Genomic DNA, 60,948 nt, shown 5'->3' with positions numbered 1-60,948 from the left:
TTCCTGAAATGACCGATTTGGCTCAGCTATAGTGTAGGTGATACCAGTTATAACCCGTAATGGGCAATGTAAAAACCCACTCAGTAAAAATAATATTCACAATCTGCACACACACAGCAAGATAAACGCAAGAGAGGCTGTTGTGTCTTCAAAGTATGGTTTATTGGCGTGATATTTCATCTCAATGTCTTAATCACATTGCAATTAAACCGGCTCAACGCCATTTAAAGTGAGCTACTATGAGCACACGGGCTTGGGAACATCGCTACAGCCAAGTTGAGTGGATATTTCTTGTGCCTGTGAGCCACATTGTTTTGCGAATTCTGCATCACATCCTCCATCAGGAGTGATCTGTGTGCCAAGCATGTCACACGCTTTCGTGTTTCCAGTCCCTGAAAATAAAAAAAATAAAAATTAAAAATTAAAATAAAATTTTTAAAGTACAAAAATTAAACTAAACATAACTTCAATACAAATAAATATCCCACTTTGCATGGTAACTAAGCATTTTTTCTGGCGCCATTCAAAAAATAATTTGGTTATCGAGCAATCTTATAAGGTTGGATTTAACTTGATTCACCCGCTCTTCACTCACTGGGTGAATTTCGCTACACAAACGTGCGTTTCAGGAATGCACCAGTGTATTGATTATTCTCTAGCTTCATTATGAAGATATGAAGAAGGTTGTCTGGCCCTCCAAGTCTTCCCTGAGAGCGCTGCAGATTTTTAATAAAATCAAGAATTACCACCATTTTGGCAGTTTTGGGCGCGTTTTGAGGCAATTTTGAATTTAAAATTACTTATATTACAAAAGAGATAAAACGAATGGAGTAACTACTAGAGGTATCATCTATCCTTATTTTAGGACCCTTACAGAAAGCCTAAATGTGTTGGTATTTGCGTATTTGTGTAAATAAATTCGATAGGGCCGTTTTCGTTAGATTTATTTTCAATGGGTTCAACGAGATGCGACACTATTGCCAAATATTCCAAGCCAGAGCATTTGTTGTAGTTGATGCTGTTGGCACGAGCTTGCCCGTACTGTGAGTCGCGGCACGAGTCCTTTGCTTGACACCGCCGAGATCAGTTTTGCAGTTTGGCCCGAGAATGGTCTCTGTGAGATTTCTGTCTGCTGCATCACAAAACTAGGACCATTGAGAGGCGACGGATGTAAGACGTAGTTATGCCATGGCCAAGTGCTGTCTCTCGCTGCCGCACGACGAGCTTTCACTTTCAAGTTTATAGTGACCGCGGCCAATGCCACGACCTTTGCAACAAATCTAGCGGTAAGAAGGTGCCGTGCAACCTCGAGCTCCGCGACTCCCTAGGTCGCACCGAAGTGTCACACACCCTTAGTAAGACCCCTTAATGTGTCCGCATGCCTTGCAAGCGTCATCAAATCATCAAATACGCCAGTGCACGAGCCCGTGCCTCGTGCGACACTCGAAAGCAAATGGCACGCAGCACTAAAATGAGCTATGAAGGCACTTTAATGGCTAATTCGGGTGGTCATTTCCCGTCAAAATATTTTTCCATACCTCAGGCTGTATAGGCTTTTTTCGGGAGCAAGAGTGGCGCGTCTGTTTTCCACGTGCCGCCGCGCCGCTATTCGCCAAGATCCGATCACGTGAGGAGCCGGATCAAGTGCCGTGCAGGAAAGTAGACGTTGCACTCGCCCCGCTGAGCGTAACACTGCTTTTGAGCGCGCCATGCGCCTCGAACGCGCGGCGCCGCTATTCGCGACTCCAGCAAAACGGACGCCGCCAAGCGGGAAAACCGGGAACCAGCCGGTCCAGGTCGCTTCGCGCCCCTCCGCGTCTCTGATGGCTTTCGCGGATACGTGTTGTCGGCGCGGTGGCGAACGATGTTATTTGACGAAGGTCCGAATATTTCTTAAGTTTGCCTGGGTGATCATTAGTGTGGCGAAGCCTCAGTAGACTGTTTTCTTCTATTACGTGTTTGAAAGCCCGTTTACTCCACAGCACACGGTCGCGTGCTTTCGATTTCTTGGATGGGGAGGAATCACGGAAAAACTTTTTGATTTCTTGTCTCTCTCGAATCACATTCAAAGTGACGACTGCTTGGTAACTGATACTGGAGGAAACACCAATGCTGCAGTCAAATGAATGGGAAGGTTCGATAGCTGTTTTTCTTGAGTTTGGTTGCGTTCGGTTGGCTTCAAGTTTGAGCCACCCACGCCGGTCTGTGCGTTGCCTATTCATCTTGGCTGCTTTTCGCCGAAAAAGCCTCTGGACCACACTGAAGGAGTTGGGCAGATTTCGCAATTACTTGATTCGGGAAAACCTGCTCGCTGCATACGATTAATGAGGGAAATTATCCGTTTTCAAAAGGTGGGGGACGAGTTTCGCGACGTTAGAAGCTGTCACGGCATTTTGGTCTATTGCGCCTCTTAATATTTATATTATACCCCCGTCAAAGCCAGCAGCAATATCCGTTTACAATGCTCAGGTTGACCGGCCACAAAAAATACTCATTTTCTCCGTTCAGGATTCGAAGCAAAGTTCAATTCAGAGAGGTTCTGCGTGAATTTCCGATGAAGACTCTCTTCAGTTTGTCTTCGTGCTGCCGGCTAGAACTATATGGCTGAGTTTAGGTAGTATCTCTCTTTCTGTCAACTATACTTTTATCCAGCAGTTCACCTTATAGCTAGTCAACTAAGCTCATATTTCAACCCGAAGAATATACTAATATCGCTTTAGTGGGACATAGTACGTAATATAATACAGAACCCGCTCGTCAAAATGACTTCTCGATTGCTACTAAAACCTGAATTGAAATACGAGTATCAGCTGCTTATTGGGGCGCCGGCGGGTTAACATGGTCCTTGGATCAAGAAGCGGTTGCTTAATTTTCGTAATTTTCCTGCAGCCTGTGTTGTTGGCCGAGCAGACTGGAGCTGTTTTGTAAACGCGGATACGCACAAAAGCTCGATTTCGCGGACAGATAAGTCGCATGGTCGAGGCATGCGAGTTAGCTGTAAAGTTACTCTCTGTGGAACAATTCTATAGTCATCGCCGCTTTCCTTAGATGATCAAAACTGATTAGTATATTACCGTCTCTCCGGAGCCCATAGTTTCGGTTTTGAACGAAATCTCCGAAACGAAATTTTGACACGAAAAGAACAAAAAAACACCGGCAAAACAAAACTATGCTTTGCAAGTTTATCTGCACCGGCTACACTTAACCGTCTCAGTTCAAATACCTATAAAATTGGGCATTAAACAAAAGAAAATCTGTTAAATTGAACGCGCCACCTGTTCAGGCGGCCCGGCCGAGCCGCCGCGACCTGGACTCAGCCGCCATGTTTGTTTGGTGGGGGCGCCCCCTATAGGTCGCTGGAGTCGCGAATTCGCCGAATTCAGTCACGTGACGAGCGGGATCAACATGCCGTGCAGGAAAGACGGCGCTACAGAGATGAACGCGCAACTCGGGCTCCCGTAGGGAGCCTATACAGTAACTCTACCTCAGGCAAGGGCGTTCGCGTGGTCAAAGGATGGCGAGTGCGTGCCGTTCGGGTGGTGCTTCTCAGGCGTGTGCCGGCAATTACCGGCCCAATTATTGAAAAAACAGTTAGGGCGCAGGCGAGCTGGTGTAAGTTTACTATTTTTATAGACGACCTGAAACTGGGTCGACGGAACACGACGACATCTCAAAAGAGACGTCGTCGTGTTCTTTCCACCCAGTCTCAGGTGGTCTAAACAAATGGTGAACAATTATTGCCCGAGCTTCAAGAGGTCGGGCAGCTTGTCTGCCGGACTGTATCCGGTATCGTCATATCCGAATCGGGAAAGGGAACCAAACGAAACAACGCTCGTCGATAGCGTGTTCGAGTAGAAATCGAAGCTATTGAGAAAGACACCCCTCTGTGGGCCGAGAAAATACAACAAAACAAGGAAGATAAGGATAAAATATTTTAAAGGAAGCTTCCGCAAGGTCAGTTTGCGACGGAACACAGCATGTTATTACACCGCTGAAAAAAAAAAACAAGTATTGATAGTGCTGCAGCTCGACACTTGAAAGCTCATTACTATATCAAAAGGCTGGGTCAAATGAAAATGCTGAGGATCCCAGAAAAATGGTAATAACAAGAAAATAGAATATAATTAGCGACGCTGGTGAGCCTTCTGGGATTCTTGTAAGACGACGACAGTTCTTCGGGAATCCATACAAAATATATTAAAATTTGTTTACCCACATCTCAGAGTCAGAATATATGTTGCTGAAGCCTACAGCGTGCCTATTGTATCATAAAATAATCAAGAAAGAAGGTAACAAGGTTCACGCGAGACCCAGGCAAACGAAAACGCCAGTTGCAGGCGCTTTATGTTTGGGTGGAGAGGATCACGTTGTGCGCCGCTGGCGCGGTTTTGGTTGCCTGTGCCGCCGGCGTGGGCTCGCCGGTGATTGACCATCCGAATTCGCCAAAAAATGAGCGGGTATAGAGCGACCTCTCAAAGAAAGCTGTGGTGCGGCTCTCGCTCGTGGTCTCATGGTGCGCCTCTATCATGCGTTCGCCAATAACTAGAAACGCCAAGCATGATTTTTATCCAGGGACTTTAGCTCGCAACGCTGGTTTGACTTCCCCGGTTTCTATCGGCCGCTACACATCTCGGCCATCTTCTGGCCCATCATATATTGCAAAAAAAAAAAAAAGAAAAAAAAAGCGCCGTGACGTATCTTAACGTGAGAGCTCGGGCGATATTACATTTCATTATCTATTTGTTTAAAAATGCCATGTTTTTTTCCATCCGGCACGTGCCTTAACCAAAGCGGGCGTTGGAGATGATCCCGTGACAACCGTGAATGTGGTCCTCAATCCAACTCCGCTCTTTGATTCTGCGGCACCGTGTAGTTCAGAAGGCGAAATGGCGCAAGTTCGGCCTATTTATCGCTTCACATGGCTTGCACGTAACGTCCTTCCACCATTCCGGTGTGCATTCTACTTCAGCTAGTAAAAAAATAGAAAGCTATATTACACAGTTTACGCTGCGAACACTAACATTACCCAGGTCACCGCAATGGCAGCTGGTGGGACACCATTGCAGGCCATGAAACCACTTCGCTCGTGCCTTCGGCTTCAATTGCACCTATGTTGAAATAGAGCCTTGAGTACATAGACGCTTTAGACACACCCCAGATTACAGCCACCCATTGCTGACTTTCTCTTTAACAGTATACCAAGTCACTGAAACGGCCGTTCACGAGTCTCTTCACAAAGGCCAATGCTAAAAAGGACACAGTAAAATCTAAAATGGCAATGACCTGACCTGTTATGGTAATGATGAAGTGAAGTAATAGGGATAAGAGGAAACAAAAACGCGAGGTATATGATATAGCGGCTGCCATGCACAGTTGCCGAGAGATGCCAAAGTCCGTGCACGAGGCTCGTGCGGAGCTATTCTCAGCCCCCTTGTCGAGGACTCTATGTCTGCCCGGCCACCTTCGTCCAAAGTCGGCAGACCCACATGCCATCTGCAGCCAGAGCGCACGCCTTCGGGGACCCTCCCCCCCTCCCCGACAAGCCCATGAGATAGCCGAATCTTCGGAGAACAACTCTACCTTCAGGGATGGCATCTTCGATATGGACGACTCTGAAGGGTCTCAAGACTGGACCGAATCGCGAGGCAAGAAGCGACGACGTAAAACCGGCGGCTCGGGTACGTCCGGGACTAGCAGCCGCAGGCACCTAGAAGAGGGATTCGCCGTCTTGTTCGCGCCCACCAACACCGATTCGGTTGCGTCACTCAGCCCATTCAAGCTGACGGAATACGTTGAATGTGCTCCGCCAGGAGCCGCCAAATAAGTCTGAGTCAACAAGGAAACGAACTAAATTGCAGTAGAAGCATGGAGACCCAAGCTCTGGGGAGTTCTCCTGGGTCTCAAGGTACTCTGCACCGCTCCTGTCCAAGCATTCCTCCCCAGTCCCCCGAACACATTCATCGGGCTAATAATGGACATGTAGCTCGGCCTTTCGGATGCTGACATCCAGAACCAGATACGAGTTCCAGTCAAGATGTGGAACGTGCGGGGATTTGAGGAAAAGTCTAAACTTGTGAAGATTGCCTTACTCGAAAAAATGCGGCCTGTCTTCCTCCTCTACAGGCTACTTCGATCTCCGTTCTTGTCTTTAAAGGTAAAAGTCCTTGTGTAGCCGGTGCCATCGTTACGGCCATATAGCCGCCGTCTGCAATCGTCCCCAAGCATTCCCATGATGCGGCGCCTCACATGACGGCATGAGCGAATCCTACGAGCCAGGGTGCGACAACTGTCGCCAGAGCCACGAGGCCTCGTCGCCGTCCTGCCCAACCATACGTAGAGATGTCGCCATCTCGCGTTACCGCTCAGAACAACACAACTTTTCGGGACGCAAGCGAAGCGCTAAAAATAATAAATAAATAAACAATAAAAATCGAAAAGAACGTATTCTTGACGCTTAAAGGGGGACTTAGAAACGATTCAAAACGATGCCTAAGCATTACTCCCAAATTCGAAACTCGGGACTTAAGTGTTCCTAAGTAATACAGCTATTTCCCAAAGCCTAATTTGAAGTTCCCGCGTGATCCACGCCAGTGCGATGACGTCAAAGATTGAGTCGTCCTGCAAGTCGAGCTTTTCTCACGCCTCCGACCGTCCCGGCCCGAAGTGTCGTGTTCGCCAGCGTCCCGCGAACAACCGCTCTTCTCCGTGCGTGCCGCCTATCGCTGCGAGCAGAGGACGCTTCACTTTTGAGTCTGAAGTTCTTTTAGGGCTTTTTGAGGGATCTTAAATTATTTGAAACGGTGTGAGGCCGAAGAGTACGTGCAGCGGATTTTTTTGAGTGACGTGAGATGCCACGTGGCGCCGGTTCTGCGTCAAATGCTGCCCCGGCGGAGTCACAACCGAAACAATGGTACACAGGCACCAAACCCAGTTGTTTTGACCGTTTCACGATTTCTTTTTCGAAGTCTGAGAGATTGTCGGACAGATAGAAAAGCGAACTTTGTCCGATTCCCTTACTCACCAATCACCCTCAGTGCATGTGCAGAGCGCCACTATGATTTCCGAGGGAGGATAAAAAGCCAGGAGGCTACATCACTCCGGACTTTGATTTTCGGTATTTTAAAAAGAAGGACAGTTGTGCTTTCGCAATTCCGTTAAAAAAAACAAAAAAAAACATGTTTTACAAATGTCATTATTAAATATTATATAAATGCCGCTTACACAGTGTGAGCGAGCCCACGTCGCACAGAGTCAGAGTCGACCACGACCCCCCCCCCCCCCCCCCCCCCCCAGCAAGACCGCAGCGCCAACCGCCTAAACACCAGCTCACCGCGCTCACTATGCTTCCCTAGCCTTTCCCTCTAGCCCGTACGCTCTCGCCACCACTATCTCATGTGTCTCCCCACCGCATTCCCAAACAGCTCTCCCCCGCGTTCCTCCCTGTGTTATCGTGCCGTGCCCGTCGCTTACTTCGCTTAGTGTAACAGACCGCCTTCGCCTCTAGCCCTCTTAACATGTAATACTCTAAGCTCTTCAATAAAGTCCCTAAGTATTATCTCTACGCCCAGACTCCGCCCTGCCATGCCTCACAATAGTTTCTAAATTTCAAGATCGATTGCGTCACAAGTAAAACGAAGCGAGGAGGTGAGAAGAGGGAGAGAAGGGTGCCAAAGATAAAAAGGCACGCGCGTTCGTTGGCAAATTTTTTGGCGTTGTAGTATTTTTTGTGCGTGTGTTTATGGCTACAACTTGCATCGTTTTAGGCAACAACAAAAAAATACGACCTTCGGGGTGTCCGTACCCCTTTAAGGTGCCCGAGTAATCGTTTAAAGTATTAAATAAAAATAAATCTATATTTTAAGTAACTCGAGAAACCTTAATTGTTCAACGCAATAGAAATTTATTAACTTCACGCGGCTTACCCATTTCAGGAAGTCTCTTCCCCTTAACTTTGAACGAAAAGCGCCAAAATATAAAAAAATATCTCCTAAAAACACTGTAGAGTTTGGGACGCTCAGATGAAGTCTGGAAACCGTGCAACTAACCGCTTTGCTTAATAATGGTTTCCTTTACAAAGTACTGTTGCGACAAGGTATATCCTGCATAAAAAAGCTTATCGAGGTATTTTTTTCATAAATAGTCTCTATGGATGACTTTTTTTTTTCTACTTTCAAAATTATACGACAGTAATTCAAGTAAGATGTATCCCCAATAAAAGGAACATAAACGGCAACGTTAATTTTTTTTACTTCAAAATTGAGCTTGTCGGCGGTGTGTTCGAAAGCAGCGGAGACGAAAAGAGACGTCCGGCTCAGAGCTTAGACAAAAAGCATATATATTCTCTTACTTCTCGCGGCTCCCGAGGCCGCGCGGTAGCTTGAGCTAGCGCGCTCAGCGCACCTTACTCGGCGCAGTGGAGCCTCGTTCGTTTCTAGCTTGGAAGTACATTCCCTCGGGTGTTTTCTACGAACCGTGTGGTTGTGGAATCTGTCGGCACTGCTACAAGCTAGTAAACGTAGAATATACATCTGCGCATAAGACGTCTAAAATATTTCCCTGCATTTGTATGGCAGCCCTAAGATTTTATTTGCTCCTTTATAAATCGTGACATACGCATTTCTGGACCTTATGAAATTTTAATCATGCTTGCTTTAATGCGAGGTGAGAATATTTTTGTTTAATAGCAGTGTTTTTTATGCCTTGTGGCAGACGGCCAACAACGAGTATCACAACGCTTAGGACTTACATTGAAAATAACGTCAAGGTAAAAATAAACACCGTCATCATTCCTCCGAGAAACATCAGAAATGTTCCTTTTCATTGTGCGTATGCGGCACAGCATTTTCGTAGCGACTGTGATAATTGTTTTCAATTCGTTAATTTGTGGAAACCAATATAGCTTCCGTAGGCACAACTATAGTAAAGCAACACGGAAAAGCAAGACCGATTTGCTGAAAAAACTAAACTTTCGTTCAACATTTATAGTGTGCGCCCTTAAAAAATGTCGCGCGTTTACTTATGCGCGGAACACTAAAAAATATAATCCCTGTAACAGATAGACTACCACGTAATTCGATGAATTACGTGGTAAAAATGTTTTTTTTTAGTCAAATCGCTGCAGTGAAAATTACGTATCGTCTAGAAAATGCTTGATTTAATACTAGTTTTTGCCAAACGGTTTATTTGTGAACATTTATATCGTTCGGTATAATGGGGTTCCTAATTACTATTGAGTAGTTAAAGTTAGAAATTTTAATAGGCGGGTTTAATTAAAAAAGGTATCTCGTTATAATCGAACACCACTAAATCATATCATGATACAAAAATACAAGGCACCTACACCATTTTAGAGTATAAAAGAAAATCAATTTCTACGCATTTTAGGTTTGTAACTTTTATCAAACCACATCGACGCTGCTGCGGTCCTTCTCTCCCATGGTCAAAGCGCGCAACTAATATCCGCCGCCACGCACTCTTCACTTGACCACCGTGACCCGAGTCAAGGCTCGTCCACACAGACCCGTTTCCTTGCGTTCCGTTACGAAAAGTCACCGGGGAATCTGTGCTTCGTATTAAGCGTGGTTACCAATTCAAGGAGATCGGCTGACACGCGACATTCGAGGCACGAATGTTTCTGTGATGACGAGTTAGGACGGTGAGTTACCGTGGCAACCAAGGACACAAGGCTCGTCGTAACGTAGCGTAAGGAGTTGAGCTCGGTTCAACTTTTCTCACAGCACCGTTTTCTTACGTTACGTCTACGTTACCGAAACATTCGTGTCTCGAATGTCGCGTGCCAGGCTATCTCCTTGAATTGGTAACCACGCTTAATACGAAGCACAGATTCCCCGGTGACTTTTCGTAACGGAACGCAAGGAAACGGGTCTGTGTGAACGAGCTCAGGCTTTTTTCTGGAATGTCATTCGAACTGCACATCGTTCCATTTTTTCTTTTATTTCACCGTTTCGCGCCACATTTTCTTCTCGGCTATTAAGGAGGCCAGACTATATATGTTAAATCTTTAGCCGTGCCTTAGCAGTATTGCTAAGGTGGAAATGCGTTTTGATAAAAAAAAACGAAACTTAAAACGCGCTCAAATTGAGTGTTTTCTAAACGCCGTAAAATGCTGCGCATGCCGTACATTTTTCCAAACTGCGCTGCTTAAGTGGTTTTCGATGATGCTCAGAAAATTTCTAACCGCAACCATATCATAAAATTTACTGATTCATAAGTTTACTCAAAAGTAATCAAGAAGCTAATTATATCGAACGTTATCATTTTTTAAATATGCCCTATAGGAAAAATTAATATAACATCAACTTTCTTTTCTTTTGCGATGCGTGCGTTTAGCGCAGCCAATTTGTAAAGCATTCCGTGAACACCCTCTGTATCATTGAAACCTTTATCATGAAATACGACCTGTGCCGAACAAGCGCCATTTAGTTTAGCGGCAGCAATACAGAATTAGTGCATTTGGTATGCCGCAGTGTTTTTACCCGTCCGGCAATAAAAAAACGGTTTCGGCAGTTAAACTTCAAAACGTTGCCTCTACTTACGTGGGCTCATATCCAATATTTCAAGAATGAAGCATTTTCCTTCCTTGTTGACATATAAAACGTTCATATTCGAAGAACCTGTAGGAGAAACACGCTGGCTCACTGGAAGTTTTATCCAACCTCTTAAATCACGAGCAGAATGGCAGTTCAATTCATTTGGGATATTATAGATGTCATGAACCAAAGTGCCAAACGGTATTGGGGAGGAGATCAGACCATGGCGCCCCAAGCAGTTAACTTTGGAACTACACGGATGGGGACAACAAATACAACGACTCAGCACTCGACTGACATAACCGAACATGGCGTCAGCGTTCGGCTGGAGTTCGTGTTCTCCGGTGAAGGGGAGAAGGGGCTCGTTTGTTACCACTCCGGCCTGCAAGAACAATGCAGCATGCACGGTGCCGAGCTCAGCACGAAAGCCGAAGTGGGTCAAGCTCGCATTCTCTGACGGCCGCTTTCCGGAGAGATCCGGCATTTAGCGTAATTTTTCTTATTGTTAGTATTTTCAATATTTCACTGTGTCCCGCGCTCTATTGAAGAAGACAACATGGACATACCCATAAGGCCTGTGGGCATGTGCACAGGCCCTGTGTTGAGTAAACACCGAGTGTGAAGACAAAAAATAGGTCAGAGCGCCCCCTATAGACCGTTTTATCGTGGGTAGCGCCATTTTGACAGAGAGAAAAAAGGGGAAAGCGCTATCGGCACTTTCCCCTTGCTGGTTGTGTAGAAAGAGTGTAAGTCCGGATGAGAGGCTTGGCCGGTGTTGGGCGTCTGCAGTGCCCGAAATTTGTTCGGGCTTTCTTCTCTGTTTTAAACTCGCTAACTTAATTAGGACCCCGGGCTTCGATGGTGAAGGTCCCCCGGTCATCCGGACACCATTGCTAGGCCATAGGGTGCATGCATAACGACTGAAAGCGTCGAATACTGTCCGAGGACCTATGTAGATTGCATGGAATCCGGCAAGGCGAGTGCGGCTGCAATGTTTTAAGCTCCATCGCTTTCCGCATGACTGGAACTGATGAACCACTTATCAAGTTTTGCTTGCAATGGGCCTATTCTAACGTAGCCGTTTTTAGTAATCAACAAGCGATACACAACAGGGGAACCCCAATTGACTTTTGTAAACACGCGGAGCTGCTGCTATCGTTCTGCAGTGCTGCTTTTATCTTGCGTGTCCATGTTCTTGTATTTCCTTTTGGATGAAGACGAAGACGTTCTAGATATAGTTATATCGAACCGCGGAAAGCCTCAAAGCAGCCACGAATTATTTTACTATTTGATGCAGTCTTTTGAGTACTCACCTCCAATTTCTATCGCTGGCACGTTCGCTGCCGCTGTTCCCCCCGTCGCCGCACTGGCGGATGCCATAATTCGTAACAAAGAAACGTGCACTCTGCGCCCGAAAACGCAGATCGCAACACACGAGACGTACCCTGCAGCGACTGTCCGGCGTTTCAAATCGCCCAATCAAAGGAAACAACAACCCAGCGGCACTCCAAGGAGCTTTTTTGCCGGCTCCCTGGTATCAGGCAGGAGATCGCGATTCAGGAAAACCGATAAAACTAACTTTTCAGCAATTCCCAGCCACACCCGGCGGCAAAAATGAGCCTTCAACTAAGTGTTGTAGATGATAAAATCGAGTCAGTCACCACTGCAAATTACCAATATTAAGATAAATTTGGTTACAAAATTTTACAAGCTGAAAGAGCAATTATCACGAGAAAATTCGCACGCACCTTGCGAGTGTAAAGCCTGGTTCAGACAGTTGCGTTTGACTGCGTTGCGGCAGCGAGAAACCAGGATATTCCTGCTGCTTATATCGCGTGCCAAGAGGATTCCTTGAATTGGAGTCCGCGCTTCATACGAAGCACAGATGTGCCGGTAACTCGCTTTCGGTACTCGACGCAACGCAGTCAAACGCACTCAAACGCAAGTGTCTGAACCGGCCTTAACCCATGTTCATCGGCGGTACAGCGTTCGGTGCGCGCTCCATTCACAAAATGTTCCGATCACAGTCGAGAGGATGGCATTGAGGAAACGTCTTTAAGGTTTACGGAGCTTAAGACATTGCAGTTGCCCTCGCCTTCCCGGATTCCTTGCAAGCTACATAGGTCGTCGGAGAGTACTCGACGCTTTCTGTCGTTCTTTGTGCACCCTGTGACCGAGCAATGGTGTCCCGATGACCGGGGGACTGTCGCCATCGAAGCCCGTGGCTCTAATTACGTTTGGGAGTTTAAAACAGAAAAGAAAGCACGATCCAATTTCGGGCACTGCAGACGCCCAACACCGGCCGAGCCTCTCATCCCGGATTTCAATCTTTCTACCGACCCAGAGAGGGGGAAAGCGCCAGTAGCCATTTACCCTTTTTTCTCTCGCCCTTTTCAGTAAAACGATCGATAGTTCGATAAGCTGCCCAATACAAGAAAGCAAAAAAAAAAAAAAAATCCTAGCTCAATAACTAAATGTACCTTTTCTTCCTTCGCGAAAATGTCCACAAATTGCTTCTGCTATCAGTGCCAAACCTTTTCTATGTAATATAGCTTTGTTATTTTTACTCATCTATCTTTTTGCTGTTTCTAGTTTGATAATATTCTAACTTAAATGGAAGCTGAAACGGTTTTAAATAAAATGAATTAATGCTTCTTTCTAGCACAATTTTCCCGCATGATCTAAATATCACCACTCTTTCTCCTCAAAACGACACTAAACACGAAAAAATAAATTAAAAAGAAAACATGCAGCCGCTTGCCGCCGCCGAACGTCATTGGTCGGTCGAGCCATGACGTCATAAAATTACCAGGAACGATTCTGATTACATATTTCGCCACAATGATCACCTGGCAATCCTTACCTCGCTTCGTCTCTGCTTCACTTAAGCTCATCGGATTCGCTGAAGTGCCTGCCTCTTCTGTAAAAGGTGCTCAGAACTGCTGGACTAGCAACCATTTACTGAAGATAAACGTCTTCTTTCACACCTATTACTTCAAAGCTATGAAACTAATAGGTGTGAATATCTGCAGTAAATATTACGAAAATTAAAAAGCGCGAAAGACAAAGACAAGAGAGAGACTACACAGGACAAGCGCTTCTTCTGTCTAGTCTCTCTCCTGTCCTTGTCTTTCGCGTTTTTTTTTTAATTTTCGTAATGTTTAACCACCTAGGCCAACACATCATTTTGCTACAGTAAATAGTTGCTAGTCCAGCAGTGTTTGTTCTCTTCTCTCTCTCTCTTCCTGTATCTTCCTACGTTCATCTGGAATCTTTCCGAAGCGTGAGTCACGAACTAGCTCAGTTTCGACGACGCACGATGGTGGTTATGCAAGCCGAGGAGCACGCGCGACCAATTTTTTTTGTGACGTCATGTTAATGGGCATAAAATAGCCTACTTTTTTCTGTAATATTTGTGATGCTTAAAGTCGGATTTCAAAAAAAAAAAATAAAGTGTTTTGTATCAAATTCAAAACCATTTCAGCTTCCCTTTCGGAAACTGCCTCCCTAGCTTAAAGGTGCACCTTAAAGGGCTCATGAAACGAATTTTGGACTGGTATAAATCACTTTAGATTGGGATTTTACTAATAGCACATCGTTCAGTGGGCCAAAAGAAAAAAGGTAGAAAGTTAAAAGCCTGACTTTCAGTGCGAAAATCTGAAAAAAAAACAGCGGAATATTTCGTACCTCCTCCCCTTTCTTAGCTCTGTGCCTTTTCGGTGTGATACATCAGCGGTTCCCAAAGCGCGTCACCGGGTCCAAACGAACGTCACACGATAACGAACCTCCCTTATTCCCTACACACCTAAGCTGACATTGTGGTGGAAGCTACGCGCTCGCCCGACCAATCAGCCGCTTCCCTTTCATCACCTGACCTCATTCTCTGCGCGTGGGTATGCGCGAGAGAACGTGATCACGTGGCAAAAGTGTGGCTGGCCCAACGCGCACGTAGCTTGCCCAGCACTGTCAGCTTCGGGGTGAACGGTGTGGGGAAAGCAACTTTTGTCTGAATTTTTAGAAACGGGCTAATCTTTTGGGGGGACAATGGCTCTGTCCGGGTATACAAACGAGATTCCGAGCAAAAGAGGTCTCCCCTCTTTTCGTCTTCTTGAACTGTTTGGTAGAATGCGCGATTTATGAGTTGAGAAAGAAAGCTCAACAGGAAAAAAGTTGGTAAAGCGTTTCATGACCCCTTTAATGTTAAATGGGTACTGCAACGAAATTCTAGCGCCTAATTTACTGTCTAAATGTGAACCAGATTCTGGTCACACCACAGAGAAACCAATTATTTCTTTGAAAAGACACCACAACATTATTTTTTGATGAATAAACCGATTACCAGAGTCCACATGGTGGATATTCCCGAATGTCGTTACGTCCCCCTTCCCATAAAAGCAGCGCCGCTCCGCGGAAGTACGGGGACAAGCTGCGTGGGTGCGCTCACTGTCGAACTTAGCCTAACCGGATTTCTAATCTTTCCCGCTCCTATTCAACTCTTGTGAAAAGCTGGGTCAGGGGAGTTTGAAGCGGAGGGGAGTCACTTTTTCGCCTCCGCTGGCACAGTCACCGGCCACCTCGAACGGCCAGGTTGTACCGCGTTAACCAGTGGCTAAGTTCACAAACGCGTCATCCTCGCTGTGGCCTTGTCCGTTAAGTAGAAATAGAAGTCACGAGCGTGCTGAAGGCTCTAAGTATCCCGAGACGCACGCTCCCCAATGGCTGCTCTTCGAGCGCTGGCTGGAATCAGCTATTTGGAATGAAAATGCAGTCATCCGTTCTAAATACAAACGTGCGATTGGCATTAGCAGATATGTTCACCATATTTAACTTATTTCTGAACATGAGAGATGTTTTATAAATTTTCTTTTCAGCGTCCCTTTAATGCATGTAATTGAGGAAGTTAATTCTTTATAGTACTTCACATTAATTAGTGAATAATTTTATATTAATTACTAGCTCAGCAAGCTCCAGAAAATAACAATACTAAAAGGAACGTTGAGCAAGTTGACCGATCCCGTACTGTACAAGCAATACGTGTGGTATAATTTCTTAAGCTGATTTACAATACAAAGCTAAACATTATGTTATTCATCCAGATAAGCGAAACAACTTTGCAGAAGTCCACAAACATAAGATAAGTTACTTGAATACTTGCATATTGGTGTGTTTTACATTTAGAATAACGTGCCTGGCTATATGACTTTATAACAAACTTGATAAAAAGTTTTTTTTTTTTTATCTTTTCGATATATTTTGGTGTAAGTGGCTCTCTGTTGAATTAAACGGGGAGTTTTATGATAATGTACGCAATTCGAGCTCACGTGAGTGCTAAATTTAGCGGTTGCGTAAGAACACGCTACGCAACAGTTTTAGAACAGCATCTCTCCGCTGCGACGCAAAACCCAACCATCTAGCCCTTGCAACACCCCCCAAAATACAGTAAGAACTTTTATTTCAGATTCAAAATGATTAAGCTTTTAATAACTAGTATTTGAACTACTGGGTGTTTCCAGGAACGGCCAGGCTCTTGAAATCGACCGCAAAATTCGGCTTCTTAACCTATCGCTGTACGACTTTGAGCAGCGTTGCCCACAGATGGTGCTTTTTTTTTCTTTTTGTAAAATTTGCACGCTATTTTGATGGCAGCCTGCCACCACAACTACCACAACGCTGTCTGCCATGGATGGCTGATAGTGTCTGGAGCAACTTACATTGGCTAGAGGTAATATAACTCTATCAAAAAGATGGCCGCCAGTCGCCGCATTTGCGGAGCGGGCAAACGCGATCCAGCAATTGTCATAGAGATCAGTGATCGTCAACGAGGTAGAGGGGCTTAGAGCAATAAACCGGGGTTTCGGTCTGCACTCGAAAGTGACCCCTATAAGGCGGCTGCCATTGTACGCAAATCTGACCACTCGTCATATGACCGAACCAAATGCGTGACGTCACAGGAAAGATGGCAGCGCCCATGCAGCGGCTGGCCCCAGCTGGGCCGGAGCTTGTCGGATGCTTTGTTGGTTGTCGTTCGTCTCGGCGAGTTGATTTCAGGCGCAGAAGACGTCATATGAGGCCGGTCGACAGCGACTTCAGAGTTCAGCGTGGTGTCTGACGTAGGTGCAACATAGAGTAATATACACAAGGTAAAGAGCGGACACTGCCATAGGCCCCAGCGGCCCAGATAGACCAGTGACAGGTAGCGCTCCTAGCGGGCGGTATTAAGTATAATCTGATTCCGTTTCCGGTCAAGTTAGTTTCGGTTTCGATTTGGGCGTTTCTGCTCCGGTTCTCTGGTACCCTTCTCTCTCTCTTTCCTTCCGCCTCGCTCATCTCTCGGGAGCACCTTGACTCCCGAAGCCGCTGTTTTTTTTTAATACTGACACACTTTTGCTTTATTTTTTATGATAGAGTCCGTGCAAAATGTGTCAAACAATATTTCAACTTACTTCGCAAAGCAGAAGTATATATATTTCTTGTTCTTTTTATATTGTAAAGCATTGAAGTTACACAATCATCGCATTGACTCCTGGCCGGTGCAGCATTTTGGGGTCAACAACAATAAGTGGTTCGAACACATTTTATTGGACGACATTCATGTACACATGATTTACTTCAGAAGCTCTGTATGTTTTATACGAAAGAAATCGATGCTCACAAAAATAAATGAATATGGAGGACTTCGGCATTCGTACACTTCGTAATAGATTCTTAGCGGAACCAAGTTAACAAAACCCTTCCACGGAGAACATACTGTATGATACATTCACTTTCACGCCGACTCGGGTAAGGGAAGTAAGTGCAAAAAAAAATAAGACATCGCTACCATTACCAGTCATAAGAGTATAATAACAGTGCGAAGCACACGCCGGATAGGACAAATTCCCGATTTCCGGCAAATATAAAAAAAAAAACACAAATTTGCATAGCCTCAAACTCACTGCGGGCGAGCCATTACCAAACAATGAGAACTCTATTCGAAATCTGACAAGATTCAACGTCCCTAAATATTCCCCGAAATCGTTCAGAAAAGAAATATGGCTTCAGAAAAAAACGGCTAAAAAACTATGGACAGTGGATACAAAAGTGGATACATTTTCTTTCAGATATTGTTAGCCTCTATAGACTATTTTCCATCGAATTTTTTTAGAAAGTGGACAAATATTTTTGTTAGGGAGCCGTGATACACATTCGCTGGAAAAAGGGGAAACAAATATTTGGAAAGCAAGCTGCACCGCCCACTTAATCACTTTTTGTTTTTGGTTTGGCAACCGCCTCTGTTAATACGCTATTAACAGTTAAACCTGTCTCGTTCTTACTAGCCACTGAAGAGTGCAACCGAACTTTGTCCGAATTCCGGTTAAAAAATCAAACATGTCAACACAAGCGTATTCTGCAAAACAATTTTAAAAGCCCTTTGTGGTACTCCTCTGGGCAAAGGCGAAAAACCACCCAGACCTCAAGGTGCGCTATACAAGGCGGCACACACTCCTCGAACATGTGTCACACTCTCCATTATGGGAAGAAAGTGATTTTCTAGTTGCTGAATGAAATGAAAGGCAGCCTGTGATGGTACTACTAAGTTCCCGAAGAATGTTCCAGGCACGTGGTATGCTTTAGGAACAAGACAGTACTGGTGAGGCCTGGTCAAGTTATTAGACTCATCCGATAGCAGCTGAGAACAGCCACAGCTGTAAGTTGTCTGTTCAAGCAAAAGCTTGATCAAATAGCCCCAAACGTAATAAAAACGTGGACGAGTAATCAATTATGTTAGACCTGATGTCTGATGTCAGCTCAGAAATATCCTCTAGTGGCGGGAAGTTATCAATTGGAAGACATTCCACAATGTCTGAAATTAAACTTTCATGGTGCGAATATATTTGCAACTCCTTTAGAAGGTCAGCCTTGTCATGAATGATGAATATAATCCCTGGAGAAGGGGAACAAGAGGGACAAAGGACAAACATAAATCTCCAAACACAGCTAGGTGACTGTAATGGAGAGGTCCCGGCTTCGATACCCGGACCAGGCGGATTTTTTCGGTCGCTCACCAGTCACTTAGCTGTGTTTGGAGATTTATGTTTGTCCTTTGTTTCTCTTTTTCCCCTTCTCCAGGGATTATTTTCATCATTCTTGTCCAGCTCGCTTGCACCTTTGAATTTAGCAGCCTTGTCATCTTCTACGTTTTCATTGTCCAACAGTTTGAACAGTTTCTTTATCCAGAGGTGTTTTAGTCCTGAGGTGAACTGATGCACATTTGGGTTTGTGTTGCAGCCCAGCATTTGTCGTATATAGCTCCAAAAACGTTCTCAAGTGTGTCTTGCTGCAGGCGTTGAGTAAGTAAGAGCTTAGTCATGGCTGCTTGAAAGCTCATCCCAGAGCATGAGGACACTTTTTATAGTAACTTGCCACCCAATGATCGCTTATGGCTGCCTCCTACTTTGGAACTGCCATGCTGAAATCCATCCGAGTTACTGGTGGAGAAAATCAAGTATTTGAGATTCTCCCTTCAGAATGGCATGACGGAACTTCTGCCCTGTCTTCTTGAATTTTTTAGCTATTTAGACAATCAAAAAGTATGCACATCCTATCACAGAAATAGGCTGTAGCCATGGCTGCCTCAGGAAGTTCCTTTGGATAAGCAAGAGATAGGATTAGAAGAAAGACTGAGGCACTCAGTGCCTGTGGGGCACAATTTTCTTCCATGTTACAGAAAGGTTTTTGAAAAAATGTGTCTCTCAGTAAGTTTCGGAGTCAATTGCAAGCTAATCTCATGGATAGAACAATTAAGTTCAACAACAGAAGACCGCTCAATGACCTCATTTCCAATGCAAAGTTTGTGGGCTTGGAGATTGCTCTTGGTTGTTTTGGGAAGGTGCGGAACATCAAAGCAAAGTAAACGTGTTCGTTGTCAACTTCAAAAAATGGCTTATCACCACACACGCCACGCTTACGTTTGAAGCCCCCTAACCACAGACCACAGCCTTTACTGTGAAGCCAACAGTCTTAAAGGGGCGATGCACTGATATTTGTATTTTGCGCAAATACCGCTTAGAACGGATCCCTGACGTTAATAATCCATAAAATATACCTGTTCGTTTTCACCACACGCAATCGAAGTCGCAGAAAAAAATAAAGAAAAACGACCAGAGTTCACCCCCTCAACTCGCAGCCAGAACAAGCGGCCCCGTGATCTGGAGCCGATTATATGCCGCCAATGTTGATCATAGTCATGCGCTGGGGTTGGCAAGGCACAGGACACGCGCTGAGTTCCAGACATTGTTATGGTTCGGCTGTTGTCGTCATTGCAGCGATTTGACACAGGACACTACCCGAATGTTTCTCGGGCTATCGATTATCACGAGCCCAAATCGAGTGTCCACGCCATGCTCGGGTCCAACCTATGAGCCGTATTTAAATATCGTCACTGGGCGGTACTGCTACCGTCCAGCTATGTCATCAGGTTTTTCGAAGGAGAGATTAAATAAAAACACTGGGTTTTGTCCTCGAAATTACAGCGCAACAGAGGAGTTTCTTGGTCAGTGGCGTTGCGTGCGAGTACCTTTGAGTCCCACTAGTGCCAGTAAGCTCGTGTAAAGTGAAAAACGTTCCAATTGAATATCATTGCACCGCCCCTTTAAGCTCCCGAATGAGAGAAATGAGGAGACTGCGTTAAACAGAAGACGTTGTTAGAGTGTGCACAACAGTGTGTGCAAACGCACCTCCTGGAAATTTCAGACAGCATAACAACCAAGGCTCTATCTATCTGCAATGTTAGAGATTCGTTCAACACCGTCATCTGTTAACCCATGGACAATTGCGTGTGCAAGGTCGTAAGTTAAATTCTTTTTTTTTTTAAACAACCTCATCGAAAATCAACATGCACACACGTTCAAGTGAAGCCAGACAGCCCGGCAGAAACAACAGCGCGAGAAGCTCGAACCGATCGGCTCCACGAATTCACGCCGAGCATGCGAGCACGCGGGCGGTCATGCGTCACCTTGATTGATGCAAAGTCGACCGAACATGATGCAGCAGAAAGCACAGATGGACGGCACGCACGGCAAAGGCGAACGACGCAGGGACGAGCAGAGGCCATGCAGAATGATGCAGAGGCGCCGGCGTGCAGGCAGGCAGGCCATGGCAGGCGCCATTCATCACGTGGTTTCTGTGACGTATTTGATTTAGTCTATTTAGTCATTTTAAGTACTTTAAACAATTTTAAAGCATTGCTATTTAAAAAATAAACACTTTTCACACAAAGAGTTTTAATTAATTTTAACCAAATTGTAGAAAAGCGCCACGTAGCGGAGGGTATGAAACGCACTATCTGGGCCGCGAATCGGCTCCTGTGTCCTCTCTTTACGTTTACTATATTACTCTATGGGTGCAAGGTGAAAATACATACGGAGGAACGGTGTGCATTTCGCTGGTGACCGACGGCGATATTGCCACGGAAGAGACAATCTGCCCTACGTTGCTCGCACCTCGGATTGATTCGGATACCGCTAGGATAAAATTTAAGGCCACGTTTTTGTGCTCTCGTTGACCGTCGGAACCTGCGAGATCTGCAGTAATGCGTGTGCAATGCATGGATACACTACAGTTTAGCGACGGAAATTGTGTGAGTTGTGCTTGGCAGTGTGCAATCGTGGTGTCGCTTGGTTCAAATGCCCGAAGGCTCACTTTGGTTGTGCGGTGCATCGCAGAGCTGCCTTGCCGCTTGTAGTTCCCGTGCCGTGCTAAGTGATACTGTGCTGCTTCCCAAATTGGCGGCGTAGACGTGCTCTTTTACGGACCACAGGTGTGCGGCGCGCCGAAGAGCTGCCTTCAAGCTGGTAGTTCCTGTGCCGTGCTTTAGGTGATGCTGTGCTGCCTACGAAATTCTTCTGGCGTAGACGTGCACCTTCACTGAGCACAGGTGTTGCAGTTGGTATTGAGTCCGCTGGTCTGTCGCACGTTTCGTCGACACCAAAGTTTCAACACTCGTTACGCGAATTGCGAGCTGTGTGGACATTTCATCGCGCGCGTTACCTACCCAGTCCACCCATTCACGCCGCTTTGCGACGGCAGTCTGCAGCGGCTCATTACCAGAAAAGTGGTCTCACATCGATTTCAGTTCAGCTCGTCCGCGGCAGTCGCCAGACCCCGAAGGAGAGGATTTATTCGGACAGAATGCCACTAAAGCAGTGCAGCTTCTTTAGTGGTCAGGATAGACTCTTTTCTGTCTGTTTTGTTATATTGTCTCGGATGCTTGCTCCAGTCCTTTTTTCTATCAATACTTACTATTCTGGAAAGTTCCAGGCCATGCTCAGCTGTCGTTGTATGTTCTGGTGGAGGTGCTGCGCACTTTACCCATAGCCCTTCACTCTGTGTCTACCCTGGCGGCTCCTCAGCCGAGTTGCCCGATAACAAGACACGGGTAACACATTATCCCGAGTCTTAAACCCCCGACGAGCCGTGAACCAAGTCCTATCCCGAGCCCGGCAGGAAAATTGCAAGACGAGCAAGTACCACAAGGGCGAAACTCGGAAATACACCACGAAGAACTTGAAATCCAAGCCAGGCGCTGCTACCAGCAAGAACCAACGGAATTAGGTCTTTTGCCAGAAAAACCGAAGCTGACTAAGCCAACAATGACAACCCTGTCGCAGTAAACCACGTTCGCTCCTACCATCGTTTGCATGCCCGTCGCACCTCGCACTCCGATGCCCTTTCACGCAAGGTGCACAAGACGTCGAGGGCTGGATTGAACAATATGACCGTGTCGCCCGCCACAGTGGGTAGATGGACAACCAGCTCCTGCAGAACCTATACTTCTCGTGGAAGAAACTGTGAGGCACTGGTTTGAGAACCACGAATCCTCCTTAACGTCGTGGGAAGTTTGCAAGACCGAGCTGAAGTGCATGCTCATCAGCCAACATTGACAAGAGAGAGCCGAATTCCCGATTCTGTCCAGGACACGGCCCCAACGAGAGCGTCACCACCTTCGTGGAGGATGTTTTGCTTCTGATCGAGCACTCACGCCAACCCTGATGCTACAGAAGACAAGACGCTAAGAATCCCATGTTCCTCATGTGAGGGACACCTTCAGCAGCCTCGTCCGCAACCCCACGACAACAGTCGAAGGGTTCATATCAATGCAGCTTCCAACATTGAATGCACACTGCAGGCCCCAGCACGTCACTATTAAAAACTCCCCAGCGTCGCAACACTCAAGTCGTCCAGCTGCAACTTCGACGCCAGCCCCCCAGGCATCCGTGACATCATTCACAACGGTGTCCGGGAGGAGATAAGGAAGCTAGTTCCTGCCACCAGTTGCCCGGCTTTAATTTTGATCGCCGAAATTTTTTCAGAAGTTTGACAGGCATTTCAACTGGAGACTTCTTCGAGCGAAGCGGCATCTGACGAAACGAGGGCGACTTATGCCACAAAGTCACAACGACCACCACCGGCTACCTGTTAGTATTCAATGCCAATTCAACGAAATATCCCAATGCCGAAGCATTCCTGATATCGAGAAGAACCAGTGTAGGTCCGCGCTGAACAAAGTACACCGAGGAAGACGGAGGTACTGCGAATGGCCAACCGAAAACCACTCTGCTACCACTGCATGAGGCCGACCTTGTCTACTGGAGGTGTCCGTACCAATGAATTGGCTTGCAAGGGTTCGTGCCGAACGGCCCTCGACCACGTCTTGACGAACGTCCGGGGAAGATTGAAGATTATCTTCGGTGGTCTTTGTCCCTGGTGCCGACTTTACCCCGAAGCTCGTGATCTACTTCATCCGGACGGGAGGTAAGCACGACAAAGCAGGTGAGCGGCAATGCAAGGAGAGTTGATCTGGTGTCGGTTGTCGCCCAAGGACAATACCTAATAATTTGCTGACACTAATTATCTGTGTCCACGCCATGAAGCACACAATTTCCAACTTTGAGGGAGAATGCCGCTCAGTGACCTTAAGAAATAGAATGGTTGGTTTCTTTCAAAAGTGGACTGCAAGCATCACGAGACTTCACTTTGCCACACAAGACTAGCACAAGTTGCAGTGGTCGTGGGATGCACAATAAATCTCCATTACGAAATGGAAGTGAAATGGCTTGTATAGCAAACATTGTTGCCAGCTGTCAAGTCAACGGTACAGCAAAAGGCACAGCCATATAACCAATACATGCCCGAGCTTGCTGCATTGATGCAGAAAACTACCAGGAAAATTTGGCGGATTAGAAGCCAGCCCTGCAGCTTCAGTGCATCAGATGTCAGTAGGCGCACATGACGTATGATTACAAGACGGCATCAGTCGGTTAAAGTTGCTACTCGACCAAACTGAACACCGACGTGCCAGGAGTGTCATCCCACAACAAGGTCCACAGGTATTACGATTGAACGCCTGACAGGAGACTGCCGCAGAAAGAACTCGTTCTAGAACCATTAACTAAGAATCAATAATTATGTAATGCAGTGGAAATAAACATTTGATACACTAACCAGATAAACATATTTCCGCTCGCCTTTATGCCTTGAGAGTTTATACACCAAGAATTGTGTTTACCACACGCGCAGGTCCTTTTGAGGACACTCGCATCTCTGACCCTTCAATATTAATTGATGGGACATACCAGACTGCCAGACTTGTTGCATTGGACTGCACTCATTCCACTTTTCCTGAACACACCTCTGAGCATATACTTTAATCGTATGTGTTGATGCATTGTTATATAGCAGGACACTTCCTATACGTAGACCCTTTGCAGAAACCCATCAAGCAACACAACTGTTGCCATTTTTTTTCGGCGTAAAGCACACAAATGGGCCCCAGTTCACGTCAAATGCTAATGCAGCATTCGAGTCCAATGGGCGCTGAGCCGAGTTCACAGTGATGGCGGACGTAACATTCTTGTCGAACAAATGACCAAAGTATGAAAGCCTGAGGGAATTAGAGTAGTAGCTACTGTAATTTGTTTCATCACAATTTGGCAAACAGCAATGGCTACAGTCTCGGTGAGCCAATAAGCACGTTGGAGAGAGGCACATGACGACATGTCATTCACAGTGCTCGTCCGCACAGATTTGTCACACACCTTCGCTCTGTCTCTCTGATTGGCTCGAAGGGGCTGTGGCGGTTGTCCTTTTCCAGGTTACAATGATACGAAGTATAGACAACCCACACTTTTCAAAAAAAGGTTATTGAAGAGACCGAAAGGAATGGTCAACATTTTTCAACAAGACTGCTCTTCAGGCAAGGGATGAACACAAATATGAATCATCTCATCCAGGTAATTAGACCAAGTAAATAATTGACTGACTAATACAATGCAGTTTTGATGAAAAAAAGTATTGCTGCAATAAATCCTACAAAAGAGAAAAAGCTGCAGTTAATCTATGCATACACCAAAAACAGTTGTTGTGATTGCAGGTCGAATAGCTTTGAAGCAGGTGCCTGCAACGATTTATTCATCCCCACACTCAATAAAACGTCATCCTCGTAGCTGAAAATAAGTGTGCACTTCGCACTCACCAAAAAAGGAAGAAAGGCGATCGAATGTAGAATCGCCGATTAGCACAAAGGGCGCAGGAGCTTCCTCGCTAAAAGTTGCTATGGTTATTCGGTGACGCAGGCCTGAAATAACTCTCCTAGGCCCTAACGCGACGTATACCTTTCGCGTCGATTCATAGCCATTTCAATGTTCAAACAAAGCTAAGAGAACGCGAAAATTTCATGCTAAAAGCACTCAAAGTTCTATCGATCCTCGAACACATCCCGGAATCCGAGCACTGGTACGGCAATACGGCTGATGCTGTCTCACAGGTATTAATATTCATATGATCCAGATCGATCTTGCGCAAAAAGGGTATAAAGTCTCATTCCTTCATATTTTCACAATATACCTGCGTCAGCGAGCACGAAAAAACCCGTCGGAAAGCCGCTGCACATCACGGCTGCCGCGCACCGAACAAACTCACATCCGCCAGCTCTGGGCGCTGCCATCTTACCTGTGACGTCACGGCTCTTGTGAGTTCACGTGACGAGTGGTCACATTTGCGTAAAACATGGCGGCAACCGGGGGGGGGGTGCCACTCCAAAACTTCCGGTTTATCACTCTAAGCCCTTCTACCTCGTTGGTGATCGTCACCAAAAAATGAATTACAGCGGAAACGCACAAAGAAAAAATAAAGTAATTGACTGCAAAATTCGTTTAAAACTACCTATAGACACTTTTTAGAGATCACAACCTTGAACAAACAAATTTAGCTTACAAAAAACTTTACAATTAGTTTTCTGTAGAGAGCAGGTGCTATCATCTTCAAGGCGCAAAATGACATTCCAAATGTACGTGTAGCACGGACTTGAAATGTAATGTCATTCGGCGCCCGAATGAGATTCGCCCAGAATGGCATTTGCCATGTCCGTGTGGCACGGGTATAATATTCTAGATTTGTTAAAATATGATAACGCGACGCCAGCAGTCAACCGGTCGTGTCCGCTCGCGTCGCCTCGGCAAGAGAGGCCTCGTGTACTGACTTTCGTACACTCCACCTTCGCCTAGAAACGTTCGCCCGTCTCAAGTAGCAAGTTACCGGTGATCGTTGCCCACTTTGATGAGTCTTCCAAACCGTTTATGACATACACCTCCCGTACGAGTCCTGTATTGAAAATCGCAGCAGCGATGATGCCGCCGACGACGCGCTCGCAACGGCCGCAAAGGCGGCCACAGCCGCGGTCCTAGAAGCCGCGATTTTCCAACTGTGCTCGCCTTGGCTTTTGCCACCTTCTCGCGCAGAATCCTCCTTGGTGGAGCCAACAGCCCCTAGGCAGCTTTCAAGCCTGCGCGTCACGTCACATGACGTCACGTCTCCCAGGCCTGCAGGGGCGCTGATTGGATTCGAGTGCCGCGTCAGCGTTCGCGTGGGATTACGATAGAAAAGGAGTTCCTCGCCTACGCTGACGCGGCACTCGAATCCAATCAGCGCTCGTGCAGGCCTCCAGGACGTGACGTCACGCCACGTGACGCGCAGGTTCTGAAAGCTGTCTAGCAGGTGTTGGTGGAGCGCGGTTGTGGACACCTTTACGGCCGAAAACGCGCTCCTCCAAGACGTCATTCCACTACCCCCTTCGAGAAAAACTTCCGTGCGTATGAACGCAATGGTTGGAAATTGCGTGCATACGCACACAACTTTCTAAAAATAGCGTACGCAAAAATAGCGCCCCCAAAGCGGGAAACGCGGTTAGCATTCGCGCATGCGCAGTGTAGACGACGCCATTTTTTGTTTACGCAAGGCTTTTGCGTACGTTCTTCTAAAACTCCCTATTAGGAAGCTATAGACACCACATAAAAGTAGTGTAGTGTCAACATTGAGCAAGTGGTTTTAATAATTAGTGTGGTTTCAAAACTGAGCAAGTGTTACCTAATTTAACAGTTATTTTCGTTTAATTTGTTATCTCTATATTTTCTTGTTGATAGAGGTCTCTAGGCTACAATACATAAATTTTATACGTAGACGATGACTGCCTCAATAATTTGTTTATAATATTTTACGACTCTTCGAAATATCTGAAATATGTACTCTGCACCCCCTGAAGGCTGCGCCAACAGCCGCCATCAGTCGATGGTGCTGTATTTAAAAAAAAAAAAAAACAGTGCACCGCCCGTAGGAAACTTGCGCGCCGACCCCAGCTCCGTGAAGGTCGACCCGCACCGCAAGCCTTCCACAGCACCTTCATTATAGCGCTGCTTTCAGTAAAGTAACATGAGCTTGAACAGTAGAGTGTTCTCAACTCTTAAACACAGCACGCGAGCATCGGCTGAAGAGACTGCCTGCGTCAACTGCTGGCGCGGTCTGGCAGCTCACGCCGCTGTTTTCTTCTATTGTTCCACTGCCGGTATGGACGCCATATGATGGATTCTTGCTTAGGCGCCATAAAACAAATTAGTGTCACTCCCATACTACCCCCTTTTTCTTCCGAATACATTATGCTTGCTTCTATCAGATAATGTTCTCAATTTACCGGTAAATTGTGGCGAATATGAAGAACACATTATTTTGTGGTTCGCACTGTCTTATCAAAGATACAACAGCTACGCGGTTGTGATCAAACGCTTGGCAGGGTGACGAAGCAATTCAAAGGCGAGGCTGAGATGGGAAAAACCAGGGGGTCATGCCATGAAGTTATTGTAAAGTACGCTAGAGGTTCAAGTGGCGCTAGTGTGCTGCGGCAAATTGAAGCAGACAGCAACCAGTCGAAAATTCACTTCCGGTAATGCATTTCTATGGGAAAATGTGAGTGCATTTTCTCCCTGCACTTGATCACAAGAGCAAATATCCCAAATAATTCGTAAGTACTAGGTAGCTTGGAACATTTCTCTGCCAGGCAGACGAAATAATCGGTCAGTTACGGTGTTTTTCTTTCAAATTTATTGCATGAAAACCGGTGCTAAAACGGCTTCGTACATTTATGTGCACTGTCGGCCATTATTACCGCGAACACGACGTCTGCGCCTTTCAGCATGAGGACTACACGTGCCAAACGAACGAAGGACATCTGGAAACAAGAAAGACGGCAAGAACTACGCAGTAACATTTAATCAGATACTCCTTGTGAATGCAGCCGACCAAAATAAATTGAAGGCCACCTAATATATTCCGATTTTAAGTAACTAAGTACTGCTTTATTTTTTCTGATCTCTGCGAAGATGCTTGTTCAACGTTCGAAATACCACCCGCACACTCGAAATCTTTCAGAACATGTGCCCGATAAAAGCTGCCCGCAAAGAAAACAATAAGAAGAAACACCTTTCATAGCCCACGTAGTTTTTTCTTTACGTTATGAATGTTTTTATCCGCTCATATTGATGCCCGACGGGGTCATTTTTATATAGCGGCATGACTGGCATATTAGCAACATATAAGCGTCACCGGTGTGCAGGCGAACCTTGAACACTCTATATTCTTTTCGAGTGTGATTTTGCTTCGAATCGTCGCGTGTTTTTGCACACCTGCTGCGGAACACATGTTTGGGACTGAAATGTAGCGAAGGTAAACATCGTTCACTGATAAAGACAAGTCTGCTAACTAAAGCAATTACACTTTTACAATGTTAATCAAGGTGTATACTATTCGATACGATCCAAATAAACAAAGTGCTCCGTGTTATTTTTCGCGAAGAGACAAAATGCACGCGCATTTTCCCATAGGAGTGCACAGGAGCACCGCAAAAGTGGAGTGGCTGCTGTTGGCTTCAATATGCGTCACGAAGGTCGCATAGACACTAGCACCAGTTGAACCTCTAGCGTACATTATAATAACTTTATGGGTCATACATCTTGTATCAAGGCGTGGTGACAGTCTCGGGGAAGGCCGCTTTAGTCTATGCAGCATCATAGCATTCATTATTAGGCGCCAGTGATATCAGTTTCGAGATCCGCCCGCGTGTTATCTTTAATAATGGTGTGCTCTGTATCTTCTATAGCGCGAAGAGATTAACGGATTCGTAATCTCTGTTTGACGGGTGAGTTCATTTCATTAAGATCGTGGACTATCGCTACCTTAATAAATCAATCTTATCTTTCTCTATCCAGCATATACTTCCTATTAGTCTTTTTGATCTAACGTGTGAACTTCCCTGAAAACCTCCTTTGTTGCTTATCTTATTTTCTAGTTTTTAAATATATGGTGTCTGAAGGCAGAAAGTTGGGCAAGTTGGTGATTCATAATGATTAAAAAGCGCGACAAGACGACGGACACAGAAAGGAGACACAGACACAGCGCTATGACTTCTTTCTGTGTCCCTCGTCTTGTCGCGCTTCTTAATCATTATGTCTGAAGGCATTTCTTGAACCAGTGGTACTTACCACCGTTTCTCTTAATTGCGTCCTCTCCCACTTTTTCATAGGTGGCCTTAAAGGGTTCCCTAAAAGGAAGATCCAAACAACAATTGAGGAGAATTAATTAGACAAATTTAAATCAGAAAAAATATTAGGCTTCAACAACTTCTTATGTTACATAACCATCTAATTAAACAAGGGTTCCTTTTTTAAGCTACATACGCATATCGCGTCGTTAAAACCTTTGTCAGCCCTGTAAAATATTCTAATAAAATATGCTTACGGAACTAATCATACATGAATATTGGAGTTATTTTAATAAAAAAAACAGTTGTCATCGGATAAACTCAATAAACCCTATAATATTCCATATTGAAAGAGAATGTTCTCACACAATACGAGGCAACGTGTTGGTTTGGAAAAATGGAACGGCGATGTTTATACTCCTTTCCCTATTGTATCGTGTTACGTCGGTTTGCACAATACAGTAATGGTCCCACCCATATAGTCCCTTCCTGCGCGCACGTGAACATTTACCGGTATACGACACACTCGAAAACTAATGCACTTATATATGTGGCGAGGCTACTGGCAAAACCGAAGCAAAAACAATGGCAACGACTTGGTTCGAACTTTGTGAAGTATCGCTTGATGAAGGCAGCTGTGGGTTAAATGCAACGTTACTAAAACACTCAGTTGGGAAACTCGCCGTCGAAACCTGGGCCGATGGCGTCCACTGAGACCGAGCTAAATGCGACAACAGCGCCATACTTTATCATTTGTCTGTACTGTGGTCACATTGAGCTATTTGAAAGTCTGTTTTTGCGTAAGAACAAACGAAAAAGACTCTTTTTGTATGAAATTTTTTGGAGTTTAGTACAAAAAGAGGGGCGCGTTATGTTTTTAAAATCTTTAGTTTGCAGGGTTTTGTGGCAAAATTAATGTTGTTTTTATACAACCATGCCTCAGCGGGCCTTTCAGGTAGCGCGCCCCGCCCTAGGTGCATTTTAACTTCGGTAGCTGAACGCGGCGCGTCCGCCGGGGAGACGGGGGTGGCGCCCCTGTAACCTCTACCGCTGTATCTGTTCTTAAAGCCAAAATAGAAGTCACGTGCAGTTCCTGGAGTGGCTGCTGCGGGAGAAATGGTGGCGTTGTGTTCGTCATTAGCTCGGTGCTCGGAGACAGATTGGGGCCACTTTTTTAAAGCTGTCTCTATGGGAGTTTCCCAACTGAGTGTTTTAGTAACGTTGGTTAAATGCGATCGTGCAGCTCGTGTCTCTTCGCAGATTTTTAGTACGATGCAGGATTGACCACAAAGGTAGGTTGCGAAGATGTGCAAGCAGTTTTGGGTGGTTTGTTTTTGTTTTTTTCGTTTTAGCAATTTACTTAGTCAGTTGCCAAGACTGCGATACTCCGTCTAGTAAGTACTAACCCGCTATACACCAGCTCAACTCTGTTATGTCACGCCGCGGTGGTGGCGCGTGGGGGCACTTCCGGTCTAGGGCTGTAGGCGGAAGTCGCCATACGGGACGGGTATTCCTGAGTTGTTCTTGAAAAAACAAGACTAAAACCTGCCTTTTTGTCAAAACGCCGCTAATGGAGCTGTACTAAAGAAGCTGGGAAAGGTTTGAAGATCAGTTAAGTGTTTTCTGCCTGCTCGGTTCGTCCGATAAAGTGGATAGTTGCCGTGAAAAGGAAAAAACCGGCACCGTCGGACCACGATTGCTTGTGCGGGAAGCACTGAGTTTAGTTCACAGATATTTGTAGTCATCATATTTATTTGTTTTTTTCTTGCCACATGAACGCGAGAAAACCGTCAAGTTGTCCGGACCAAGTTCAGTGCGTCTTCACATTGAAATGGCCGCCTGATTGTTCAAACTGTCGTCTGCTCTTTGAAACGACAGCGGCCAGTAGACCAAACGTTGCTGCAAGAAGCACCGGCCTCAAACTACTTCTGAGTTTGAAGGTCGTTAGGCTCAGTGTAAACAGCAGATACAAGGAGGTGTTAATTGTTGCCAGTGGCCATCACCGACGTGTAATGCCTGATTCATTTGGTTCGGTTCTGCTCGCGAGTTTTAGTATTGACGTCAAGCATCGCAGCTGCCGTATGTTTTTGCAACCCGAGTGAAATCGCGACTGAAAATAGTGAGCAGAATATCACCATGTAAATCAAGCGTTAGCGTCCATTCTGCGGCATTGAAGCGGAAAGAATCGCGCACGTCAGATTATTTACACGAAGTTTTGCGGTGTAGCGAGCCTCGTTAATGTCGCTTAGGCCAGAATAGTAGTAAGACATTGCTGAGACGCAGACATGTACGTAACGCGTTACAAGTAACGAGTTAATTCTATTTAGTTACTATTTTTGGTAACGAGTAACGTATTTAGTTCCATTTTAGGGAAGGTACGAGTAGCGCACTTAGTTTCTTTTAAGGACAAATAACGAGTAACGGTATTTCGTTACTTTTGAGAAGTAGCGTGTACAGCACCGCTTAAACAGTCTCGTTGTAATCCTAACCCGGGTATGCGTCCATTTCGGCAAAGACGGATGGGCGACCCGAAGTGCAACTAAACAGTATGACAGTATTGCAACGTCTATCGCTGAGCACGTCAGTTGAACTCTACAGCTGGGAATGCATTCACCCAGTGAACATAATAAGGTTCGTTTGTTGAACCTTCTAGAATCGTGCATAGACCGAATGTAAACCCAGAGGTTGCCAACACGAGAAGGCGCATAACCCATTGCCAACTTCGAACATTAGAAGCAGAGAGGACAAAGCAGAGACAGAGGAATTCCAGAATGACCAGCTCTTCCTGAAGCACAGCACTGTCGTTCCTTCAAGCGTCAGTAGAACGAGTCTTCATAGACGCCGGAGATGTATTCTCAAGGAAGCGGGGAAACATAAGTGATAAAATCTTCGAGAGGCAGCTACAGCTGAACTGCAACGACTACTGAAAAGAAAACAATAAACCACAAATCAAAAGAAGTTACGTATTTGGTCTTCAAAGTGACGAAAAAGTAACTCATTACTTTTGAGGTAAAGTAACGCCTTCCTTTTGAGAATCGCGGACAAGTAACGTCTTCAGTTATTTTTTGAGCTGGTAAGGGTATTTAGTTACGTTTTCTGGGTAACGTGTGTTAGCGCGCGCACGTATTCGCCGCGCGCTAACACACGTTTGTTTCGATTTTCCAGCGCAGTGCGGCTCCTACAAGTGCACTGAGCATCTTCCTGTTTTTTTTTCTGGTTTCAGAGTGCATAATTTCCAGATTGAGGGTGTGGTATTCCTTTGGTTTTTATACTGCGATATATGACTGATCTGTGTTGTTTCGAGCATTGTAAATGCGACTTTTTATGCAGATTTCTGAGCGTATTTAGTGTGTGGAGTTGACAGCGTGCGACGTTTTGCTCACGTGAGACCTTGAGTGTTTTGCGCGTGTAGGCCTTATGTCACATTCGTCTGGGGCGCGCGCAGCACCCAAAAAAATGCTGCACCAAAGCCACGCCACTGTGTAGGTGCACCACATGACGCACTTTCTGGCGAAGGCGAAGCATCCCGCCTTGCGACGCGCTCGGTGCGGCCACTGAAAGGACAAAACATGAACGGGCGTACGGTTAAAAATTTCCGCAAAATTGGGGTGGCGGCTCGCGCCATCTAGCGAGGAATGAAAGTAACAAATTGTCTTTCAAGTGGGCGGTTCAAGTACCTACTTGTTACACCGAAAATTCACCCGCCAACGCAAAAACAGAAACACATGGACTACAAAAAAAAGGCGTTTATTCATATGCGATTTTAGCGATAACGTCCGGAGTGAAAATCAACAGAGAAGTGACGACACGTAGGGGTTAAAATCAAAACAAGAAAATTAATTAGGCGATAAAAAGCCCCGCACGGCGACCACACGACAAAACCATCAGAACGAAATGACCCGATAACACGTTACTCCAACAACTCACCCACGAACCTTCGGACAGCGGGGCCACAAAAAAACAAAAATAACGCTCACTTCCCGACACTACGCGAAACAACTCGCCGCTCGCGACACAAAATGCAGCTGGGAAACAAGTTCACCTGTGGAAATAAGACGAAACTTCCGAAAAAGGGAAGTCTCCACTGCGGAACCCAACGCCCAGGGAAAAGTTCGAACGAAGTCCAAAGACTCACCGATGCCTTGGGTCCGACGAACGACGAAGGCTTCACGTGCTTGGCGTGGTTGACTGGTTGCTCGTCGGCCGACGCGACGCAGCACCGCACACACACACACTTCCCGAACAGGGAAAAAACGACGCCCGTCGTCACTGCTGGAATCGTAGCCAGAGCAGAGGTCTTGATAGAAAGAAGATAGCAGAGCCGACGTCGCGTTCTCTCTGGCCGCGGGCCACCATGTTTCGCGAGACGAGGAAGAAGGACTGACGAAGAGGCGAGACATAGAGGAGGTGCCGAAGAAAGCGGAGAGCATTAACTCAAGGTCTCAGTGCGAGGATTTGCATGGTCTCTTTCCGACGGTGCAACTGGTGCAGCAACGCACCGGTGCCGTGCGCCGCATGAAGTCCCCGGCGACCGTAGCGCACCGCACCGACGCGACCACGCAAACGCGACGCGTCCGTCGGTGCAGCGCGGTGTGGTGCGGTGCGGTGCGCCCCAGACGAATGTGACAAAGTCTGTTTACCCTAGGTCATTGAGCGTATACCGGGGTGTGCGAGATGCGCGAAGTGCGCGATAGAGTATATTTGTTGATAAACTAAAGTCGCGTTGCCATCCTCGGGAAAGATGGCCAACGCTAACGGAGGAATTGCGGACGACGGTGATTTGGGGGATCCGCTCTCCGTAAGATAGTTGCCAAAGGCCCCAATAGACAAGGACCGCCTCCTTACCGATTTGCTCTAGCTGAAGACGGGACCACCAGCAGTAAGTTCCAAGGCTATTCCAACCTTCCAGGTAATGCCGGACTTGAGCGAGGGTATTTCAAATTTAAAAGGTGAGGGAGACCCTGCGAAGGCTAGAGACTGGATAGAGAATCTAAAAAGTACCGCCGCCCTCAAAAGGTGGCCTGAGGAGCTGCAATTCTAGACTGCCAAAAGCCATAGGGTCGGCGCGGCGAGAGATTAGCTACGGACTCGTCGTTCAGAAATCAAATCCTGGTCTGACTTTGAGCAACGATTCAGACGCACGTTCCTCAGTCACACGTGAACTGCGGAATGTTGGCAACATATGCAAGAAAGAACGCAGCAGCGTCATGACACAACAGTCGCGTACTTCCACGCAAAGTCGCGACTCTGCGCGGTGGCCAATCCAGATTTTTGCGACATGAAAGAGCAAATCGTAATCGGCCTGCGCTCGCGTCAGCTCTGCACAGTGTTGAGGGGGCGATCGCATGACGACCTAGATGACCTGCTCCACGACGTCATGGAGTTCGAACGGGTGGAGACCGAGCACCAAAGGAACTACGGCGGCCGAACGGAGCCCAAGGCATCAAGCCCGACGCGGAGCGGAAAAATGAATGAGAAGCGTAACGAAGCAGAACGCTCACCACAGAACACTAGAAAGGACAATCGGCCACCGCTGAGAAATGAGCGAGGGCGAGGGGAACCGAGATGCTACAACTGCTACAAATGTGGGCACCTAGCTCGAGACTGTCCCCAACCACAACGCCCAATGAAATGTCTGCGGTGTGGGAAGGCTATTTGAAGGCTATACGCAGCGCTACTGCCACGAAACCAAGACGAAAACCGAAGCGAACACGGTCGCCCTGCAGTGAGACCACACACCTGAAGTATGCCCTGTGGGGTTGAATAACTCCACTTACCGTGATAATCGACACGGGAAGCTCCAGCTGTCTACTTCAAGCGTCAGGAGCTGCCAATAGTGGAGTGAAGTCTTTGAAGGCTATATGGTTTTGGAAGCCGGAGCCTCCCCGTGGCAACGGCGATGGGCCGCTGTGTCTCCGACCTCGTCATTGATGGCGTCAAGGGCTGTAACATTGATGTTCTGGTGGTGCCAGATGCCGCTCAAACGGTGGAGCTCATCGTCGGGAGGACGTTTACGAAGTTGCTTCACCTGGCGTATGCAAGAGTGGACGGAGGTCTCGTATTTAGGTACCGGCACGAAGAACCCTTCAGGGACCTGAAGCTAGAAACAACAGAATGACGCCTTCAACTACGTGTGAAGGAGGCTGCGTTAGTAAGCCGGGAAGAGGTTAATTGGATAACCCTTAAGGGGCAGAGACTGACCACACTGGCCCGGCCGTTTACAGAGAAAATGGCGGAGACATGCTTGTTGAACTTACGCATGCAGAAGTCACGGTTCCAGTGGATAGCATCAATGGCAGCGAGATCAAGTTGAAAAAGGGGGAGAAGATGGGAAGAGCTGCACCAGTGGAGGTGATAGAGTTTACTGCACTCACCGCCACGAACAATATTACCTGCGCTCCGTCGGATACCACAAACATTCTTACAGTTGCTGTGAGAGAGCCGCTGAGTGAAGAGGATGTAAAGGTCCGACCAGCTATCACGGTGGACCAAAGAAATTAATTAATGGAGCTGGTTAACGAGTACCGGGACTGTTTTGCCACCAGTTTGGCTGAACTGAGATATACAACCTTGGACAAGATGGAGATCAAGGAGGAGCCAAGAAGTGTACCAGTTCTGTCTCGCGCGTATGGCACGAGTTCGGAGGGACGCAACAGCATTAAGCAGATCGTAAATGAGTGGCGCGAGCAAGCTATTAGCGGCGAGATGTTTTGGTGGCGCCGTCCTACGGTTCCCCCTTGTGACGTCATTACCCTGCAAACAACAAGTTCGATGGTGTTTGTTATGAGCATGGTGGAAGGTTGAAATCATTGCGCTCTCAAAGGAACACTGCCAACGCCGTCAAAAATAAAGTTCTATCATTCCTCTTATTTCCGTCGATGATAAATCCCCTTTCCGACGTCATATTCAGCGTTCGGTCAATCGTGGAAGGCCGACCACAGCGACGCTTTCGGTCGCGCACGTCGCCAATCGCCGCCGACAAACAGTCACCGTATGCAAGCCCCGTTTTGTTGGTCAAGAAGAAAAACGGAGAGCAACGGTTGGTTGTTAATTTTCGGCGACTGAATGCACAAACTGTGAAGGATAACTGCCCACTTTCCAACATTGACGACCAGTTGGAGAACTTGGCATGGAGCAAGATTTTCGCGGTGCTGGACCTCGCTCACGGGTACCGACAGGTCCCACTCACCCAGGAAGCGAAGGAGAAAACAGCTTTCGTCACCCCTGACGATACTGGAAAGTTCGAGCGCATGATCTTCGGTCTGGCGAATGCGCCGTGCGAGTTTCAGAGACTCATGAACCGGGCCCTTGGTCCCCTACGTGGAAGCATCGCCATGTGCTATCTTGGCGACGTTTTGATACCAGCACGTGACTGGGAAGAGCTTATAGGGCGACTGGAGATGGTGTTCACCGTCATAAAAGATGCTCGATTGATAATGCGGCCAGGGAAATGTGTCTTAGGGACACAAAAGATCGAGTTTCTCGGGTTAGAGATAAGCATGGGAGAAGTGAGGACAGGAACAAGGTAACGGATTTTGCTCTGATAAAGGGTCGACTTGCGACAAAAACCGAAGAGGCAGGAAGTGCAGCATCACCGCTGAGACGTTCATCGCGAAGCCGCAATAAGCCGAAGCATTGAATAACATTCGAATTTGTAATCTCAGTTAGTACGTTATTTTTGTGTCCTACCTTGTGTGTATTTTGCTAAATATTTCTACCAGTAGTATATACTTTTAATGAGGGCGTTAACTCTTGCTAGGATGCCCGAGTATTAGCGCGCGAACGTATTCGCCGCGTTTTTTTGCTATGTATCTTCTGTTTCACCAATGTATGTGTATTCTGGAAACTCATTTCTTCCCTTTGGCGAGTCTTGGCCTGCTACTTGAGGGTTTCCAGGCCAACGCGACCCTTCCCCGAAGCCTGACAGTCCCCAGAGTCGTAAATTTTTGTGTGCGTTTGTGTTTTGGTGTGTGTGTTCCCCCGTTTTTGCGGAAATGTGTCCAAGACGGGGTTGGAATGGGCGCCCCGCAGCGAGGACCCATCGGCAAGGCGGACCGGACAGCGCGGGCGACAGCCGACACCTCAAAGGGAAGAGGGGACGAGAGAGAGGACGGGAGACAAAGCGGAGTCGTAAAAATTGGCGTGTGCAGGTGTGCCAGCACCAGGTGGCCCCCGAGAGTGACAATGTATTCGTTTCTCCAAATTTTGTATTCACTCTAAAGTTATTAAACATTACCATGAGATCTGAATTAACTCCCTTAACCTAAGGTGAAAGCTAACGCGTGTACATGTCTGCTAAAAAGACGTTGAATCAACAATTACAACGCAGAAACGGGCACGGGACTCACACGGACGCCTACAATATCACATTACAATGGTTTGCTTCTCCGGGACGCGGCTCTTCTTGCCCGCGCTCCATCGCGCATGCGCGGCGCCGGTGGCGTGTCGCTAAGGGTGCTCCGGTTCGTTCGTAAATATGAGTTGGTGTATAGTTCGTTCATTCTGAAGCTGGCAGCGCTCATATAAGCTATAGTTCTCGCTGGACCAGTCATATGTCAATATTTCGCCACGTGATTTCGCTCCCTCCATTCCGACGCGCAGGGAGCGGGAAGCTGAAGGAAGGGGGCAGGGAATGGGTCCGGCGAGCGCCTAGCTCATACCACACTTCTCAGCTTAAGGCTGGACTGAATAGTTTCTTGAAATTATTGGGGATTTTATTCATGGCGATGAATAATTTATTTTTTTGGATGTGTTATTATCGTTAAATAATCATATGTGCGCAAAAAGAAATTACGTAAATAGAAATTTTAAAATCTATCTATTTCATTCTTCTATGGTGCTAACCGATAATGTCACACGATACAATACGCACGACACAGTAAAAAAAAGGCCAAAAAAATTGCATTATACACTGTTGCCCGATAACCTCACTTAGTTGTGAGAAAATGTTTCAGTAAAGAATTTCATCAAGTTTACTAGGTTTATCGGATGTCCGTTGACGTTTCTTGCCTAACAATAACGATAAGCCTAAATTAGTGTGCGATTACTCGAATAAGCAATATCATATTTTATTTTGTCTTATAAGGTAGGAAATGAAGTCCTGTTTACAAACTTGCAACCTTGTAGGACAGACTGTGACAAGACGTTTTCAAGCCTCTTGTGGTGACTTAGGACTTTTCCGCAGCTGCGCATCCGGTCCTAAGCCGTCGTAAGAAGCTTAAAACCGGTCTTGTCTCAGTCGGTCCTACTCGGTTGCAAGTGTGGGAACGGGCCTGAACACCTTGTTTTTACTTCACTTTGAATGTAAAGAGGTCTTTCCATCACTGCAGTTTGAATAATCAAAAATGGGCACGCTTTTTCTAACCATCATTGTGATGGCATGTACTGTTTAATGACATTATGACAAATGTCATTAAGGAGAAGTAATTGTACTAGCTTAGCTTCCTTATATCGGCACTCTAACCCACTAATATTTATCTATTCTAACAATGGAATTGTCATTCTATGAGCACCTAGTTCTAAAACTTGAGTGCACTTTACTCGTAAACTATTGTGAACACTATATATTGATCACGTAGTCTTCGAAGCTTAAATTTGCCCCATGGCACTTAAGGCTTACCCCCTACAAACCTTTGATTTACCCAAAATAAGCTCGCCCTTTCATCAGTCAAGCATGTTGCACACATATCCATACCACAGTAAGTCCTAATATAGAATAGGCATAATCATTCTGGGATCTTCACCTTTAACGCATTGCCTCCGATTTGGAATCGAGTCAAAACAGGGCAGCGAGCTCTCTGACATATCAATATTGTAAGTGTGTTGGCATCTCAGCTTAAATAAAATTTATCGCTGATCCGCCTACCCTCCCCCCCCCCCCCCCCCCCGGCCCTTCCCCCCTCAACCAACACCTCCTAGACTAGGAAGGCATCAGCGCTTGCGAGTCAAGATACAAAGGCGGCGGAGAGCGAAGGCCATGGCCTCGGTGGCCGATGGCGGTGTCCGACACCGCCACCTGCGCACCCTATCGTAGAATTTGGTTTCGACATTACAGCCGAAACATTTGTGCCGTCTTCCAAGTGTTATGTGCGTGCTTCAACACCAGGTCGACGTGCCGTGCACATGGTGTTTCTTTGTGTTAAGAATGTTCTGTGCGGATACACCGGATGATTTCATTCGCAGCATTTATAGGTGAGGTATACCATAATTTGATCAATATCTGTGGTGTAGATGCAAGTAGCTCTTGAAAATAAGCTCTCTGAACTGCTTGTATTCACACAAAAAAATTATTTTTGTGGTTGCGTTGTTGCCAAGGCTTATGTAAAAACAGATGCGCGCTACAGTAGATGCCATTGGAGATCACTATATTTTGTACCAAGAAAGATGTTTAGAGTTTTCGTCGAAGCGATTGCTCCCAGACACAGATAAGTTGACGTGATGTGACTTGTACATAAGCAAGTAAAAATAATTAATGTGCCACACCAATGTACCTACAGCCCAGTTTTCATGACTACATTACTGGCTAATCAGGAATCTTCATACTTTGTTGCAGTCAAAGGGCGAAGGGTAAACAGTTTTATCATGGAAATGTAAACTCAAAAACGTTTATTTCAAGAAATATCTCCGAACCTTGAAGTGTAAGATGTCTGACAAGATTTCAGATGTAAAAATAGGTAAACTTTTCTCCAGAATAAATTAAAATTTTTGTGTAAATTTATTCGGAAACAACACCTCTAAGGCAAAAGGAACACAGCAGTGTATTTTAAATGCACTGCTGTGTTAGTTTCGAGTAATACTATATATTCTCAGAAAAAAAAAGCGGTATGTCATTACGTTTCTTGTTGCATATACGAAACCCCTGAACTTCTGTTTGACGTACAGCGCGCTGATGTCGAAAAGACGGTACAAACTTTGACGAGCGGCTTGAGAGCCGAGTGGTAAAACTTGGTCAAATAGCTAATGTACTGTCGGGGACAAAAGTCCCCAGGACGCGCGAGCTGCGACTGAAACGCATCGCTCTGCCATCTACCGGCGGGTCGCCTGGTTTCGAGATCACACAAAAGCGCATGCGCGTCCTACTGTGTGTGCAAGCATGTGTGTTTTCCCGCTCTTCTGCGGCGCGGCGCCTAACTCGGAATCCGGCGCGTGGTACCGCCTCAGAGATAGCGCTAGCGGCTGACGAGCGTCTGCTACACATTCCGAAGCTGGAGATACCGCCCGCGGCATTGCACTGCATCTCGCCGTGTCAGGGCATCTTGCTTTATAACCAGCTGAACTTATCGCTTTGTTGAGCAGCCGTAACTCCTGGCTTCTTAGGTGCCATGTCAGTAAGCGCTATCTCCGAGGCGGCACGCGCCCAATTCCGAGATAGGCACCGCGACGCAGAAATGCGGGAAAACACACATGCTTGCAAGCAGAGTAGGACGCGCATGCGCTTTTTTGTTATCTCGAAACCAGGCGACCCGCCGGCAGATGGCAGAGCGATGCGTTTCAGTCGCAGCTCGCGCGTCCTGGGGATTTTTGTCCCCGACTGTACGTCTTACTGACTACAAACAACACCATTTTTTTTACCCTACTGCAAAACCTCAGTGTTTTTTTTTCTGTAGTTTTCGATACGTACTTTAGCTGTTTAATGAGGTGTATATGACAGTTCTCAAGCCCCTCGTAAAAGCTGGGGCCGTCTGTTCGACGTCACTTCAATGTACGTCCAACTGAAATTTTGGGGTGTCGTCTATGGGACAACGGGTGTAAGAATACACCTTATTTTTCTGAGAGTGTACTTATTGCATGCGTTTACTACGTCAACCATGTTGGTACTGCGATACGTAATATGGCGTTTTTAATAATTCTTTAGCATGTAATTTTGGCAAGTATCCTTCTTAAATAATCCATCTTTTGTGGACAGTTATCTTTTTCACAAGTTCGTGCTTAAAAGTAAACCTTATTTATCTGGAGACCTCGTTATACACCCTGTTCTTGCATTTTACGCCAGTGATTTGTGCAAACATTATTGGCCATCCTAAAGAATTCAGCTTCCTACCCCAAATGTTGTACGCCGTTCGCATTTAAGGAAATGAAGGTGCTTGCATCAATAAGAACTCGTTATTATTACGGTAAATCCACGCGTGTTGCCTTCTCTTTCGCGCTCGAGCACGGCCCACATTGCCTTCGCTTCCGGCTATGCGGAAAGAGCCCTGAGGCCTTCTTAGTCCAGGCGGTGTTGCGCCAATCCCTTCCTATGTTCTAGCAGGCGCATAACTGAACATTCTCTTTTTCACAGGTTTCACTTGGACAACCATCTACATTCATCATTCTGATCTTGCCACCACATCGCATACTCCCTCGGAATGGTCACCATGCAAAAGTTTGCCTTGCTTTCACCCAAAACACAGAATTTTTAATTCCTTTTTTCTTTCTGGCGACATCTGTGAACCGGAACGGCCTGCTGAAGTTATCGTTTCAACGAATATATTTACTTATTTTGTGAAATGTTAACTTAGTTATTCAACTAAACAATTCCCTTATGTATTACCGCGCAAGCCAAGGTACATTAAAAATAACTTAAATAAATAAATATATAAATAAAATACGCTGCCATCAAACTACTCCTACACAAAAGTTACCTTTGCTATCACCTAGAATCAAACCAAAACCACTCAGTCATGTTTATTTACTCAAGTTATTTGTACGAAACATGCGTCATCGGCTCAAAGAGAAGTGCCCATTAAAGCTGGTCATCCGTCCAAACGTTTATAAAATTATGCAAGTTTATACAATTAAATAAGTTTGTTTAAATGTTTATTTGATTTTCAGTTAATTCTACCTTTTATCAATCCATCTAAACAAAATCTCCATCGTATAGCCTATGCGTGACACACATAAAAACTAAAACAGTAACCTCATAGTCTTTTTTTTCTCAAGCCGGCAAAGTTTGAAATGGCCTTCGCTACAGCATGTTTTCTGTCAAATTGGCTGCTTTTCACAAAGAAGTTAAATGAAGCTGTGCTCATGGTTGCCTCATAGCCACATTTATTGTACTGTATACTGCTGTGTTATTTTTATCCTTCCTTTTCAATATTGCCGAGTGCTTGACCAAGAAGAAATGCTTCTCCGTGCATCTAGATGTTTCGTGTTTGTTCTAATCCCGTGTGTAAAAGATAAGGTGGCCAGAATGGGACCTTGTCTAGTCAGTCTCGCCCTAGCCAACACCCGAACAATCTGGGCCGAATCTTCGAGAAGCCGAGTGTAGTAGATAAAGAGCGGAGCGCCGTATTGCCGATTCATTCACGGATTCACTCTCGCGATAGCCAGCTGTCACGCCAATGCAGTGCCGCTCGCTGCTGCCGCCATCGAAGCTTGCTACTGCTTCCTCGATGTGTGTTCTTCCTTTCGCTTCTGGCACAAGTTCGCTACTTCAACCTTTAACTTCAGTTCATTATTCATCTTCTTGTCGCCTTCATCCGTCCCAATATATCATTGCATGTCTTCCGTTATAACTTTACTTGCTTTTATTTGGTATAGGTACTCTCTAGTATGAGTGTTGTTGAGTGTTATGCTTTCTATTATTCCCTCACTTGCGGGCACCTTGAAGTTGAAATGAACACAAAATATGTATTGGACTGCTCGCTTTATCAAAAATGTTTTATTTCGACAGGATTAGTAATAGTATCATGACCAGAACTAGTTATAAAATAGGAATGGTAAAGACATATCGCTTGATATTTCGGTCTCAAGACTTGTTTGTTTGTTTGTTTATTTATTTTTGACACAATTGTCAGGGAGGTTGGGACAAAAGGCGAAAACGAATCACCTGACCAGGTCCCAACCCCCGTTACAGCACTCAATAGCAGGGCACAGGAAATGAATCAAAAACAGCATAAATCAAAAATAAAACAATATCTGAGAAGATAAAAATATGAGACACAAAAAATGTACAATCTATTTTGATGTGAATTATACTAAGAATACACACTAGGCACATTACAGTATACCGTAAGGTATTTTTGGAAAAGAAACATGGACGCTATTGTCTGGGCTAATTCGAATACACAATAATTTCTGTTAAGAAGATCGGTTATCTGGTTAATGACGGAACAAAATACCGTTTGGCTGAGCGATAGGTAAATTGCTAATAGTCGTATTTCACCTGAATTGTTTGGTCTCATTACTGGTACTCATATGTATGTTTTAATAGCCTGAAATAAACAGACGAAGTCTTTTTCGCAATTTTAGGAATTTCCAAATACTTACGTTTTTTGACCGTTTGCCTTATATATCGTGCACATTATGGCGTTAGTGCTGTTAGCACTAAGTTTCACAGCTTTCACGCATTCTACTGTAGCACTTGCTTCAGCTATGAGGTTTCCCCCATATGAGCGCTTGATTGTATACAAAAATTCTTCTCCGCTGAGACCTTGAATAAGCTGTAAAAACCCGGAAATATCAAAAACTTAATTCAAGCATTGTTCCTTTTAGTTCACCGTATTTTAGTGCACCGTATTGTGGGCAGCCACTAGATATTGATGAGCACTTTAGGCTATATACAGACTTTCAAGTACAAATATAAAAACACAAAAGCAGCAGAAAAAAATGAAAGCTTTTGACTTTCTAATGAGAGAATGGGAGAATGAGAAAGCAACACGTTCGTCTAAGAATGACACTACATCCCACGCCAATCCGGTATTACTAAGAAAACAACACAAGAAAGATACGTTTAGTAAAAACAAGGGGCCGTAAAGTGATCACTTCTATCCCGGACTATCATGGCCCATGTTAAAATAGACAAAGCAACTTTTAGACTTCATACAAGCATTAAACGGAGCTTTTCGTTCATGTGTGTGTTTATTTTGAGGGACACTCAACTCCCAAATATCTTGACTTATTGAGCACTGGGTTAAAACACGCTCAAAAATAAACTTTTTCTCTGAAAAAGGAAATTAGTGCAATATTTAAGTCACGACACAAATTTATGTTGAGGAGCTATACGTATATTTCGACACGTCCAACCAAAATAAAAGATTGTTTTAGGAGCGCTCTCAGGGGAACTAAACGGGTCTGATACACTTCAGGTCATCATTGTAGCTTATCATTACGTGATTCTGTTTCATAGTGCTTTCAGCCCTCTCAGATATTGTTGCTGTATCTGAGAGCAGGTGCCCGTGCGACCACGCACCTTGAGCGTCGATCAAAGCTGTGCACGCGCACCCTTTCGAAACATTACAAAAAGTTTGTCTCTGATATTAAAACTGTCGGCACTCGTTCATAAACGTCATACAACATAGTCGCGTGCTACCTTAGAGAGGACCACTGAGCCCGAGAATTGATAGCGTCGTCTGCAATGAAAGCGAAACCAGTTGTAACACTTTATTAGAATCTCATGTCTTCTTGAAACGGCGCTGAGGGGATAAAAGTGTCTATAATTAAATATTGAGATGTCAGATAACTTACGAAATTCTAACCTCGCATCGAGCTCCCATCCATTCGTCCATAACTATGGCCTTAGCAGCTGCTTGAAGGGAGCAAGGCGTCATGCTGTGACGAATGTCTTTACGGGGTCAAGTCGTCATCAAGGACCGAATTTTCGTCTGGTCTAATTTGCTCAGTTCCAGAGCTTACGAACATGTCTGAGAACAAAAATTCCTCAAGCCGCTCAATCGAAGATGCTCACAGCCTTTTAACTTACTTCGACATTCATTAAGAGTAAATACTACTCTCTTGGTCGAACGTTGCACTTCCGCATTTCGTTTACCAGATGGCGCCGTGAGCATTTGCGTTTCCCGACGCGCATATGCTAAACCCCACGCTGACCAGGTCGTCTTGAGGTCTGTAAACTATTTGCGTGTTACATACGTAAGATGCTGAAACGTAATATCATAGCCTTCTTCTAGATTTTTTGAGACTCAACATACTTTTTGTAGTCGCAAAAAGAATATAAATTTACAGCCATCACGTATTTCACTAATTGAGTTTTTTTCGAAACCGAGACAAAAGCAAGTTGCTATCAAACACCATGCAACAAGAGTAAAGCTATATGCACTCCGGAGTGCACTTTCGGACGAAATGGCTATACGCACTCCGCTAAACTCGTATAAAATGAATAGTCACAACGAGTTTTCAAAGCGGTGGCATAGCATAGGGGTGAAGGTAACCGCTGGGCCTACTTTCTTTTCTCGAACATTTTGTTTTGTCGAGGCATTTGGCGATATTTACATTTCTTTTTTGCGATGAACACTAAAAAACCGAATGTTGTCGACGAAACTTTTCCAGAGGTGCGATCGGGGACAGCGGGGCTTAGGTTGCCGACTGGACGCCACGAAGCAGCGTGTACTGGTTAAGTTTTGTAATTAGCAACCGATACTGTTACCGCGAAGCGGCGTGAACGCAGGCGGGAGGCTGTGTTAACGAGCTCCCCAGTGATACACGCGCCGTTCGAAAAGGGTGGCCCGAGCGGCATGAACTCTCCGCGGAGTGCGTATAGCCATTTCGTCCGAAGTGCACTGCGGGGTGCGTATAGCTTTACTCATGCAACAGAGTAAACAAATTCTTAGCCAAATTCTAAAATAGTTTTTTTTTTGTTTTGTTTTTTCGCCGATAGAACATTTTCGTATATGTTTTTGAAAGCATTTGGCTGTTCAATACCTTTTTAAGCTATTGGGGAATTTTCGGCCCTTCGATCGGCTATTCAGTAAACTAAAAAAAATGTATCCTTAAATTTTTATTGAAAAACACAATAACTTACGAAATACTTTGTTAATTTGATATTTTTGTTATGCGCACCAAAACTTAAAAGCCATCGTTGTATAACGTGAATTAGTGTCAATTTTTCGATTCAATGAAACTTTATACTTTTATTATTACGAATTGGTTAAGTTTTTTTCTATTGCGCTGTTAAATAAAGCGCGTAAAGTTAATTTGACCTTAGACACTAACCACTTAAATAACACAGGATGAGGCAAGACCACATTAGACCGTTATCTCTCCGCATAGAATATTATTAAGGCGAAAGCATTACTTGTAGCATTACATGAAAAGCTGTCGGCGTTGTCCCCGAAAGTTGGTCATAAAACTACGTCATCGAGCACACGCCTCAGAAATAAAACACAAAGAAAAGCACAGCCACGCAGATGCTTTGTCACAGAAGCAGTCGTGAGGCCGGCAGGGTTCGCCGTGCCTGCGAAGTGGGGGAGCGTGATGTCACCGCCGGAGCGCCGTGTGCAAGAGGGGGACGTGGCGCGCTGCTCGTAAGAATGCGCTGCGTGTAGGAATGCGGAAGCATTCCTACATGTAAGCACTCTTAAGTGTCTTGGGTGAGTTTTTGCTGCATTAACTGATGTCTGATAAGAGCGCCGAATAATGAATCAGGAGGCAAAAAGAATTAACTTACTAAAGCACGCGCTACGTTTCTTAAGCTAACTGCGTCTATATTACGTTTTAAATATTTGCAAATATTCCATGTATAAGATTTTTTTAGCACCTTTCTAATGAAATACCAATAGTTAGGGTTTTCTGGTAGCAGATACGCGTTCTCTGTTAATGTGAAAATCAGGGACTGAAACCGATAAATATAACGGTTCGGTTACGGTTACCGTTTTTTCTTAAAATCGACTTTGTTTCGTTTTTCTTATGGTTTCGGTCTTTACCATTTCGGTTACCTGTTAGCCGCCCCTAAAACCGTTTTTTTCGGTTTGACATCTGCAAGGAATATTAAAAACATTCTGCCTACGACTAAAATATTTTTAACGTTTAAAAACAGTTGTTCAATAAATTGTTTCAAGTAATTCCTGATATTCTACAACGGTTCAGCAAGGCGGAAGTAATCAGAGTCTTAAAAATTCGTGTGTGTGTGTGCGGATATACCTATAAGCAGCGTCATGCTTGCCAACCATTCTGAGAGGCGACGTGCCTCTACACTGTAGAGGAGAAATTCAGAAAATGCAGAACAGCTACCCTGGGATCTCCAAGTACGGCACGCAGTAGTGTTGCACGATCGCACAGCGGCACGATGCTCATTAGATCAAAAGAATCAAGAATCATAAATATTTCAAAACTTGTTCACTACTTTTGTCAGAACATTTTTCAAACCACACTTCGGAGACATACTCATAAATTCTTTGCAAATAAAAGCTCTTTTTAAATACTTAATAAAATATAAAAATATGTGCATCGATAATTAAAGTCTATGAACGTATGAACAATATTTTTTTGCCAATTGTTATTCTTCAGGATTTAATCACGAAATGAAACCCATTTATCAAATAATATGCTCATTGCGCCTCACTATTAAAAACAAATCTTTATCTCTTATTTTCAACTCTGCTAACCTTTTTTCACTGACATGAACTCATTTCCAACGGGGATACATTGAGTAACATATGACCTGCAGACGAGAGAACCGATATCTATCTTTCACTCATAATAAGCCGACTTATCTTTGTCATTTCAGTTTGTTCGCACATCACTTCCACGAATGCGCCTGAGTAGCATTTAATACAGGAAATCGGAGCTGTATCATAGGGAGTCTCATCGGCTGCTCTGCCAGTTCTGATTCAGAACTTCCCCGAACGACAACCTCAGTCAAGCTGTTTCTTTTAGCGCTGTTACCATAACATCTCTAAACGCTCGTCTTTCCACCGGACTCAGAATAATATTTTTTTTTCGCGAAAAGACTATGCGTGGTGCGTGACTAACATAAATATTTTTAAAAGTTTAACGTCGTGATGCTTTTATTAAATAACAATAACGTTCATTCCGGGGAAATAATACCACGAAAATCAATTATATTTTAAGATATGGCTATCATATGGCTTAATTTTTTGCAGTTTTCAGAAAAGTAATTAGTAATGTAATTTAATTCCTTTTTGAAAGTAATGTTGCTCCCTCTAGTCAAGGTCAGGTAGACACAGTATGTTTGGATATGTTCAAAGCCTTTGACAGGGTCAATCATGAACTGGTATAGCTCAAACTTGAGAATTATGGTATAAGCTCTGAGTACAAGGCTTGGTTCGCAAGTTATTTACATAAAAGACAGAACCATGTTAGAGCCTCAGGCTGCTTGTTACGCCTTTTCATGCCATTGTCGGGAGTGCATCAGGGCTCAAACCTTGGCCCTTTGTTGTTTATCTTTTTTATAAACGGCCCCATGTCGTCCGTAGAACACTCTTAGGTACTTATGCCTGAAGATGATGTTAAGCTGTTTCGGGAGGTGAAATCAATCACCAACTGCTCATTTTTGCAGGACCAGGAATTTACAGCACAAGAATCGTGCATACCAAACAGCCCCATTTTAAACTTCCGCAAAACCGAAGTTGTATTTTTGAAGTAAACTTACCACTTTATCTCTCGCTAAAATGCTCTAGAAAATTGAACTAGGTGGGACCAGATGAGCAGAAGATTTAGAGGTTCCCGTGGGTGACCACCAATTATTTTGTTCTCGTATGAACTCCGTTGTTAATCAATCCATACGCACGCTGCGAATAATTTGTCGCTTAACTCGATTTTTTAGCACGCATCATTTTGTTTACGGCTATATTTTACTCGTGTGTGCTCCAGAGTTCAATTTGCATCTGTGGCATGGAACTCCATCTCTAACATCATTTGCAGAAAAGTCCCACGGATTGAGAACAACTGACTCCAATGCACTGGATCTTTCTGTTTATAATATTATATTAACTCTATCGGTATAGCGATGAAGTGACAGTGTGATTCCAGCATAGAGCGTGCGACACGTAGAGAGGGTGCGCCGATCCGCCTCGGCGGTTTCACAAAGGACAGCCGTCTGCGTTACGTCTTCCCGCTCAGGCCTTGGCCCGCTGCGTCTAGGCTGCGTACTCGCCTTCCCGCTGCCGCCTTTCTCAATCCGTAGGAAAGGTTGGGTAGGCCTTTGAAAACGTATCCATGTCCACGGTCGCTCCGTATGTGTTTTCACGTCATTCGATTCGCAGGAGCTGCTCAAAGCTCAATTTTAGTGATGTCCTTCACGTTTTTCATCTTGTACACAGAACATGCTTTTGAAATTTAACATTTCTAAAGTGGTATTGACAAAAGTTTGTTCGTTTTGTGTTTGTGTTAAAGACTTTACTTAAAGTGTAACAACACACTTATTGAAGTTATTTCGTTGAAGTGATCTTGTATGCCACTATTATTATATTCATTGTTAGGTATAATAATATTGTTAAATAAAATAAAATTATAAAAAAACTAAGCCGCAACAACTGCAACACGTAGCCATGTTCTTCGTTTCTCTGCGCTAGAATGTGCCTCTACGAAGCGTTTGTTTGTTTGGCGGATGACATTCACCAGTGCCAGTAAGTGATAAAATCTACGTGAGACGTATATTTCGCTCCTCATATCATCGGATGGCTTTTTGCTCGCTGGCGCGGATCGACTAGACGTAGTGGGATTGAAACAGTAGCGGTTGTTTTTACCGGCATGGAGGGGAAGTGTTCTCAATTTTCGAGTCTGGTGTAAAAATTAAGTTAGGACAGACTGTGGCCTTGGTCGTTTTGTATCGCGCATTGCTCGGACAAGCTGGTATTGCTTAGAAACTAGGCTCGGCTGCTACACGCAATCTCTTTAAGAACTGCTTCTGCTAGACACCGCACCGTGACGCTAGTGTCTTGTCGCACACTTTCAATCAAACGAAACATTATCAAGAACTTTGCAGAAGCGGCCGATCGGTTGTCCTATGAGTTTGATAAAAATGACGATATTTTTAAAGCAACGTAAAACGGTGCTTTAATAGGCGTTGTCTGTTTGTTTCTTTGTTTCTTTTTTTTTAGTTTTACGAAACTTAGTGGCGTAAATAAGTGACATAAAATTTCCTACAGTGAGCTGAGCAGGTAAAATAAATGGCTCGTTTTCTTCTTCGGCTCAAAAACCCATATGTAATATATTACATATAAACCATGTCTCCGAACCTATTATCTACGCCTTCCTTATAAATAAATTACCTTGAAAAGTTCTTCTGCTTTTCCATTGCCTGCGTCGTCTCCTTCAGCCGGGGAAGGCATTTGAGTGGCCAGGCCAGAATAATAAAGACCACGACATATGCAAAGTCACGCTGCATGTTCACTCAAGTTGAAATCTTGACTTTCCCTGGAGTCCTACCCTCTGATACTCGCCCTTTTATTTCACCAAGCCATACCATGTGACTCCCGCAAAAAAAATCTTCCTTGACCTTTTGGCACGTAAGCCGTTGAAGTAAAAAATAATAATTCTGTGTTTGTACATATATTGTTGTTTGAAGTGCCAAGGAAGATATATTGTTGTTTTATATATATATTGCTGTTTCAAGTGTCAGGTGGCCGTGACATTCTTGCAATATCAAAAACGTATTTGTAAGGGGGTGAAGGTTAGGCGGGGGTAAGGGGGAAAGTGGGTGAAGGTGAAGTTAAGGTCAGGCTAGGCGGACATTAGATGAGTGGATAATCGCTTGGGTAATTTGATTTTTAACTAAAACCGATTAATTACCTTTTTGATGATTGGCTTTAGGGCTCATGTTGCCAGTGCAGTATTGACAGCAATTATAATTTGAAGCCAGACCAATTAAGGAATTAAAAAAAATGTAAAGCTTTTCGAGATATTAATTGCTAACTTTTCACGTTTTTTAGCCCGATTTCGAAAATGAGAGCAAAAAGCGCGCTGCATGCCCTGCCCACAATGACGCTTAGAAGAATGGCGTATAGGCGTTTCAGTCATATCGTCGCCTGTATCGTCGGCGTACCCATGAAGAGTACGCTGATGAGATTGTGACTATATTATTGAACCAACTACGTCACTCTTATATGCGCCATTGCGGGTGGGTGTGGAATTACCGGTTTGCAAGGGTTCATTTAGTAAATTAAAAAAAAAAATCTAGGATTATTATTTTTATTGCCGTACAGAAATTTGATGATTTTGACTTTTTTATATATAAATATTTGAGCGCAATACAAGAAACAATAGCACTAGTAGAACGCTATTTTTGTTAATGTGAACAAAACATTATATATATAACTCAGTCAAAAAGCTTCAGCTCAAAAAGTTATATTAAAATGTGTTAATATTTCGCAGCAAATGCTACTATATAAATGTGTTGAGCAAAAAGCCGTGTCATTTATTTTCTTTAAACACAAAAATCGATGAAATAAATTTACATTTATATATTTTATTCAATTAAATTTACATTTACGATCCCGCAAGTGTGCGTGCGTTATACATAAAACTATTAGCGGTGTTGAAAGTTGTATTCTTTACTCCTATTGTCCTCAAAGATGGCTCAATTGAAGAAGTCGTTACTCAGCTCCACTCAGACGAGATTTCTTCTCTCAAAAACAAAAAAAGTATTTTGAAAAAAAATATTTTACAGCTTATCCACTTCACGTGGAGATACAGCTTATCCACTTCACGTGGAGATAAAGGAGCAGCAAAGCTGTTAACTTTACGATAACTTTACGACAACTATATGACATCTATACGATCTACATATGATTGCAATGAAGACACTACACGACTTCGTTGCTTAATTGTCTCTATTTAATTTTAGTAACTAGAGTGATCATTGTCTTACTGTCACTTATGGACAAGTTCTAAACCCGGTTTTTCAAGGCACACCTCGAGGGCATTTTTTTTTCCGATTGAGCCCAAGTCTTTTTTATCAGCATAGCGGAAGCGAAACAAGGTTAGATCAACGCGTTCTGCCCTTAGCCTCGTCACAGTGCACTCTTAGCTGAGATAAGTCGGTGACGGTAGATGAAAACAAGAGATGAGGACCTGACTACCTAATAATGCCAAAGAAGGCTGACTCACGCAAGTTGCCCCATCTTTTTATATATACTTGCCACGACCAATCGGATCGAAGGAGCCCCGTTTAAACAGGAGTTTTTTGTTAACATCCATGGACTCATTTTTTTTTATATGCTTGCAATAACAGCTTCGGTCTAAAAAGTTGTTAATTCAAGTAAATGATTGAAGCCAAAATATACACATTTAAATCAGTTAAGTGTGATTTAAATCAAATAAATCAGATCTAAATAAAACAAATCGGATTAGAATGAAAACCATGATCCATTGGGGTTTCAAAAATTTTTTTTTAACGTTGCCAGTAGGTGTTCCTTGTCGCGTCAGCAGCGCAAATTCAGCGTACCTGCTAGAATCGGCAGAAGATGGCCTTTTCAATATTATACATTAAAGTAAAATCACTAAATCAACGGTACAGATATTCGCTACAGTTTAGATAAGTTAACACAAATCCTGCTAAAAATATTTATAGCCATTCATACACACTGGCTATATTCCGAACCACCTGAATGTCTTACTAATAATGTCGTTTCACAAAAGCGGGGAAGCAAAAGAGATTGGGAATACAGACCCCTTCCTATCATATCCATCATGACTCACGCAATCGAAAGATAGGTACAAATAAATATAGACAACTTTTGTGCCCATTTTTCTTAATAAGCACTGCACAATATGGCTTTAGGACGGAGTAAAGAACGATTACACTTACAGAGAATTCCGCAGTTCCATACACGACACACTCGAAAAAAAATTAAATAGCCACAGCTCTTTTCATTAAACTCCCAATGGCCAATGATACCATTGATTACTCTTTAACACTAGGAACGCTATGGTGATTCAGGTTTAGGGGTCCGAATCCTCAATCCTTTTAGAACTGTAGTATCGCATGGATGTGTTAAGGATACGGTTTAGAGCTTTCCTATTTCTGAGAATGTTTCTAAAACAACACTTACGGGTCTTCCCAATCCACACGATGTAATTGTATTGACACCGAACATTTTCCTCCTTTCAAGAGAATGTGATAGTTGCCATTCCAAGCCTTTAGCATATGACGGCTCCTTAAAATATCAAAGTATCTATGTTGATGAGCAGTGGAGCACGTTTCATCAAATAAACATGTCGAATTATTAGAAACAAAATTCTACGTGGCATTTCTAAGTATTAATACGAAATAAAAATTGTATGTAGCTTGAAAATAAGGTTGCTGGTGCTTAACGCTTCAACGGAATCTACATTGAGCTATGGCATTAGACTATATGGTGAAGGGTATTCACTTGGGCTAGTTGGTGATTCGTAGCTAAGACGTTAAAAGCTCTAAAGAACAACCGACAACTGAAAGAGAACAACACCACAGAGTGCTCTGTGGGTTTGGTCTCGTGGACATGTATGTTGTTTTTTTTTAGTGCTTTTAACCTCTCGACTACATGATCATTGTTAGCGATTCAAAACAAAAAAAAATATATATAAATAGAATGTCAAGACAAATGGTCAAAAACATAGCATACGTAACGTTTTTTAATAATTAATTAGAAACTGAAGAAATATAAAAAGTTGGGCATTTTATTAATTTTTTTCTTATGTATATTAACAAATAATTTTAAAGTGGGATACTTCGTTTCAGCTTTCGCTCATCCGCTGCCGACGCTTCAAGGTAATAGGACCAATCGAGCAGCACCAAAAGTGCAAGTCACTGGGCCTTTTTTTTTATTATTCGTTCAGTGTTGATAGAAAACACACAGAAATAGGACGAACATCATGATGGGGAACTTTTAACGCTGTCTGATTGGTCCCATCAACTCCTATCTCATGCTGAGTCTGAACTTAATTGTAACAAGGTATAGCTTCAAAATTGCTCCAGATAAGGAAAGAAACTTGAGGCGTACTGATAGGAATGTAATTTCAAAAATGTACACGTTGTACAGTAAAAAAAATAAAAATCATTATAAAGATGTTGCATTCCTCGATATATAAAGTGTTTTTTTCCCTAATCTGAAAGGTTTGCATAACTATGTTTCGTGTTATTGATAGATGCTTTTCTACAATGTTCTCAAGGTGGATTTATGTTTTTCTTTTCGTTGTTAAGATCTGTTTCTTTTACGTTGTGGCTTTCTTTAATTTACCTGACACAGATCCATTCGGTTGATTAACTGGCCCTCCACACACGCATTATGCACCTTTCGTGGTCCAGCAATATTTATTGGTTTGTTTATTTGTCATCAGAAATAAATATGTATGCTCATTTGTATGTACGTAGTTCTTTTGTATAGAGAGGTGTCAATCTCGCTATGTTTTCTACTTTTCTAAACAAGTCGTGTACAGTAAAAATCGCTCTATATATCACTGGAAAGATTTTTAGTGCGCGAAATAACAAAATCACAAATTCGCATGGGCATATTTATGTCAGCCGAAGGTGTAGCAGGAATAAAATGAGACACGAAGACATGTAACTCGACATTAGCCAGAACGAAATGTATAAGCACACAAAAAAATGTATTTGCTACAGGTGAGTATATTTATGACTATGCTTCCTAGTTTATATACACGCTATTTTTATATCATTCTTCTTCTATTACTATTGTTCTCCCTTTGTGTTCATTCCTATGTAATCGCTCGTGAAATATCTCTCTGGCCCTGAAGCAAGAGTTGTATAAGGAGCAGCGAGTTTTATTTCGAATATTATTTAGGTTTGCATCCTCCACTACCCCGAATCACCGTTTATTTGTGAACAGTCAATTTGTTATAATTCGAATTTAGGCCTCTGGCTTATAAAATAATCTTATTTCCTGAGATTTATGGTCGCTTTGAAAAAATAACGCTATCGGGCTAAAGCTGGTTTTGGCTAAAGTTGGTACCCGTGCTTGCTAAGTAACACTTGGGTTAGCAAAGAAATCCATAAAATTTATTTCAATCCGACATTGCTAAATGGATCCAAAAGAGCGTACGGAGATTGGCTGTGTTCCAAATCTTACTTAAGTAGGTTCAAGCCCTATTATCTGTCTTATCAATTGATGCGTCCCGTATCACATGATAAAACGGATAAAGCAACCCTGGACGCGAATAAATTTACGAACGCAGAAGTAGGAATCCTTTGCTTTCGAGTTAGATCGAGTGCATTTTAAATGACTGCCTTTGTGAACTTTGGAATGATTTGAATGTAAGTTTGTGAAGTTCACTGCACACTTTGTTTACAAGCTATAAGACATGTTTACTACGTACGCTGGGGAAAATTATTTAAACCGAAAGGCAATGATATGTATGTTTTTTTTTTAAACGCTATAAAAAAAGGGCTTGTGTAGACGCCTTACTAAACAGCATCGTTTATGGTTTATTTTACACAAATGGCAAGCGTATTAAGGTTTGTCTCAAAACCTATGTTATTTAGTATTATTGGACAAGGCAGGTATTTTAATGTATTTATGTTTCACGACGCTGCAGTGATATCTGCAGATTTTATTTAAAGTAAAAGATAGAGGGTGTAATTAAACTCGCGCACACATCCCGCGAGGCTGCTACATTCTTTGAAAGTATATTCAATAGCTCAATTCTTGCAAATAATTAAACTTCACTTTGAAAAATTCGAGCCTGGGAGTTTCTAAATAAAGATTTAAAAAATGCAGACCTCCGCATTTGTAAATCAACAATTGTTTCTCTAAATGAAGAAAAATGTACCAGAAAACAAAATTGTATTTTCTAATCTTCTAGAAAAATACCGTACTTTCCCAGCAGTAATCTGCGGACTTATTGCATATGGTTTATAGTTTATATTCTACATTGTGCGGAATATGTAAAGGGTCTTGAGTTATCGCTGTCACGACTGATGAATGTGATCGTCGAGGTCGCGTTTCTTCCAACTGGGCATAGGCAGCAAGAAAATCTGAGACCGGTATTGTGTTTCTTTTGCCGTCAATGCCCCCGCTATTGCGCCCAAAGTAGCTGTGTCCAAAAGAGGATTGTAGATCCAAGCTTTTTTATAAAACAAACCCACTTCTCGTGTTTGCAATTTTATTACCACAGCCAAAGAGGTGACTGGGAAGTCCTGAAGAAAGCACGGTACCGATGCTCCCAAAATAAAGAAGAGCGTTCGAGTTCATTTTTTAGGCGATACTAGCAATAAATGCAATGAGACTTACAAAACTATACATTTACATTCATATTTAGTTCGTCGTTATGAACTCCCCTTTTGTGGGGATCTAACGACGTTATTAAGGGGAGTAATACATTGATGAAGTAAACATCTTGTGTATAAAAATAAGCCGGTGTTTTCTATTTGAAAAAAAAATTGTTCTCTGTCATGCAGAATTTTTTTTCTGCAGAGTCGAAAACCGGTTACAAAAATACTTCAAAAATACAAGATTATATGAAAGTAACTCAAGCTATGCGGCGCTTTAGTTCTATGTTGTGGTTTGACGTATCTAATTTTTTAATCATGTCGTTAATGAAAAAAAGGCTCGAGGTACACCTAAGCACTTCTTATGAGTTGTGAATGCGAAAGTATGCATGTCTTTCTTCCGCTCCCTTATTTCGTCTGCGGCGTACTTGCGTAGACGGCCCAGAGCGCGCTCTCCTCGCCGCATTGACCTTGGGCGTAAAGCCGCTGCCCCCCTCGGCGGCCAGGGACTTCGTGTTACCGGCGCGCTGGTGGCCCGGACACGCAGCGCCATGCTGTGGTGGTCGTTGAAACTGACTCGCAGCGGCCAATGGGAGCCTCGTTTCTTGAAACAATGACGCGCGCCAGCCAATGGGAGTGAAGCCAATTTCCTTCAGAATTCGGCTTCGCTCCGCTCCTTTGGGAGCGCTGAAACTAGGTGCCGTTTGGCTGGGCTTTTTACGCGGCTTCAAAGCGGGAAGCCATCAGATTTTTTCATCATTTAGAGAAATGAGTTTAGGTGCCCTATTGGCGCGGCTTCAAAGCTGATTACGCCGGCTCGCTCCATGGGACAGTTAATTCTTTCGCATAATATCGCTCTAAATATCACTGGAAGGAATTTTAACCCGTAAAATATCAAAATGAGAATTTCAATGGGGCATAATTATATGAAGGGAAGCTATAGCATGCATAAAATGGGACACGAGAACACGTAACTCGACATTAGCGCAAACCAAACGTACGAGCACACAAAAAATGTATTTGCTGCAGAAGTATATTTGTTTGTTATGCTTCGCCCTTCTTTTGTTCCTCTAACCTTAACTATCGTCCTTGTGTTCAACAACGACGAACTTCAAGGTGAGATACACAAGATACACAAGTTCTTACAAAAAAAAAAAGCACTGAGAGAAACGAAAGGCAAGACGCACGAAGGGATTGTTGATTGTGTTTCAAAGGTTGTCCTCAACGGAATATTGACATGTTTACAAGCTTGCTCTTCGCATGCGGCATTTACATGGTCTTTGAGCTATACCGAGGGTTATACGTGAGACGAACGCAATACGTATTCAGTTCCAAAACTCGATTGCTTTCGCAGAACCCAAATACATCCAGAATAGGACTTTTATCAGGAGTTTTTCCTGAACTAAACTGACGGTAAAGAAGTTTCTAAAGAATAAACAAACAAAAATATATTATATGTGACCTATTTTACGCCAAATAAATTTAGTGCCTAAAATGCCGGATCGTCTTTATTATGTCAATCGTTTGCTTTAATTTTTCCAAGGCAAGAATGTTTTAGTCCAAATGTACAAAGACATGTCACCAATGGCCTGCGTCGTGGGACAGGTACATCATGGTTGAAAATGCACCAATAAACACAGTAACATACAAATAAGCGCACAGAAGTAGGCGCACTGTGTGCTAAATTATGCAGGAGTGCCGTGGGGTTCGGAGGGTGTGTGGTGCAATCGCCATGCCACGAAGTTTCGGCAATGTGCCTAAGGGGTCGTTTAGGAGGTCTCCCTGTCTTGAGGTAGGGTTTGTGTTGGCCAGACGGGGAGGTGCATTCGTTATAGGATCAGAGAACACTCCGCCGCCACCAGGCAATCCCAGTCTGGCCACTTGGCTTGTACATTGTGATAGGTGTGAGTGCCAGGCCGAGTTCAATAGTACCAAGATTATGGGAAAATTCAAAACTAAACTGGAACGCGAGATACATGAGGCATTCGTGATAAGGGCCCATTGAACAAATGTGTGCGTCAGTGCTCCTTCTGTTGCCTTATCCGATAAGGAGCAGGCTTTCATCGGTCACTCAACTGCGACGGCAGGCTTTCCAGGTGGTTAATGAAAGTCCGTCATCTTTGCGCATGTAAGGTTTTATTCATCTTTTATGTGCTTCATTCAGTACAGTTCAGTTGCAATACGATTGGTTGGCCCTGTGTGCTTCTTTCTTTGTCCCTGTGTTTTTTTACGTATTTTCCACTATACATAAGTACCAATGTAACAAAATAGAGACAAATAATGAAAAAAAAACTATGCATACATTAACGACAACCGCAATACATCACTAGCACAAGAGAAAAAAAAGCAGAAATATTAATACGAAAAACGTACAAAAGAATCCTAAAGCTTTGTGAGTACCTAAATCTTCGTATTCGTAAGTGTGTTTATTAAAAAAGCAGTTTCTGTTAAAAATATCACAAAAGATGCAGATACATAAATACGTTCACTTAAAAAAGATATATATATATATATACATATGTATATATATACATGGTGTTTCACGAAAGGCGGACAAATTCGATGTTGCGAAAACTACGCATCGCACCGGAAAAAGGCTTGTGTCGTTTTGGTCCTAAGCCAAGGGCCTATTTAGGAAAATGAATAAAGTTTGGGATAACTAGGTTGTTAATCATTTTCCCTTAATTATTTTTTTAATATTGAGTTTAAGGGCATGGTTAGTTTCATTTGAAAACTTGCGGAGCATTATCGAAAAGCACTAAATAAAAACATTAGGGTGTGAGATAAGGCAGGCGCTGCATTTTACAGTTTTCTGAAAAACCGCACAACTTGGACAGGTTATTAAGTTACGCTTTGCAATCGAAGCGCTTCTCGGCACCGACGGCACCGCGCCCCTTGGAGAAATAGTGCAACCTGCCTCTGCTGCGCTGCGTGAAGACAGCGAGAAAGATGTTGTTTGCACTATTTCGCCAGGGGACGCGGTACCTTCGATGCCGAGAAGCACTCCGATTGGAAACCGAAGCTTAAAGACTCGTCCAAGTTCTGCTGTTTTCCAAGAAAGCTGTGAAATGCAGCGCGTGCCTTCTATCCGATTTTTTTGTATTTAGTGTTTCTTCATGATGCTCAGGAAGTTTCAAAATAAAACCATGCCCTTCAACTCAATATTAAAAAAAATGTTTATGGGAAAATGATTAACAACTTAATGATCGCGAACTTCAATAATTTTCCTAAATAGGCCCCTGGCCTAGGACCAAAGCGACAAAAGCTTTTTTTTGGTGCGATGCGTAGTTTTCTCAATATCGAATTTGTCCACCTTTCGCGAAACACCCTGTATATATGCACATGTATATCCGATGCTCATATACATGGGTAAGTTTATCTCAAATTGTGCACACAAAAAGCAAGATGGGCCCTCAAAAAATTTTGAAAAAAATATATGTTTATGAAAAATGTGTCACTAGAACAAAACTGCAAATTAAAACTACAGAATTTGTTTTTTTGTTCTTGTGTTTGGGGCTTCGAAAGGGCAGAATGTAGGTTCTGCGATTTTCGCACTTTTCATGAGTTCCACATTTTGGAGTCTAGCAACGTTTAAATTATGTTTTATTTAACAACGATAAATTTGTTTACTGCTTTAATACTTCGTATAGAAGGATCAAAGATCTCTAGAAGTATGTTTTTAACTTCATTTCATAAAACGAAAATTCCTGAATTTAGCATCTCTTCAGCGAGGGAATCTGAAGTGCTCGACGCAGTGGAACTCCAGGCGATAGCGGCCTCGCAACGGTTGCGGAACCATTCGCGCTGCTGCGCACATCACCGCCCGTTCCGTTCCCGCTCTTCTTCCCCCGAAGAAATGTTGCCGCCATCTATGAGCGACAGCAGCAGCCAGTTGTCTGGTTGCCGAGGCTGGAAAGGTTGCTGCAATCTATGAGGGACGGCGGCAAGCAGACGACCGGCAAACACACCACTCTGGACAGCTACCACCATCTATGAGTGACGACGGCAACCAGAGTGTAGCTGTTTGCTGTTTTCTGTTGGTGAAAGACTGACCAGCTCACTGGTCAAGATAAGACATTGGATAATTGCATTCGACTTATTGGCAAGAAGATCTTGAAGTGGATTTGTTCAATTTCCATTAGACTGATAACTACGTAACCCCTATCACTGTGCGAGCACACCTGAGTAGCTTAAACTCAATTGTCATGACAGGAACATATTATCACGTAACGACTGCTATTTTCTAGAGTCTAATTTTTAATGTTGAAAGTGAATGTGCTGCTGAATCTAAATTGGGCGAATTTTCATCTGTTCAGCCACTGTTCTTTGCGCTGACTCTGACCTTCGGGGTTCGTATCACATTAATCTGGTGCTATGCCTACGGTACTACATTCACAGGTGCCACGAGCTGCTCGAAAATATTGTGGGATCTACCGAGGTTAAATAAGGAGCGTGTTCGGCTTTTTGCAGACGATATCTTTAGTGTTACTGAGTCTCGGGATTTAATACTATGAATCACTACCAGCTTGCTTGTTTTTTAAGTATTGTTACAATATGCATTGCGGATGAGGATGACTGGTGTAAAATTTATATTTAGTATGTTGGTTAACATTTCAGTGATATGCCACTTCCTGGAAGGAAAACATCAGGAGCGCAGTACAAAAAAAAAA

General features: G+C 44.1%; 1 pseudogene; it reads right to left on the bottom strand.

The window, feature by feature from the left end:
* Positions 1–237: 237 nt before the first annotated feature.
* Positions 238–50,458, bottom strand: LOC115328072 (annotated as a pseudogene).
* Between the last annotated feature and the right edge of the window lie 10,490 nt (positions 50,459–60,948).

This window comes from Ixodes scapularis, unplaced genomic scaffold (assembly GCF_016920785.2).
Source record: "Ixodes scapularis isolate PalLabHiFi unplaced genomic scaffold, ASM1692078v2 PGA_scaffold2__306_contigs__length_199485367, whole genome shotgun sequence".
Lineage (NCBI taxonomy): Eukaryota > Metazoa > Arthropoda > Arachnida > Ixodida > Ixodidae > Ixodes > Ixodes scapularis.
This window is presented reverse-complemented; position numbering and strand designations above follow the sequence as displayed.